The sequence below is a fragment of the Lolium rigidum genome, chromosome 7 (genome assembly GCF_022539505.1).
Source record: "Lolium rigidum isolate FL_2022 chromosome 7, APGP_CSIRO_Lrig_0.1, whole genome shotgun sequence".
Classification (NCBI taxonomy): domain Eukaryota; kingdom Viridiplantae; phylum Streptophyta; class Magnoliopsida; order Poales; family Poaceae; genus Lolium; species Lolium rigidum.
Window position 1 is genome coordinate 69,435,123 of NC_061514.1, and position 71,728 is coordinate 69,506,850.

At 45.4% G+C, this 71,728-nt stretch overlaps 4 protein-coding genes across 5 annotated transcripts; all 4 read right to left on the reverse strand.

Annotated features, from left to right (window-relative positions):
• Window positions 1–16,186: 16,186 nt before the first annotated feature.
• LOC124677429 (14 kDa proline-rich protein DC2.15-like) lies at window positions 16,187–16,588 on the reverse strand. The gene has a single exon (XM_047213414.1). The coding sequence runs from the start codon at window positions 16,586–16,588 to the stop codon at window positions 16,187–16,189; it is 402 nt and encodes a 133-aa protein (XP_047069370.1).
• Window positions 16,589–29,961: 13,373 nt separating this feature from the next.
• On the reverse strand, window positions 29,962–30,363 carry LOC124677453 (14 kDa proline-rich protein DC2.15-like). Its single transcript, XM_047213438.1, has one exon. It carries the CDS (start codon window positions 30,361–30,363, stop codon window positions 29,962–29,964), a length of 402 nt encoding a protein of 133 aa, XP_047069394.1.
• Window positions 30,364–44,001: 13,638 nt separating this feature from the next.
• On the reverse strand, window positions 44,002–54,146 carry LOC124669631 (O-fucosyltransferase 9-like). 2 transcript variants are annotated; one of them, XR_006992272.1, is made up of 7 exons: window positions 54,034–54,146; window positions 52,815–52,869; window positions 52,575–52,714; window positions 52,165–52,332; window positions 51,839–52,029; window positions 45,213–45,421; window positions 44,002–45,082 (listed from the first exon to the last, which is right to left on the reverse strand). XR_006992272.1 is itself a non-coding variant. In XM_047206211.1 (6 exons), exons 3-6 carry the CDS (start codon window positions 52,683–52,685, stop codon window positions 45,043–45,045), a joined length of 510 nt encoding a protein of 169 aa, XP_047062167.1. In that variant the 5' UTR covers window positions 52,686–52,714; window positions 52,815–52,869; window positions 54,034–54,146; the 3' UTR covers window positions 44,002–45,042. The 2 variants fall into 2 exon arrangements, 1 of the variants encoding a protein (XP_047062167.1); XM_047206211.1 differs by lacking the exon at window positions 45,213–45,421.
• A 3,325-nt stretch (window positions 54,147–57,471) lies between these two features.
• Window positions 57,472–57,873, reverse strand: LOC124677528 (14 kDa proline-rich protein DC2.15-like). Its single transcript, XM_047213513.1, has one exon. The coding sequence runs from the start codon at window positions 57,871–57,873 to the stop codon at window positions 57,472–57,474; it is 402 nt and encodes a 133-aa protein (XP_047069469.1).
• Between the last annotated feature and the right edge of the window lie 13,855 nt (window positions 57,874–71,728).

Here is a 71,728-nt window from a genome sequence, read left to right on the forward strand (position 1 = left end):
GAAGCCCATTTCGAGATCATCACGAACAATCGCCGGGCCACATGCTTCATCATCGCTATCAAGCTCCCACCAATAATCAAGCATGTAATCTGGAGGTGGCTTTGTTGGCTCATCTTTGTCAAGGCCTGCATGGAACCGATCAAGCAAAGTAAAGTCTTTTTTTTTTTGACAGAAGCAAAGTGAAGTCTTGTGCCTGCTGAACCTCCTCAACTTCATCATCCACAATGTCTTCCGCCTCAACACCCTCGTCTTCTTCACCGTCTATGACCATGTCATCATCAGTCGGTAAGTTGATAGTGAATTTCCCTGGGAGCCCTTCCTCCTGAAAAAACTCGCCATCATATGTTGAGTGGTCAAGGCGACGGTAGTCGTCCTGGTCTGGCTTAGGCGGCCTGTTGTGCGTCGGCACCGTGATCACAACATCCTAGCCCTGCAGACATTTTTTGGGGTTTTTGCACGGGTACGGTAGATAGAATACTTTAAAGGCCTGGGTAGCCAAAATATATACATCATCTCCCGCATAAATGGAGCTTCGCTCAACTTCGACCCAGCCAATTACAGGTTTCCGTTTCACCCGATGTGGGTCGAACCAGTGGCACTTGAATACAACAGGGTTTAGCCCTTTGCCGAAACAATAATTCAGCTCGTATATACCCTCGACTCTACCATAGTAATGGAGCCCATCCGAGCCTTCACATAATACCCCGCTATTTGTTGTCTTCCGGTTGGCCCGATGTTGTGTGTACTCATGGGTATGGAAGCGATACCCATTGACGTCATAAGCATCGTATGCATTGACGGGTGAGGTAAAGCCCTTGGCGATTTTTTTCAACTCGGGTTTCATCTCGGGGTCAATTTTTGCCTACAAGTTCACTAGGAAAATTTAGTAGGAGAAGTGGTCAAATAATGTACGTAGTACGGGCAAAGTTATATAGAAACGTACCAAAGTCGAGAACCAGTTAATGAAACCGTAACCACCACCGTTTACAAAGAGATCATTTTCTTCCTATTCCGTTGGATCCCTTCTTAGCTTCCAATATTTTTGGGTGAATTGTCTATGGCAATGCAAAGAGGAAGTGTTAGCCACAGACTAATAAGTGAAAGTTTGTGAAAACTAAGTAGTGAGCACTTACTCGACGTACGGCTTCACTTCATCCATGCTTTTCAAGACATATGAGTGGATTAAGCCCCATTCGGGATTCGTTATCTTGCGCCTCTTCATGCCTCTTGATGTGCCACCTAGCCCTACGAAGATGCCAAGCTTGGGTACATCATGAGGGTTGGCGGCATTGTAACGAAGGATTGGATTGTGCTGAGTGGGAATGTTTTCATGATAGTACTTTGTCGTGAAGTTTGACACCTCCTTGTTAAGGGTTGCCTCGGCTATGGATGGCTCGATCTTGCATTTATTGCCACATTGGTCACGAAGCTTCTTATTTTCTCTCTCAGGGCCATACTGCCAACGGGTATGCACAGTGGACCCCAGTAACGCCTCCTGCGGGAGATGCAAGATCATATGTTGCATTGGATTAAACCAGCTTGGCGGAAGGATCTTCTCTAGCTTGCAAAGCAACTCGGGCGCCTGTTTATCTAGCTTGTCAATCACTTCACGGTCTAATTCTTTAGCACAAAGCTGGCGGAAGAAATAGCTCAACTCCGCTAGCACTAGCCAAGTCTCCTCGTCGACATAGCCTCTAATCATGATCGGCATTATCCGCTCAAGCCACACGTGATAGTCATGACTCTTGAGCCCATGCACTCGCAACGTCTCCAGGTTTGCTCCCCTCATCCAGTTAGCTGCATACCCATCAGGGAAGAACAAGCAGTCGACAATCCACTGGAATATTTCCCTCCTTTCGGGCCTTGAAGGGCAGAACGGGGCCTTTCGCTTAGTCCACCTAGGTCCTTTGACTCCAGGAGGCTGCATGTCCAAATGTGGCCTATCGCACCATTCTTGTTGATCGAGTCTAGCCTTAATGTTATCCTTCGTCTTCTCAGTGTCCATAATCGTGCTCCAAAGGGCCTCGCTGATATTCTTTTCGGTATGCATTACATCAATGTTATGCGGAAGCTCGATATCTTAAAAGTAAGCAAGCTTCCATAAGCATGGAATGTGGGTCCACTGGTGTGTCTCCCCGTATCCCACGAAACCTTTCCCATCGGGGTTCGGCACAAGAGCTTCTAACTCAGCCTTGGTATCTTTGTCGGTCGGCAGATGTGGACGTGGAGTATGGACAACAACACCTTTCCTGATGTTCTTTTTATCACTCCTATATTTATGATTCCCTTCAAGGAACTTTCGGGTTTCATCAAAACAGGAATACTTGCCTCCCTTCTTCAGCTAGAAGAAAGTCACAGCTTGCCTACACACCGGGCAAGGCCACTTCCCATGTGTACACCAGCCGCAAAACAACGCACGTGCCGGTAGGTCATGCAGGGATGTGTGGTACCAGACAAACATATCGAAGTGCTCCTTTGTTGAGGCGTCGTATGTTTGCACCCCACGATCATTCCACCCAACAAGCAAGTCATCCACTAGCGGTTCAAGGTACACACTCATGTTCTTCCCTGGATACTTCGGCCCTGGGATTATCATCGACACAAACATGTTCTCGGATCTCATGACGATGCCAGGAGGGAGGTTCAGGGGAATAACAAACACAGGTCAACACATGTATGTTGCAGCTGACATACCATACGGATTGAACCCATCGGTTGATATCGCAACTGCTACACTCCTCGGGTTGCCCGCTTTCAAAGGATATTTCTTGGCAAAGTTCTGCCATGCTTGACCATCCGACGGATGTATCATCTTGTCTTTTTTGTATTGTTCCCCCTCAAGGGGCCATCGCATCTGTTGGGCAGATTCCTCCGTCATGAAAAGCCGTTGGAGCCTCGGCAAGAATGGAAGATAATGGAGGATCTTTTGGAGAATCCCAGTCCGCCTCTTCGTGCCATCACCAGAGTCGACCTCAAAGTACCTAGAGGATTTGCAGTGGATGCAATAGTTTCCTTTAGCATGTTCTTTTCTAAATAGCATTTATCCCTTTGGACAAGCATCTATCTTCTTATATGTCATCTTCAATGAACTGAGGATTTTAGTGGACTCGTAAAAGCTCTTGGTCAAGATGTGCCCTTTCGGCAGAATGCTGCCAATGACGACTAGAAGAGCATCAAACTTATCTCTAGATAAGTTACTCTGGCACTTGAAGTCCATTAGGCGAGCCACGGCATCCAACTGGGTAACCTCTGTATGTGGATGAAGGGGTTTCTGCGCAGCAAACATAGCCTTGTAGAACTTCTTTGTGCTCTGTTCCGGCTCCTCACTTGTCTGCGCCTCCTGTGGTGTCTCCTCTGCATTAGGGTTTTCAGGCGCATTTCCATCAAGGAAGGAATCGAAGCACGCCTCAAACCCAGCATCAAATCCTCCCGCTAGCTGACTCTGCTGCGACTCCTTTCTAACACGTTTTGTTGGTTTTGATGGTTGCTCGCTGATGTCTACGGGTGCTTCTATTCTTGTAGACAGTGTTGGGCCTCCAAGAGCAGAGGTTTGTAGAACAGCAGCAAGTTTTCCCTTAAGTGGATCACCCAAGGTTTATCGAACTCAGGGAGGAAGAGGTCAAAGATATCCCTCTCAAGCAACCCTGCAATCACGATACAAGAAGTCTCTTGTGTCCCCATCACACCTAATACACTTGTCAGATGTATAGGTGCACTAGTTCGGCAAAGAGATAGTGAAATACAAGTAGTATGGATGTATATGAGTGGTAGTGGTAATCTGAATAAAATATGGCAGCGAGTAAACATGCAATAGAATAGTAAATAAGCGGTGTTTGCAGTATTGGAAACAAGGCCTAGGGATCATACTTTCACTGGTGGACACTCTCAACATTGATCACATAATAAATAATAACTTCTCTCATTTGTGCTACATACACTCTTTTGTTGGATGACAAACACCATTCGTTGTGTAGGGCTACAAGAGCACCTCAATGCCGGAGTTAACAAGCTCCACAACATTCGATGTTCATATTTAAATAACCTTAGAGCATAATAGATCATTGCAAAATAAACCAAGAACTAACATAGCGCACACACTGTCCACATTACACTATGAAAGGATGAATAGATCACATCAATACTATCATAATGACAATTAACTCCACAACCTACAAGAGATCATGATCATAGCCTACGACAAGAACCACACAGTGCACACACTAGCACCTTTACACCATGCAGGAGGAATAGACTACTTTAATAACATCACATGAGTAGCACATAAACTAGTAGCGATACAAAGCTCATCATATGGATCTCAATCATGTAAAGCATCTCATGAGATCATTGTATTGGAGTACAGAGAGAGAGATTAACCACATAGCTACGGTAGAGCCCTCAGCCCCGGGGGTGAATTACTCCCTCCTCATCATGGAGACAGCGATGGCGGTGAAGATGGCGGTGGAGATGGCTTCCGGGGGCAATTCCCCGTCCCGGCGGCGTGCCGGAACAGAGACTTCTGTCCCCCGAATTGGAGTTTCGCGATGGCGGTGGCTCTGGATGGTTTTCTCTGGTTTCGTCGAACGGGGTCGAGGTTTTAGGTCAGGGACGACTAAATAGGCGAAGAGGCAGAGTCGGAGGGGGCCTGGAGCCACCAGACAACAGGGGGGCGCGCCCCCCCTGGGCCGCGCCGCCACCATGTGTGGGGCCCCTGGGCCTCCCCTCTGGTGTCTCTCGGGTGTTCTGGAAGCTCCCGATGAAAATAGGGTACTAGGCGTTGATTTCGTCCGATTCCGAGAATATTTCCTTACTAGGATTTCTGAAACCAAAAACAGCAGAAAACAGGAACTGGCACTTCGGCATCTCGTCAATAGGTTAGTTCCGGAAAACGCATAAATATGACATAAAGTATGCATAAAACATGTAGATATCATCAATAAAGTAGCATGGAACATAAGAAATTATAGATACGTTGGAGACGTATCAGCATCCCCAAGCTTAGTTCCTACTCGTCCTCGAGTAGGTAAACGATAACAATGATAATTTCTTAAGTGACATGCCATCATAACCTTGATCATACTATTGTAAGCATATGTAATGAATGCAGCGATCAAAAACAATGGTAATGACATGAGTAAACAAATGAATCATAAAGCAAAGACTTTTCATGAATAGTACTTTCAAGACAAGCATCAATAAGTCTTGCATAAGAGTTAGCTCGTAAAGCAATAATTCAAAGTAGAGGTATTGAAGCAACACAAAGGAAGATTAAGTTTCAGCGGTTGCTTTCAACTTATAACATGTATATCTCATGGATAGTGTCAATGTAAAGTAATATAACAAGTGCAATATGCAAGTATGTAGGAATCAATGCACAGTTCACACAAGTGTTTGCTTCTTGGGGTGGAGAGAAATAGGTGAACTGACTCAACATAAAAGTAAAAGAAAGGTCCTTCAAAGAGGAAAACATCGATTGCTATATTTGTGCTAGAGCTTTTATTTTGAAAACATAAAGAGAGCATAAAAATAAAGTTTTGAGAGATGTTTGTTGTTGTCAACGAATGGTAGCGGGTACTCTAACCCCCTTGCCAGACAAACCTTCAAAGAGCGGCTCCCATTTTATTTTATTTTTGGGTGGCACTCCTTCCAACCTTTCTTTCACAAACCATGGCTAACCGAATCCTCGGGTGCCCGCCAACAATCTCATACCATGAAGGAGTGCCTTTTTATTTTAGTTTTATTATGATGACACTCCTCCCCACCTTTGCTTTCTCAAGCCATGGCTAACCGAATCCTTCGGGTGCCGTCCAACAATCACATACCATGGAGGAGTGTCTATTTTTGTTAATTAATTTGGGACTCGGGAATCCCATTGCCAGCTCTTTTTGCAAAATTGTTGGATAAGCGGATGAAGCCACTAGTCCATTGGTGAAAGTTGCCCAACAAGATTGAAAGATAAACACCACATACTTCCTCATGAGCTATAAAACATTGACACAAATAAGAGGTAATAACTTTTGAATTGTTTAAAGATAGCACTCAAGCAATTTACTTTGGAATGGCGGAGAAATACCATGTAGTAGGTAGGTATGGTGGACACAAATGGCATAGTGGTTGGCTCAAGGATTTTGGATGCATGAGAAGTATTCCCTCTCGATACAAGGTTTAGGCTAGCAAGGTTATTTGAAACAAACACAAGGATGAACCAGTCAGAAAAACTCACATAAAAGACATATTGTAAACACTATAAGACTCTACACCGCCTTCCTTGTTGTTCAAAACTCAATACTAGAAATTATCTAGACTTTAGAGAGACCAATTATGCAAACCAAATTTTAGCAAGCTCTATGTATTTCTTCATTAATGAGTGCAAAGTATATGATGCAAGAGCTTAAACATGAGCACAACAATTGCCAAGTATCACATTATCCAAGACATTTTACCAATTACTACATGTAGCATTTTCCGTTTCCAACCATATAACAATTAACGAAGCGAGTTTCAACCTTCGCCATGAACATTAAAAGCTAAGAACACATGTGTTCATATGAACCAGCGGAGCGTGTCTCTCTCCCACACAAGGATGAACTTATTCAAACAAAACAAAAATAAAAACAAACGAGACGCTCCAAGTAAAGTACATAAGATGTGACGGAATAAAAATATAGTTTCACTAGAAGAAACCTGATAAGTTGTCGATGAAGAAGGGGATGCCTTGGGCATCCCCAAGCTTAGATGCTTGAGTCTTATTAAAATATGCAGGGATGAACCACCGGGGCATCCCCAATCTTAGACCTTTCACTCTTCTTGATCACATTATATCACCCTCTTCTATTGACCCTTGAAAACTTCCTCCACACCAAACTTCAAGCAAACTCATTAGAGGGTTAGTGCATAATCAAAATTCACATGTTCAGAGGTGACACAATCATTATTTACACTTATGGACATTGCACAAAACTTCTGAAAGTTAATGGAACAAAGAAACCCATTCAACAAAGCAAAAGCGGCAATGCGAAATAAAAGGCAGAATCTGTCAAAAACAGAACAGTCCGTAAATATGAATCTGAAAGGGGCACTTAACTTGCTCAAACGGAAAAACTCAAAACTAATGAAAGTTGCGTACATATCTGAGGATCACACACGTAAATTTGCAGATTTGTTTGATTTTTTTACAGAGACTTCTGCTCAAATTCGTGAAAGACAGCAAATCTGTTTCTGCGCAGCAATCCAAATCTAGCATCAACTTTACCATAGAGACTTTACTTGGCACAAAAACATGATAAGGAGAGGTTGCTACAGTAGTAAACAACTTCCAAGACTCAACAAAACAAAAATTGCTGTAGTAAAATAAACACATGGGTTATCTCCCAAGAAGTTCTTTCTTTATAGCCATTAAGATGGGCTCAAGCAGTTTTAATGATGCACTCGCAAGAAATAGTATTTGAAGCAAAAGAGAGCATCAAGAGGCAAATTCAAAACACATTTAAGTCTAACATGCTTCCTATGCATAGGAATCTTGTAAATAAACAAGTTCATGAAGAGTATAGTGGCAAGCATAGGAAGACAAAACAAGTGTAGCTTCAAAAATTTCAGCACACAGAGAGGTGTTTTAGTAACATGAAAATTTCTACAACCATATTTTCCTCTCTCATAATAACTTTCAGTAGCATCATGAACAAACTCAACAATATAACTATCACATAAAACATTCTTGTCATGAGCCATATGCATAAAATTATTACTCTCCACATAAGCATAATCAATTTTATTAGTTGTAGTGGGAGCAAATTCAACAAAGTAGCTATCATTATTATTCTCATCAAGTGTAGGAGGCATAGTATAATCATAATAAAATTTACTCTCCATAGTAGGCGGCAGCAAAAGACCGCTATCATTATAATCATCATAAATAGGAGGCAAAGTATCATCAAAGAAAATTTTCTCCTCAATGCTTGGGGGACTAAAAATTTCATGCTCATCAAAACCAGCTTCCCTAAGCTTAGAATTTTCCATATCATTAGCAACAATGGTGTTCAAAGCGTTCATACTAATATCATTGCCACTAGCATGCCAATAAGATTTCATAGGTTTTTTAATTTTCGCATCAAACAATCCATGTCTTAACTCAGGAAATAGAATAAGAAGCTCATTGTTACTTTCCATTATGCCTAACTAGTGTAAACAAGAAACCAAAAGATGCAATTGCAGGATCTAAAGGAAATAGCTTCGAGTACTTACAACGGCGCCGGAAAATAGCTTAGTAGCCGAGATCCGGAGTGTGAGTACATTTTACCTTTCCTCCCCGGCAACGGCGCCAGAAAATAGCTTGATGTCTACGGGTGCTTCTATTCTTGTAGACAGTGTTGGGCCTCCAAGAGCAGAGGTTTGTAGAACAGCAGCAAGTTTTCCCTTAAGTTGATCACCCAAGGTTTATCGAACTCAGGGAGGAAGAGGTCAAAGATATCCCTCTCAAGCAACCCCGCAATCACGATACAAGAAGTCTCTTGTGTCCCCAACACACCTAATACACTTGTCAGATGTATAGGTGCACTAGTTCGGCAAAGAGATAGTGAAATACAAGTAGTATGGATGTATATGAGTGGTAGTGGTAATCTGAATAAAATATGGCAGCGAGTAAACATGCAATAGAACAGTAAATAAGCGGTGTTTGCAGTATTGGAAACAAGTCCTAGGGATCATACTTTCACTAGTGGACACTCTCAACATTGATCGCATAATAAATAATAACTTCTCTCATTTGTGCTACATACACTCTTTTGCTGGATGACAAACACCATTCGTTGTGTAGGGCTACAAGAGCACCTCAATGCCGGAGTTAACAAGCTCCACAACATTCGATGTTCATATTTAAATAACCTTAGAGCATAATAGATCATTGCAAAATAAACCAAGAACTAACATAGCGCACACACTGTCCACATTACACTATGAAAGGAGGAATAGATCACATCAATACTATCATAATGACAATTAACTCCACAACCTACAAGAGATCATGATCATAGCCTACGACAAGAACCACACAGTGCACACACTAGCACCTTTACACCATGCAGGAGGAATAAAATACTTTAATAACATCACATGAGTAGCACATAAACTAGTAGCGATACAAAGCTCATCATATGGATCTCAATCATGTAAAGCAGCTCATGAGATCATTGTATTGGAGTACAGAGAGAGAGATTAACCACATAGCTACGGTAGATCCCTCAGCCCCGGGGGTGAATTACTCCCTCCTCATCATGGAGACAGCGATGGCGGTGAAGATGGCGGTGGAGATGGCTTTCGGGGGCAATTCCCCGTCCCGGCGGCGTGCCGGAACAGAGACTTCTGTCCCCCCGAATTGGAGTTTCGCGATGGCGGCGGCTCTGGATGGTTTTCTCTGGTTTCGTCGAACGGGGTCGAGGTTTTAGGTCAGGGACGACTAAAGGCGAAGAGGCGGAGTCGGAGGGGGCCTGGAGCCACCAGACAACAGGGGGCGCCCCCCTGGGCCGCGCCGCCACCATGTGTGGGGCCCCTAGGCCTCCCCTCTGGTGTCTCTCGGGTGTTCTGGAAGCTCCCGATGAAAATAGGGTACTGGGTGTTGATTTCGTCCGATTCCGAGAATATTTCCTTACTAGGATTTCTGAAACCAAAAACAGCAGAAAACAGGAACTGGCACTTCGGCATCTCGTCAGTAGGTTAGTTCCGGAAAACGCATAAATATGACATAAAGTATGCATAAAACATTTAGATATCATCAATAAAGTAGCATGGAACATAATAAATTATAGATACGTTGGAGACGTATCACTCGCCATGGCAAATCCAACGATCGTAGTTCGGTGTGAACCCAAATTTGAGCAGGTGTTTACTCATTTCATCCTTCGCCATTCGTTCTATGTTATGGCATTTCACGCAAGGGCACAACACTTTTGCGGGTCTGGTAGGGATGGCAAACACACTGTCCACGAACTGCTCGGTCTTATCTCTCCATTCATCGGTAAAATCCCATCGGCTCGGATTCCGCCTCGTACATCCACAAACGAGACGGATCCATCCTCTATCCGAGTACAAAAGAAAATTACAATGCTTTCAATTTAGTATGTCATTACATCCGAGTATTAGTGCGAATAATTTTAGCAAATACAGGTTTTACGCCATGCATCCACCTATCTCTCTAATAGGTAAAGATAAGTCCTAATCCCACCCGAGGATGTGCAGATTGGGTACATTCTCCATGCTCTACCCCGCCCCAAGACAGAATTTCGGCAGCACCTCCCCGTTGTTCTCCCGATACACGTCTCGGCCAAAAGCCGAGAGGATGTGCATCCGGAGAACAACGGGGAGGTGTCCCCGAAATCCTGTCTTAGAACAGAGCAAAGCATGGAAAACATACCCAATCTATACATCCTCCGGCTGTCCAAAATACGTGGACAATCTGAAAGAGTTATGGCCATAAATATGCAATTTAATGCATATTTATTCGCATAACCCTTCCGAACGGGAGACGCCTAGGTTTTCGCGACTGACTTGGTTATCTAGACTTAAAAAAAAACCTATGTAGGAGAGTTGAAGATTTCTTACCCTCGAAGCGTGACCGGTCGACGAAGGTGAAGAAGATCACGGACAACACTGCAAGAAGCCCTGCGACACCCCACCCTCAATCTTGAAGCATATACTGCAAAAAGAAATAATGCACATTACTAAACTATTGTCATAACAGTTTCCAATTTCAAAGTATTTAGAAAGCAAACTTTGTTTGAGTAGCTAGGCGCACATAAATTTTGCAATATAAGGTACTCCAGTTCCTAGTGAAGAAATTTGCATCATCGGAACATTATTACTAAGCAACACTGCAATCAGCAGTTACGGCTTGGAGGGAGATTCTTCCTACCTTTTGTGGGCAGTGGAGAATCGGAGTGAGGAGGAGCAGGGCGGCGCCCGGCCGGAGGAGAAGCAGACGCGGTCGGAGGATGGGAGGCGGCGGCGATCTGGGCGCCTGAAGGGGCCTCCCTCCTGCAGCCGGCCGGTCCTTGCGCGAGCCAGCTAGCTCGGGCCGCCGCCGGCGACCATGGCCGGAGCAGGGGGGCGGAGCAGGGGGGGCAGACCAGAGAGGGCTCGAGTGGGCGGGAGGCCGGGCGGCGGCGGTCGGGCGAGCGGGCGGCGGCGGAGGTGCAGCGAGTTGGGGCGAGCGGGCGGCGGCGGAGGTGCAGCGAGGTGGGGCGAGCGGGCGGCGGCGATGGGCAGCGAGGTGCGGAGACACGGGCTGTTTTTTCTTTTTTTTTAGATCGAGTGATGTGCACAGTGGGCGGCGCAGCTGGTATGGGGAATCAGATTATTAGGGTTTCATCCGTTTGCTGTGCGCCACACAGTAAAACTCACAGCACATTCCTTCTTTGCCGTGCGCCAAGAAAAAAGTACACGGCAAACTTTCAGATTTTAGGGTTCTTACATATGAATACCACGCTGAGATCTCGTATTTTTTCTCAAGGTTTGAATATTTTTCCCGCAACTCATAAAATGACGCCACGCGGCTCCGCTCGATTTTTTGGCTCCGTTTACTTTGCCAAGTGTGCAAAACGGGGCCGCCGGGACATGCGGTATGGCCGTACCAGGCACGCGCGTGCACCCGTCCGCCAACGCGCGAAACGGAAAACATTTAGCACATAAAATGACACGTCCTAGACCTAAAAACATTTTTCCCTCCATTTATTGACCGAAGGAAAGTGTGGCCCTAGTTCAAATCCGGTCAGTTTCCAGCGGATTCGACGGGACACCGCAGGAAGCGGGAGGGATTCCCAGATGGCTACCGCGCGCATATGGCATGTGATAGGTGGTGCGTAGGAGGTATCTTACCGATGCGCGGAGGTCTCGCGCAATTCTAAAATGCGCACCATGTAGCTGCTTCACAAAAAAATCCCTTCCGGCACCCCAAAAATGGAAAAACCGTCGCCCGTGGGTCGGATTGAAAATCCGCGACCGAGGCCTTGATTCGCATCCTAAGGCCCACGCACGTGCCAAATATGGCCTCGTTCCGACAAACTATGTGGTGAAACGGGCCGTTTCCTACTCATTTCCCCTAAAAGCCATAGAACTCTAGACGTGATAGCCCTATCCGTGAAGGGTTTTTCAAAATAATTGCCGTATCCCAATTCCATCTTTTGCAGTGGTTAATAGGACACATAAAATGACGCCACGTGGCTCCGCTCGATTTTTGGCTCCGTTTACTTTGCCAAGTGTGCAAAACGGGGCCGCCGGGACATGCGGTATGGCCGTACCGGGCGCGCGCGTGCACCCGTCCGCCAACGCGCAAAACGGAAATCATTTAGCACATAAAATGACACGTCCTAGACCTAAAAACATTTTCCCTCCATTTATTGAGCGAAGGAAAGTGTGGCCCCAGTTCAAATCCGGTCAGTTTCCAGCGGATTCGGCGGGACACCGCAGGAAGCGGGAGGGATTCCCAGATGGCTACCGTGCGCATATGGCATGTGATAGGTGGTACGTAGGAGGTATCCTACCGATGCGCGGAGGTCTCGCGCAATTCTAAAACGCGCACCATGTAGCTGCTTCACAAAAAAAAGCCCTTCCGGCACCCCGAAAATGGAAAAACCGTCGCCCGTGGGTCGGATTGGAAATCCAGGACCAAGGCCTTGCTTCCCATCCTAAGGCCCACGCACGTGCCAAATATGGCCTCGTTTCGACAAACTATGTGGTGAAACGGGCCGTTTCCTACTCATTTCCCCTGAAAGCCATAGAACTCCGGACGTGATAGCCCTATCCGTGAAGGGTTTTTTAGAATAATTGCCGTATCCCAATTCCGTCTTTTGCAGTGGTTAATAGGACACATAAAATGACGCCACGCGGCTCCGCTCGATTTTTTGGCTCCGTTTACTTTGCGAAGTATGGAAAACGGGGCCGCCGAGACATGCGGTATGGCCGTACCGGGCGCGCGTGTGCACCCGTCCGCCAACGCGCGAAACGGAAAACATTTAGCACATAAAATGACACGTCCTAGACCTAAAAACATTTTTCCCTCCATTTATTGAGCGAAGGAAAGTGTGGCCCCAGTTCAAATCCGGTCAGTTTCCACCGGATTCGGCGGGACACCGCAGGAAGCGGGAGGGATTCCCAGATGGCTACCGCGCGCATATGTCATGTGATAGGTGGTGCGTAGGAGGTATCCTACCGATGCGCGGAGGTCTCGCGCAATTCTAAAATGCGCACCATATAGCTGCTTCACAAAAAAAGCCCTTCCGGCACCCCGAAAATGGAAAAACCGTCGCCCGTGGGTCGGATTGGAAATCCGCGACCGAGGCCTTGCTTCCCATCCTAAGGCCCACGCACGTGCAAAATATGGCCTCGTTCCGACAAACTATGTGGTGAAACGGGCCGTTTCCTTCTCATTTCCCCTAAAAGCCATAGAACTCTGAACGTGATAGCCCTATCCGTGAAGGGTTTTTCAAAATAATTGCAGTATCCCAATTCCGTCTTTTGCAGTGGTTAATAGGACACATAAAATGACTACACACGGCTCCGCTCGATTTTTTGGCTCCGTTTACTTTGCCAAGTGTGCAAAACGGGGCCGCCGGGACATGCGGTATGGCCGTACCGGGTGCGCGCGTGCACCCGTTCGCCAACGCGCGAAACGGAAAACATTTAGCACATAAAATGACACGTCCTAGACCTAAAAACATTTTTCCCTCCATTTATTGAGCGAAGGAAAGTGTGGCCCCAGTTCAAATCCGGTCAGTTTCCAGCGGATTCGGTGGGACACCGCAGGAAGCGGGAGGGATTCCCAGATGGCTACCGCGCGCATATGGCATGTGATAGGTGGTGCGTAGGAGGTATTCTACCGATGCACGAAGGTCTCGCGCAATTCTAAAATGCGCACCATGTAGCTGCTTCACAAAAAAGCCCTTCCGGCACCCCGAAAATGGAAAAACCATCGCCCGTGGGTCGGATTGGAAATCCGCGACCGAGGCCTTTATTCCCATCCTAAGGCCCACGCACGTGCCAAATATGGCCTTGTTCCGACAAACTATGTGGTGAAACGGGCCGTTTCCTACTCATTTCCCCTAAAAGTCATAGAACTCCGGACGTGATAGCCCTATCCGTGAAGGGTTTTTCAAAATAATTGCCGTATCCCAATTCCGTCTTTTGCAGTGGTTAATAGGACACATAAAATGACGCCACGCGGCTCCGCTCGATTTTTTTGGCTCCGTTTACTTTGCCAAGTGTGCAAAACGGAGCCGCCGGGACATGCGGTATGGCCGTACCCGGCGCGCGCGTGCACCTGTCCGCCAACGCGCGAAACGGAAAACATTTAGCGCATCCAAAGGGACACGCGTGTGTCAAATATATCCTCGTTCCAACAAATTATGCCATGATCACGGCTGAACCTAGCTCATTTGACCTAAAAGTACGTCATGCAACCTCGAACTTCGTAGGTCATTTCTATGAATGGGCTTTCCGGAAACTGCTTTCTCAAGGTTTGATTTTTTTCCGCAACTAGGTCACATAAAATGACGTCACGCGAAGGTCTCGTATTTTTCCAAATTTTTCTGAATTAGTTACGCCCGATTTGGACCCGCATGAAATGACGGCGCGCAAAAACTCCCGCTCGCGCCTTGGCGATGTGCGGAGTCCCACTTTAACGGTCGAAGGACATGTGTTTAAGCGTGGTAGAAGTTGAAATATTGCAATACATGGCTTCCCAGTGCAATATATATGGAAACGAATAGGAGGGACGTGTGTGAAATTGGGGGGAAATGAAAAAACAAAACGTTTGCCGTGTGCAGAGAAAAGGACACACGGCAAATGCTGCATGTATGCCGTGGGCTATTGTTATGCCTCACGGCAAAGACTGCATCTATGCCCGCCAACAGAAACACGCGCCCAAATAAAACTTCCGCGGGAAAACATAGCGCGGAATGAAAAAATGAAAATGCAAAATGTTTGCTGTGTGTGACGGCACACACACGGCAAACAATTTCAGTTACGGCGTTGGGCGTGGATGTGGGCCGAGCGTGCCAGTATGCCGTGCGGCCTGTTTTGCCGTGCGTCTTTCCCATTGTTTGTCGTGCGCTTTGTTTTGCCGTGCGTTTTACGCAGGTTTTACCGTGTGCTCGTTCGTTGCCGTGCGCTTCGGACTAATGTGCCGTGCACTTTTTATATGCCGTGCGCTGGCTCTGTACGCTCTCGGCATTACATTCTTTGCCGTGTGTTGCCGCACTGCAAAAATTGGGCGCACGGCATAGACAGGTTTTCCGGTAGTGAAAAGGCTTAGACGAAAGCTCTGTTTTCCATTAGTGTAAATATAAGACTGGTCATCTACCTGCTGAGGCTTACTAAGGTTAACTCTAGTAAAAAAAAATATTATTGCAAGCAGCCATAAAAATACATGGGTCACTTTTTCATGGAAATTTATGAGAAACAAATACTTGTGAGCACTACAAGTAGTAAACATGCACATACAGAAGCAGTGACGATCGGGTTTTCGTCGAATTGTTATGTCAAAAGAAGATTTCTTGTATTGTTAGCATGGCTATTCTTTAGTTATGGAATGATCGACGGGCAAGTGCACATGGCATATAAATTTTATAAATCGAACCATTAATGAGTGTTCTTATCGTTTTGTATGGTCAAAATCATGTGTGTGGTGATGGAATGGATGGATGAAAGGTGGCAAGAGGGATCTGAGTTTGCCAAAATTTGACTCGGCCTTTGGTCTGCAACCAGTGCAAGTTTGTTGAAAATCATTATTGCATGTAATATGTTGCTAATTACGCATGCCTCTTAGCCTTTAACCTGTTCAGAATGCAGTAACACTATCAAACTAGTACCAAATCATGCACAACACAAAGGGAATTAATAAGAGCAAATTTTATTGATCATGCGGATCGTACAAAATACACACAAAACCATCATCGAGAAATTAAGAATTAAGATAGTTAAAAGGAAAGAGGATCAAACCAGCTAAATACGTATGCATGCATATGCACAACACTTGTAACTAGCACATAAAGTAGCAAACAAACAAATAAACAAACATACAAAGCTGATCAAGCAGAATAATGTCCCCGCAGCGGCAGCACGGGGTAACGTCGCAAGGGAATGCTAGGCACGAACATCTTGCTCGACGGTGCCCATGTCGATCGACCGAGAGGCTGATGGCTTAGCACTTGAATCCGGTGGGCACGCTTCTGCCGCAGTGGTTGAGGACAAGGCTGAGATCGATAGGGAGGTTAAGCTTGATGCCAAGGATGTTGGCCTTGAGCACCGTGCAAAGGCACACGGCGGCCTCGAGGTCGACGAGCCCTTCCAGCAGCGGGCAGCACGGCAACGTGGGGGGCACGCCCACCTTGGCCTTGATCAGTCCCAGCACATTGGCGCACACGCCCAGCTTCAGCGCGTCGCGCGGGCACCTACCGAACGAGGCTGGGGTTGGGGTCGGCGTCGAAGGCGTCGACGGGGTTGGTGTGGCAGGAGTCGGGCAGTTCCCCCCGCACGCGCTGGCCATGGAGAACACGACCAGGTTCACAGCGAGGAACAGCGCGATCGATGCCTTGCCTGCCATTGCTGCGAGTGATCAGTACACCACGCAGAAGCTCAAAGCAAAATGACCGATTGGCTCTGGAGCTGTAGACTGCTAGGTGCTTGTGATGCGCTGAGATGGTGCTTTGGTTTGGTATTTATAGGTGAAAGAGTGGTGCAATGCTGATGAATTATTAGCGTGTTATCTTGCCCGTGAACTTTGCATGTGAGGGCGATTAGGAGTTCCAATCTGGATCGGTACAAGCAGAATGTACGTATATTGGTTATATAATTTGTAATGGCGACCAAGATTCCCTGCATTGCATCATTAGTGGATGCATGTTGAGTAGTTTGTTCCTGCTTGCTGATTGATGTTATTCTAGATTATTACGACCTGGATGTATTGGGTTGATGTTAAATTGATAAAATGGGTTCAAGTTTAAATATTGCATCTACAAGTTCACGGACGGGCCGAACTTCAGGATTACAGCTAGCTAGCTCGAGCCAGACGAATCATAAAATACATGGAACAACTTGTATGAATCGTTCCAAGGAATCCAACCATATTCGAACATGAATAGAACCAAGCTGTTTCTTCAGATGGTTAGTCATTCATGGTAGCTCAAGCGAGCCAATGCATTCTAAAAAACAAGAGTACAACTTCAGTGTGGTGCTGACCAGGGATTTGGTTACCGCCCGGGAAATCTGGTTCCCGGCCGGGAACCGGATATCCCGACCACCCCCGGGAATTGGTCTAACCGGGTAAAAAATCCCAATATTTTTGTTTTTTTGCGAAAAATTTAAATTTTAGCGAATATTCTATATAATTTTACCGAATATTCTCTTTGAATTTAAATTTTCAATTTTGAATTCGTCCGGTAACCGGGCGGGGTAACCGGGAATCCCGAGCACCCCCGGGATTTTTTTCCTGCCGGGAGCCAAATCCTTGGTGCTGACGTTTGTCAGTTTAGCAGCTATTTCTATAAGAAAATCTAAAGAAGAAACTTATACTATTCTAAAATTGCAAATATCTGTGTCCAAAAGTTGCTCAAACTTCCCAAGCTTCCTTACTAACTTCCGTTTCCCCTCGTCGCTCACGTGGGCGGCGGGAGGGCACCCTAGCCGCCACCTGCCCAGGCCCCCTCCCCCTGCTCCTCCCTCTCCTCGACGCCGCCGGAGGGCGTCGCTGGGAAAAGCCCGGGTGCCGGCGGCGGTGGGGACTCCTCTCTCCCTCGCGCGGAGGACTTGGCGCAGGCCGATAAGGGCGGCACGCTTAACGAGGGGCGCGGCGGCGTGGCTGCCTCGGCAGCAGCATGGCGACTTCGTGGTGTGGCGGCGTCCCCGTGTTGGAGGCGGCGGCTACTCTCGGGCGGCCACCAAGTCCGATGCTGGAGGCGCGGCGGCGGGCGGGGCTGGTGGTCTGCGGAGGTGGCAACGAGGCGACGGGGCGCTGGACGCCGGCGGCGCAGTGAGCTGGCGGCGGAGCGGGCTTGATCTGGGCCTATACGGCCTGGTCGTTTTCTTCTTCGCCTTCTATGGTCTGCTGTGAGGACGGCCTTGGCCGATTTGTTCGGGTGACCATGGGCAGCGCCACCGGGTTCCTAGCCGGTGGACACAACCGACTGCCGAGTCTTCTTCTCTGCAGCCCCCATGGGCTTGGCGGCGACGACTTAGCGAGGCGACGATCTGATTTCTGAACCTCCTTCGTCGGCGTCGGGCGGCGGATGGCGGCGTGGGGGCATGTTCGTCCGCGTCGAAGAATAAAGGTGGCGGTTCTAGGATTCTTGTCGCACCAAGTTTGAAGATCTATCGGATGCTTGTTCGCACCATTCTAGGTGGATTGTCGTGTTTTGGAAGGCCCTGTCGGTGAAATTCATTGTGCGAATAATGCCCGAAGATTGTTGGATTGGGTGGTTTCGGTCGTGTGCACCCATATCTTTTATCTGGCCGTTTGGTTTCAGAGGGACAGCTTCAAAGCTATGTTGGCTATTAATATCATGGAGTTCATTTTCTTTTCATGGTGCTAGCGGAGAACTTCATCAAGCCGAGTGATACGTCCATTTTGCATCACTATTTTATATCATAATTTGCTGTTATTCATTGATATATTTCATATTTAGAGATGATACTTATGTTATTTCATCTATTTTGCATGTTTCATGATCGTTGGAGAATTATTCACCAGAGTCAGGATTCTGCTGGAAAAAGCACCGTCAGGGTACCATATTTCTGAAGATCAACAATTGACAGCAATTATACGAAAATTCCTATTTTTTCAGAAGACGAAGGGAGCCAAAAGGAGGGGCCGAGAGGGGCTGCCATGGGCCCCCCATAGGCCGGCGCGGGCCCTGACCTGGTCGCGCCGCCTTGTGGGGAGGGGGCCCACAGCCCCCTCTGGCCTCCTCTCCTTCGCGTACTTCTTCGTCCCGAAAACCTAAGCCCAGTGAGTTACGGAGAATTGACAGAGCCGCCTCTGCGGGGCGGAGAAACACCAGAGAGAAAAGAGCTCTCCGGCGGGCAGGAATCCGCTGGGAAATTCCCTCCCGGAGGGGGAAATCGACGCCATCGCCATCGTCATCGAGCTGGACATCATCTCCATCATCATCATCATCATCTCCATCATCTACACTGCCATCTCCACCGCTGCATCTCGTCACCGGCTGTAACGATTTGGGTTGGATCTTGATTGTTTGATAGGGGAAACTCTCCCGGTGTTGATTACTACTTGTTATTGATGCTATTGAGTGAAACCATTGAACCAAGGTTTATGTTCAGATTGTTATTCATCATCATATCACCTCTGATCATGTTACATATGATGTCTCGTGAGTAGTTCGTTTAGTTTTTGAGGACATGGGTGAAGTCTAAATGTTAGTAGTGAATTATTTTTGAGTAGTATTCAATGTTATGATATTTAAGTAGTGGTGTTACTCTTTTAGTGGTGTCATGTGAACGTCGACTACATGATACTTCACCTTTATGGGCCTAGGGGAGTGCATCTTGTATTCGTTTGCTAATTGTGGGGTTGCCGGAGTGACAGCAACCTAAAAACCCCCGTTAGTATATCGGTGCGGGAGGGATAGCGGGATCTCGAGTTTAAGGTCTGTGGTTAGATTTATCTTAATTACTTTCTTGTATTTGCGGATGCTTGCAAGGGGTATAATCACAAGTATGTATTAGTCCTAGGAAGGGTGGTGCATTAGCATAGGTTCACCCACACAACACTTATCAAAACAATGAAGATTAATCAGCCGTATGAAGCGAAAGCACTAGACTAAAATCCCCGTGTGTCCTGAAGATCGTTTGGTCATTATAAGTAAACAAACCGGCTTGTCCTTTGTGCTAAAAAGGATTGGGCCACTCGCTGCAATTATTTCTCTCGCATTTTATTTACTTGTACTTTATTTATCTGCAATATCAAAACCCCTGAATACTTGTCTGTGAGCATTTACGGTGAATCCTTCATCGAAACTGCTTGTCAACACCTTCTGCTCCTCGTTGGGTTCGACACTCTTATTTATCGAAAGTACTACGATACACCCCCTATACTTGTGGGTCATCAAGACTATTTTCTGGCGCCGTTGCCGGGGAGTGAAGCGCTATTGGTAAGTGGAATTGGTAAGGAAACTTTTCTTGTACGTGCTGATTTTGTTTACGCTTGCTGCTATAAGTCATTATGGAGAGATCCTCCCTTGAATTTCTATTTGGGAAATCTACTACTACTGCAACGGTAGTGGATGAGGCGCCGGGTGAGGAAGTAATACCATATAAAATACCTATGAAAATTATTGAACGTGTTGTGGATAACCGCTATGAAGGGGATGGAACTGTTCATCCTGGAGATCATTTCCTGTTTTTACATGAATTATGCGGGTTATTCAAATGTGCGGGTATTTCAATGGATGAAGTTAGGAAGAAATTATTTGTTATGTCGCTATCGGTAAAGCGGCGCATTGGTATAAGCTGCTTGAAGGATGGGCGTTCTCTTGATTGGAAGGATATTGTGCCTCTATTTTACTCTAAATTTTATCCTCCAAGTGAAATTCACAAAGACCGCAACCGTATATATAATTTCTGGCCTCATGATGGAGAGAGTATTGCCCAAGCGTGGGGGAGATTGAAGTCTTTAATGCTCAAATGCCCCATTCATGAGCTTCCTGGTAATATTATTATTGATAATTTCTATGCAAGACTGTATTTTCAAGATAAAACCTTGCTGGATACTTCTTGTTCTGGATCATTCACGCGCAATAAAGAAGACTTTAAATGGGACATTCTTGATCGAATCCAAGAAAATACTGAAGGATGGGAGAACGACAAAGGTAGAGTGTCAGGTATAAATTATAATTATGAATGCATTGAAACTTTTATGGATCTTGATGAATATCGTAATATGAGTGCTACATATGGTCTTGACTCTCAAGTTGTTGCAAATATTTATAAAGCCTTTGCCTCTCATTTTGAATTGCCTAGGAAGAATTTTGATAAGTATCATGAACCATATAAAGATAAAGTTGATTCACCTAAAGGTAAATGTATTGAAATTAAAACTGTTGATCTTGTTCTTCCTGAAGCTTATATTGAAAAACTCCTTTCCCTGCTAAAATGAAGGAGTATTCTGTTATAACTAGTGTAGTTAATAAAAGTGCAAAGAAACCCATAGAACCTGAAGAACAAATAAAAGTTGAACCTGCTGTTGCAATAGTTAAAGATCTTGTTACTGAAAATGTGGAAGATGGTCATATTATTTTTTGTGAAGATGCTTCTAATATTATTTCACATCCTAATAAGTCTATGAAAGCCAGTGTTCTTGTGCTCTCTGTTCGAATTGGTGATCATTGCTATTTTGGTTTATGTGACATTGGTGCGAGTATTAGTGCCATTCCTTATGAGCTCTACACGGAAATTATGCATGAAATTGGTTCTTGTGAACTTGAAGATATTGATGTGGTTATTCGGCTAGCTAATAGAGAAACTATCTCTCCCATTGGTATTGTTCGAGATGTTGAAGTTCTATGTGGTAACATTAAATATCCTGCTGACTTTTTGGTACTTGGTTCTGCTGCTAGTAAGTTTTGTCCTATTATTTTTGGTAGACCTTTTCTAAATACATGTGGAGCCATTATAGATTGCAAGAAAGAGAAAATTGTTACTAAATTTGCTGGTGAATCTTATGAGTTTAACTTCTCTAAATTTGCCAAAACTCCTTATAAAGCTGATTTACCTAATGATGATTTTAGAGTTCAACAGTGTGCATCTATTGCTCTTGCTCCTAGTAATCCCTTGCAGCAACATTTGGAGAATAGTGAGAGTGAAGTTTTTAGGGAAGAAAGGGATGAGCTCGATGAAATTTTCCTTCGTCAACCTATTCTTAAACATGACTTACCGGTTGAAGATTTAGGTGTAACACCACCACCAAAGGAAGATCCTGTGTTTGATTTGAAACCATTACCTGATAATCTAAAGTATGCTTATATTGATGATAAGAAAACATATCCTGTTATTATTAGTGCTAAGCTTTCAGATATTGAGGAAGAAAGGTTATTGGAAATACTGAAGAAGCACCGAGGAGCTATTGGCTATACTCTTGATGATTTGAAGGGGATTTCTCCCGCTATTTGCCAACATGCCATTAATATAGAAGATGGTGCAAAACCTGTTGTTGAACATCAGCGTCGTCCAATTCCCAAGATGAAGGATGTGGTAAGAAATGAGGTATTAAAACTTCTTCAAGCAGGTATTATATATCCTATTGCTGATAGTAGATGGGTTAGTCATGTGCATTGTGTTCCTAAGAAAGGAGGTATAAGCTCGTTGTGCCTAATGATAATGATGAGCTTATTCCTCAAAGAGTAGTTGTAGGGTATAGAATGTGCATTGATTTTCGAAAAGTTAATAAAGTTACTAAGAAAGATCATTACCCTTTACCTTTTATTGATCAAATGTTAGAAAAGTTGTCTAAAAATACTCATTTCGTTTTCTTGATGGATATTCTGGGTTTTCACAAATTGCTGTTAGAGCTAAAGATCAAGAGAAAACCACTTTCACTTGTCCCTATGGAACTTATGCTTATAGGCGTATGCCTTTTGGTTTATGTAATGCTCCTGGTACTTTTCAAAGATGTATGTCTGCTATTTTTCATGGTTTTTGTGAAAAGATTGTTGAGGTATTCATGGATGATTTTTCTGTCTATGGGAATTCTTTTGATAATTGCTTGCGAAACCTTGATAAAGTTTTGCAGAGATCTGAAGAAACTAACCTTGTTCTTAATTGGGAGAAATGTCACTTTATGGTTAATGAAGGAATTGTATTGGGACATAAAATTTCCGAAAGGGTATTGAAGTTGATAGAGCTAAAGTTGAAGCAATTGAGAAGATGCCCTATCCTAGGGATGTTAAAGGTATTCGTAGTATTCTTGGTCATGCTTGGTTTTTATAGGAGGTTTATTAAAGATTTCTCTAAAATTTCAAAGCCTCTTACTAATCTTCTTCAAAAAGATGTACCTTTCGTTTTTTATGATGATTGTAAGGAAGCCTTTGAAACTCTAAAGAAAGCCTTAACAAATGCTCCTATAGTTGAACCTCCTGATTGGAATTTGCCTTTTGAAATTATGTGTGATGCTAGTGATTTTGTTGTAGGTGCTGTCCTTGGACAGCGAGTAGATAAAAAATTGAATGTTATTCATTATGCTAGTAAAACTCTAGACGCTACTCAAAGAAATTATGCTACAACTGAGAAAGAGTTATTAGCCGTAGTTTTTGCATGTGACAAGTTTAGACCCTATATTGTTGATTCAAAAGTCACAATTCATACTGATCATGCTGCGATTAGGTACCTTATGGAAAATAAAGATGCTAAGCCAAGGCTTATTAGATTGGTGCTTCTTTTGCAAGAATTTGATTTACATATTGTAGATAGGAAAGGTGTTGATAATCCTGTTGCTGATAATTTGTCTAGATTGGAAAATATTACTTATGATCCTGTTCCTGTTAATGATAGTTTTCCAAATGAACAATTGGCTGTAATAAAGGTGAGCTCGCGAGATAGCCCTTGGTATGCTGATTATGCTAACTTTATTGTTTCGAAGTACTTGCCTCCAACCTTTTCAGCTCAGCAAAGGAGGAAATTCTTTTATGATTTGAGGCATTATTTTTGGGATGACCCACACTTATATAAAAAAGGAGTGGATGGTATTATGCGAAGATGTGTCCCGAATATGAACAACAAGAGATATTGAGTAAATGCCATGGTAGTGTTTATGGAGGACATCACGCCGGAGATAGAACCGCACAAAAGGTTCTACAATCAGGTTTTTATTGGCCAACACTTTTCAAGGATGCAAGGAAGTTTATCTTATCTTGTGATGAATGTCAAAGAGTTGGTAATATCTCTAGACGCAATGAAATGCCTATGAATTATACTCTTGTTATTGAACCATTTGATTGTTGGGGATTCGACTTCATGCGTCCTTTCCCTTCTTCAGAAGGTAACACACATATACTTGTCGCTGTTGATTATGTTACTAAATGGGTAGAAGCTATACCTACAAAAAGTGCTGATGGTGAGACCTCTATAAAAATGCTTGTAGATATTATATTTCCTAGATTTGGAGTACCTAGATATATTATGACTGATGGAGGCTCTCATTTTATTCATGGTGGTTTTAGAAAAACTCTTGCCAAATATGGTATTAATCATAGAATTGCTTCAGCTTATCATCCTCAAACTAGTGGGCAGGTAGAATTGTCGAATAGAGAAATTAAAGATATTTTAGGAAATACTGTTAATAAATCTAGAAAGAATTGGGCTAGTAAGTTAAAGGAAGCATTGTGGGCCTATAGAACTGCTTATAAAAATCCTATGGGAATGTCTCCTTATAAAATGGTTTATGGAAAAGCTTGTCATTTACCTTTAGAACTAGAGCACAAAGCTTATTGGGCTGTAAGAGAACTTAATAAAGATTTTAAACTTGCCGGTAAGAAGAGGTTGCTACAATTGAGTTCTTTAGATGAATGGAGAAGTGAAGCTTATGAAAATGCTAAACTTTTTAAGGAGAAAGTTAAGAAGTGGCCTAATAGAAGAATTATTAAAAGAGAATTTAATGTTGGAGACAAAGTCCTATTGTATCGGTCTCGTCACAGATTTTTTGCAGGGAAATTACTCTCAAAATGGGAAGGACCATATGTTATTGATGAGGTATATCGTTCAGGAGCAATAAAAATTAGTTCTTTGGAAGGTAACGCCACACAAGTAGTGAATGGACAAAGAATCAAGCATTATATTTCTGGAGATTCTGATAATGAAGATATTGATATTATTCAAGTGATAACTCCGGAAGCTTTCATCAAAGATCAAATTGACAGTTCTGCAGAGTCCGACTTTGAATAGGTAACAGTTTTAGTAATAAAAAGTCCGCGTTTAGCTTTCCGAACAATATTTCTGCTGTTTTTGAAAAATATAAAAAATTACGAGATCGAAACGGAGTGGAGGAGATGCGCGATGGCCCGTCACCATAGGCCGGTGCGGGCCCCACCCTGGCCGCGCCGCCCTATGGTGACAGCCCCTCGGCGTCCCGTTTCCACTCGTTTTCGGCCTGGAACCTTCCTTTGTTGTAAAAATATTTGCTATATAATCCCCCGGATCTCCAGAGGTCCGTATATCGTTTTCTCGTCGTGTTTTGTTTCGAGCTGTTTTCTGCCAGGGATTGTTTTCAGATCTAGAGCCACCATGTCTTCGTCGGAACCTCCGAAGGACAACTTCTTTTAGAACGTCGTCAACCCGTACATAAGCGAATTGAAGATGCATCCCAAGGAATTGCTGCTCGTGGATGGAGAGTTGCAGATAGAAGATGTTCGTGGACCTAAGGGAAAAGGAAGCCTAGAAGACAGGATGGAGAAACTAGAATAAGAGGTCTTCACCTACAAAAAGATGGCTGAGCGTGAAGTGGACATCTTCCACCGAATTGTGTCCGAGCTCATTGGTGAACACGAGAAGGAGACTGCAAAGCTGTGGAGCGACATCCTCTCACTTCACAACACCACCAACCAACTTCAGGCGCAACTTTATGATGCTTGGAATCAAAACTGTGAGTATGAAAACAGGTTTAAACGCATTAGCGATGCTGCTAGTTTCAGGATTCCCAAGACCAAGACATCGTTTGTTGATGGGGAGCCTCTTCCCTGGAAGTCTGACGAGGAGAAGAATCCACCATCATCGTCGACGAAGGAGTAATTCATCATCGGTATTGGCATCCCCTTGGTTTGTTCCAAGCTTGGGGGAGTGCCGCGGTATCACATCATCACTATCTTTATATTTTACTATCAAGTAGTGTCATATCATGAGTAGGGAAGTTATCATATAGAATAGTTTGCAGTGTGGAAGTATCTCTCTCTTAGTTGGTTATCTATGTATCCGTTGGTGTGAGTTATCGTTATGGAATATTAATGAGAAGTCTTATCATTTACTTTTTGCACACCTTATTTTAGTTTGCAATCTCTATTATATGATCCCTCTTGACATTAGTATTGATATCACTTTGGGAGCATCAAGTAAATCTATTTGGTTTTGGCAAACTTAGCATTGGTCAATAGCAACAACACCTTGATGTTTAAATAGAAAAGGGAAATACATGTAGATATATTACTCTATTATCTTTATGCTAATGAGTTAGTATTATGAAGTTAGAATTGCTTGTGCTTATGAGAAAGATGCATGATTGTTTCTATCACATGTATATTTGCTTGTTTCCTTCAACCTTTATGCTTTCTATCAAACCTTGCTAGCCAAAAACCTGTATTGAGAGGGAATGCTTCTCATACATCCATAACCTTAGACCAAACCCATGCCATTTGTGTCCACCATAACTACCTACTATGTGGTATTTTGCGCCACTCCAAGTAAATACTTCATGTGCTACCTTTAAATAATTCAAACTATATTACTCCTTATTTGTGTCAATGTTTTATAGCTCATGAGGAAGTATGTGGTGTTTTATCTTTCAATCTTGTTGGGCGGACTTTCACCAATGGACTAGTGGCACATCCGCTTATCCAATAACTTTGCAATAAGAGCTGGCAACAGGGTTCCCAGCCCCAATTAATAACCTTCATTAATAATTCTCTTCACATGTTTTGCCCTGATTTATCAGTAAGCAACTTAATCTTGCAATAGACACTCCTCCATGGTATGTGAATGTTGGAAGGCACCCGAGGATTCGGTTAGCCATGGCTTGTGAAAGCGAAGGTTGGGGGGAGTGTCATCCATAATAAAACTAAAATACATGTGTAAACAAAAGAGAAGGGGGATGATCTACCTTGCTGGTAGAGATGCCGTTATCCATGGGAGCCGCTCTTGGAAGGTCTGTTTGGCAAGGGGGTTAGAGTGCCCGCTACCATTCATTGACAACAACAAACACCACTCAAAATCTTACTTTTATGTTCTTCATATGATTTCAAAACTTGAAAAGCTCTAGCACATGATTTAATCCCTGCTTCCCTCTGCGAAGGGCCTATCTTTTACTTTTATGTTGAGTCAGTAAACCTATTTCCCTCTATCTTAAGCAAGCAATTGAGTTGTTGTGAACCAACCATTTATGCTATGATTCAGTTAATCATGTCTTTTATGCTTTCTTGTTTAGTACAAATTTTATCTGATTGAATATGACTTTGAAGGTTATCAATGATTATGAGGAGATTGTTATGATTGAGGATGAAAGCCCTGTCATATAAATGATTATTAGAAGATAAGTACAATATGTTAATAGTTCTCTGACCAAGAACAAAGTTTTCCATAACCAATCATGATTTCCTATGCACCTCTATTTGTGATTTCTCTTTACTTATTTCGAGTTGAGTTATATGAGGAAGATGTTTACTAGAATATCTTGTGTGAATCAATATGATGCTTCTTGTCCGTATTTTATTTATCGACTCTTCACTCCATAAACATGTGGTCTTGTTTATCGAGCTCAGTTTCGCTTGGGGACAAGCGAGGTCTAAGCTTAGGGGAGTTGATACGTCCATTTTGCATCACTATTTTATATCATAATTTGTTGTTATTCATTGATACATTTCATATTTAGAGATGATACTTATGTTATTTCATCTATTTTGCATGTTTCATGATCGTTGGAGAATTATTCACCAGAGTCAGGATTCTGCTGGAAAAAGCACCGTCAGGGTACCATATTTCTGAAGATCAACAATTGACGGCAATTATACGAAAATTCCTATTTTTCCAGAAGACGAAGGGAGCCAAAAGGAGGGGCCGAGAGGGGCCGCCATGGGCCCCCCATAGGCCGGCGCGGGCCCTGGCCTGGCCGCGCCGCCTTGTGGGGAGGGGCCCACAGCCCCCTCTGGCCGCCTCTCCTTCGTGTACTTCTTCGTCCCGAAAACCTAAGCCCCGGGGAGTTACGGAGAATTGACGGAGCCGCCTCTGCGGGGCGGAGAAACACCAGAGAGAAAAGAGCTCTCCGGCAGGCAGGAATCCGCCGGGGAAATTCCCTCCCGGAGGGGGAAATCGACGCCATCGCCATCGTCATCGAGCTGGACATCATCTCCATCATCATAATCATCATCTCCATCATCTACACCGCCATCTCCACCGCCGCATCTCGTCACCGCTGTAACGATTTGGGTTGGATCTTGATTGTTTGATAGGGGAAACTCTCCCGGTGTTGATTACTACTTGTTATTGATGCTATTGAGTGAAACCATTGAACCAAGGTTTATGTTCAGATTGTTATTCATCATCATATCACCTCTGATCATGTTCCATATGATGTCTCGTGAGTAGTTCGTTTAGTTCTTGAGGACATGGGTGAAGTCTAAATGTTAGTAGTGAATTATTGTTGAGTAGTATTCAATGTTATGATATTTAAGTTGTGGTGTTACTCTTCCAGTGGTGTCATGTGAACGTCGACTACATGATACTTCACCTTTATGGGCCTAGGGGAGTGCATCTTGTATTCGTTTGCTAATTGTGGGGTTGCCGGAGTGACATCAACCTAAACCCCTGTTAGTATATCGGTGCAGGAGGGATAGCAGGATCTCAGAGTTTAAGGCTGTGGTTAGATTTATCTTAATTAATTTCTTGTATTTGCGGATGCTTGCAAGGGGTATAATCACAAGTATGTATTAGTCCTAGGAAGGGCGGTGCATTAGCATAGGTTCACCCACACAACACTTATCAAAACAATGAAGATTAATCAGCCGTATGAAGCGAAAGCACTAGACTATAATCCACATGTGTTCTCAAGAACGTTTGGTCATTATAAGTAAACAAACCGGCTTGTCCTTTGTGCTAAAAAGGATTGGGCCACTCGCTGCAATTATTTCTCTCGCATTTTATTTACTTGTATTTATTTATCTGCAATATCAAAACCCCCTGAATACTTGTCTGTGAGCATTTACAGTGAATCCTTCATCGAAACTGCTTGTCAACACCTTTTGCTCCTCGTTGGGTTCGACACTCTTATTTATCGAAAGTACTACGATACACCCCCTATACTTGTGGGTCATCACCGAGATCGGTGGAATAGCTATGATGGTCGGATCTTGGCGGTGAGTGGAATTGGCTTTGTGCTTCGTAACTTGAAAAAAAGCTGATATGTGGGGGCGACTGCACAGGAGAAGTTCAGAGTCTTATCTTTTAGGGTGAAAATCCAAGGTCTGGCTTTAATTGGTTGTGCATGGCAATGTTCGTTGAAAGCATTGTTTTGAGAGAAATGACTTTCTTCAGGGTGAAAACCTAAGATCTATGATCGGGCGACGATAGCGTTTGGGCACTGTTTCCTTTCTGGAGGCGTCGCTTATGGAGAAGCTAATATTCTGGTGTTGTCTTGGTGGTGCCAGTGTTGTTATTTCAAGTTATGAATCTCTGTAGCGGGGTCTTTCTTTTTTGTAATTCTTTTTTTTTTGCTGTATGCATCCTTCGTACCATTAGGGTATGATGTTGTTGCAGAGGCTGGGTGTAGTTGATATCTCCACGATATTAATATATTCTCTTTATCAAAAAAAAGTAGTAACAAAAAACTTGTAAACAAGTAAATTATTCTATTTTCAGGCATATTTGACAAATCACCGAACCATGCACCCACACGAAGTAGTAAGAACAATTTTTTTCGTCGAACATACAGATCATACGTACAAATAAACACAATCCATCATCAAGAAAATAAGAATTAAGAATAATTAACATGAAATAGGATCGAACGGACCGGCTGCATACGATACTCTGTGTATGCTTGCATATGCAGATCACATGTAACTAGCACCTCAAGTAGCAAACAAACAAGCAAACAAGCAAATGTGCAAACAGTTAAGCGAGTAGAATAATTTCCTCTCCGAGAAGCAACGTCTCAAGACATGCATATCTTGCTCGGCGGCACCTGAGTCGATGGACCGAGAGACTGGTCGCTTAGCACTTAAATCCGGTGGGGACGCTCCTGCCGCAGTGGTTGAGGACGAGGCTGAGATCGATAGGGAGGTTAAGCTTGATGCCAAGGATGTTGGCCTTGAGCACCGTGCAAAGGCACACGGCGGCCTCGAGGTCGACGAGCCCTTCCAGCAGCGGGCAGCACGGCAACGTGGGGGGCACGCCCACCTTGGCCTTGATCAGTCCCAACACATTGGCGCACACGCCCAGCTTCAGCGCGTCTCGCGGGCACCTGCCGAACGAGGCTGGGGTTGGGGTGGGCGTCGAAGGCGTCGACGGGGTTGGTGTGGCAGGAGTCGGGCAGTTCCCCCCGCACGCGCTGGCCATGGAGAACACGACCAGGTTCACAGCGAGGAACAGCGCGATCGATGCCTTGCCTGCCATTGCTGCGAGTGATCAGTACACCACGCAGAAGCTCAGAGCAAAATGACCGATTGGCTCTGGAGCTGTAGACTGCTAGGTGCTTGTGATGCGCTGAGATGGTGCTTTGGTTTGGTATTTATAGGTGAAAGAGTGGTGCAATGCTGATGAATTATTAGCGTGTTATCTTGCCCGTGAACTTTGCATGTGAGGGCGATTAGGAGTTCCAATCTGGATCGGTACAAGCAGAATGTACGTATATTGGTTATATAATTTGTAATGGCGCTAGTGACCAAGATTCCCTGCATTGCATCATTAGTTGATGCATGTTGAGTAGTTTGTTCCTGCTTGCCGATTGATGTTATTCTAGATTATTACGACCTGGATGTATTGGGTTGATGTTAAATTGACAAAATGGGTTCAAGTTTAAATATTGCATCTACAAGTTCACGGACGGGCCGAACTTCAGGATTACAGCTAGCTAGCTCGAGCCAGACGAATCATAAAATACATGGAACAACTTGTATGAATCGTTCCAAGGAATCCAACCATATTCGAACATGAATAGAACCAAGCTGTTTCTTCAGATGGTTAGTCATTCATGGTAGCTCAAGCGAGCCAATGCATTCTAAAAAACAAGAGTACAACTTCAGTGTGGTGCTGACGTTTGTCAGTTTAGCAGCTATTTCTATAAGAAAATCTAAAGAAGAAACTTATACTATTCTAAAATTGCTAATATGTGTGTCCAAAAGTTGCTCAAACTTCCCAGCTTCCTTCCATTTAAATTTTGCACCACGCCAAAATACACGACCACAATCATTCACTTGTAGAAAAAAGGCCATCGGTTGCGGTTCGCAACTGTCATTGGTCGCGGTTGCGCAACCGTGACCAACTAAGCGCGACTAAAGGCCCCCCTCTTTAGTCGCGGTTCGTTACGAACCGCGACTAAAAGCGCCTCCACGTGGCCGCCAGCAGTCCTTCGGGGCGGAGGACCTTTAGTCGCAGTTCTCCTGGCCAACCGCGACTAAAGGCCGCTGCAGGTTTACGGTTTTAGCCCCCCCCCCCCCACCTAAACCTGGTTTCTTTTTAATTTGTATTGTTTTATTTTCTTTTGTGTTTTATTTTAATTTTGAAGGAGTTTCACATATTCTACGGTACTACATACATGCATATGAACGTACAATTTCAAACAAATTTGAAATTAGAACCAAAAAGAATTCAAGAGGAATATATACAATATATATTCAATATCGGATGACCATATACAATTTTGAACAAGTTTCCATACATAATTTACTGCATATGAAGTTCTACATCCTCTACATAGTGTTCTCCTCAATCCCGCAGCTGCCGCAGCTGCTATGATATCGGGGGCATCCGGACCGGCGGCTTTCACTATGAGCGGGGCGATGGATTGTTTACTTTGTTCCCCGAGCTGGGCAACTTGTTTCCTCCCTTTTTTACTTTCTAATTCTTTCTCGGCCTCCTCGAAGGCTTTCTTCTCCTGCTTCTCCGCCAACTCTTTCTTCTCCTTCAACATGAGTGCTTGCCTACGAAGTTCACGTGAATAGTCGTCAGGCAGATTCTTCGCGGCTTGGGACGGTTCGGTCAAAAATGACTTAGCCCACTTCTTTTGCTTGTCAGAATATACTGGCCTGGGCTCGGGCTCTCTTTTCTTCTTGCAATCCGCCTTCCATTTCTCATGCTGAGCAGCCACGACCTTTGCATTTTCCTCGACACTAAGTTCCCAAGGTCTCGGGATGAGAGGCTTCAGTGATGGCTCCGGTACCTTTGTGGTCTTAGGTACATAAGGCTCCGGGTTAATAGTCCAGGACTGCTTCTGCTTCTTTGCCGGAGGTGGATTGGGGGGCGGCTGCTTACCCGCCGGAGGCTGACTGGGGGGCGGCGTCTGCTCACCCGCCGGACGAGGACTGGGGGGCGGCGGCTGATCACCCGCCGGACGTTGTGGACTGGGGGGCGGCGTCAGCTGACGTGAAGGAGGTGTAGGTGAACCACCACCACCGCCGCCGCCGCCACCGCCACCACCACCGGAGGGGGGTGGACTTGTTTGCCTTGGCGCCTCGTCTGGAAACTTGATAAACTTCTTTTCCATAGAATGAACTGGCGCTTGACACCTCCAAGTCTTCTCTCCCCTTCGGGTGTAGCAATGTCAATCTCCAGTTCCTCAAACCCGGGGACTATTTCCTCCACCGTGACACGAGCATAGCCATCTGGAATGGGGTTGTTGTGGTGGAGTGCTCCAGGCTCACATGGTAAAGCACTGCCGATGGCTACCTTCGTGGACATGTTCCCAGTAGGATAATGCAGATGACATTCTTTCATCTCCTTTACATCGTCCACGGGGTAGCGAGGAGGCTCCGGTGCAGTATTGTGGATCTCCGGTGCTTCAGTAGCCGGCTGGGCCTCCGTGGAAGCCACGCTGCTTCTCCGCTGCTGGCTTCCGAGATCCGCTGGATGATCTTCATGCGTCCCAGCTGCCGATCTCTCATGTACTAGTATAGTCAGGGTTTTCTTCATCTCATCGACTTCCGATGCCAACCGCGCCACAACATCTGCATCCCGATCCGACTTTCTCTTACGGCTTCTGTAACCGTACGGGTCATCGTCCTGGGAGAACCCTACTTTCCACGGAATGTTCCCCATGCCTCGTACACGTCCTCCGTGTTCAGGATTCCCGAGGGCTCTTGTCAGCGCGTCGTTCTCTCTGTTGAACTTGATCTTCCCCTCTTGAGCATCCCTCATTGCGTCAATAAGGGCTTGGGTGGGTTTAAACGTTCTATTCCGGTGAACACACGCCCCTATCTCCGGGTATAGCGTTCCCCCGTGCCCGTACCACCAGCTTTTGGCCCTTCGGTCCCATCCCTCCGTACCTGGACGGATTCCTCGCGTCCTCAGCTCGTTCTCCATCTTCTCCCACTTAGGCTCCCAAAAGCGATACCCTCCTGGCCCCATAATATGATTGTACTCCTTCTTAGCCGCATTTTCCTTATTTTTTTCGATATTTCAATGAAATGCTCCGATTTCTTCTGCTTCACAAATTCTGGCCAATCATGTTGAAGTCTCTCATATTGTCCTTTGAAATCCGGAGTCTTGTTCTGGTTGACATAGTCACGGGCTAGATTTTTCTTGAATTTTCGGAATGTTTCGGCCATCTTACCAAGAGCGAAGTGTTTGACTAGCCTCCTCCTCTCCTTCTTTTCCTGAATCTTGTTATCCTCCTTATCGAATTTGTGGTATTCCGGAGGTAGGACGAAATGTTCCATAAGCTTTTTAAAGCAATCCTTTTTAGTTCTCTTGTCGACAAAAGTGAAACCAAGACGTGCCTTCTTTGGCTCATGCCACTCCTGGAGGGTGATCGAGACGTTGTCTCTAACAACGGCTCCGCATTGGTTGATAAACTTGGTGGCGTGCTTCTGGGGCTCCAGCGGCCTGCCGGTTGCACAGTCGACAACCTCGATGGTATATGTTTCTCCTTGTTTGAGCGTCTTGGTTGCGCCACGCTTTGACGACGTACTCGATTTTTTCGACGATCCGGCCGAGGGCTAAAATAAGAAAGAGAGTCGCGCGTGTTAGTACACACATATTTATTCAAATCAGTAAGTTTGTATCACCAGAGGCAAAATGTATATATATACCTCGGCGCCGGAGCTGGTTGCTACTTGCAATTGAAGATCGTCGTTTATCGACGTTTCTTCCCCATCATCTTGCTGACGGCCTTCATCTTGACCGTCAAGATTCAGATAAGAAGAAATATCCTCTTCATCTTGTTCGGTCGGCACATAAACAATATCGCCTTTTATGATGCCAAATAAATGTTCTTCAGCTTCTTGATCATAGTTTTCCATAATCGGGTCAGCTCTATCGTCCGCCATATGTCAGTCCTGAAAACATGTAGTAAAAACTAATTAATTGTGTATATGCCAGCATTATCACATCTCTTCTACATATAAAGAGAGAGGGCGACGAGGGAGGCGAGAGGGGGGACGCGCGCGTATTATATGTGTATATGCGGACGATCGACCTCGCCTCGCAGTGACCGCGTGACCGAGAGACCAGTGGCGGTGGCGAAAGGGCGGTGGCGGTGACGGTGGCGGTGGCGGTGCCGATCCTCTCTCTCGTAAAAAAACAAAAAAAAACCCGCGCGTATACGGAGGGGGCGGCGAGGGCCTCGCCGCCCCCTCCGTATACACGCGGGGTCGAATATTCCAAATTCCAAACTCTGTAATTATTTTTGTACTTAACACGCCAATTAAGTTATTTTTTAAGTTATTTTTTTCTTAACATTCCAATATAATTATATTTACTTAACATTCCAAATTATTATGTTAATTTTGGTTAAGTAGTTAGTTACAAAAAAACACAAAAGTTTTCCAAATTCCAAACATGCCAATTAAGTTATTTTTTAAGTTATTTTTTTCTTAACATTCCAATATAATTATATTTACTTAACATTCCAAATTATTATGTTAATTTTGGTTAAGTAGTTAGTTACAAAAAAACACAAAAGTTTTCCAAATTCCAAACATGCCAATTAAGTTATTTTTTAAGTTATTTTTTTCTTAACATTCCAATATAATTATATTTACTTAACATTCCAAATTATTATGTTAATTTTGGTTAAGTAGTTAGTTACAAAAAAACACAAATTTTTTCCAAATTCCAAACATGCCAATTAAGTTATTTTTTAAGTTATTTTTTTCTTAACATTCAAATATTATTATTTTTACTTAACATTCCAAATTATTATGTTAATTTTGGTTAAGTAGTTAGTTACAAAAAAACACAAAAGTTTATTAGTTACAAATTAAAAAAAAAACAAAAAAAATCGGCCAGAGGCGACGCGCCCTGGCTTCTCTCCTCTCTCTGCTTCGCTGCCGGCCGGGCGCACCGCGGCGCGCGCGGCACGCCTACTACGGCGCGGCGCAAGGTCTAGCGGCGGCGACGACTGTCGGAGAGGCGGCGGCGCGCGCGGCGCAACTCTGGCGGCGGCGTCGTCTGGCGGCGGCGTGCAGGGCCGGGGTTCGGCGGCGGCGTCGTCTGGCGGCGGCGTGCAGGGGCCGGGGTTCGGCGGCGGGGGGCGCCGGCAGATCGAGGCGTGAGACGACGACATACACGGGGCGGGCGCGGGGAGAAGAAGGAGGCGGCGGCCGACGGCGGCGACGAGGGCGGCGGTCGGCGAGGATGAGGGACGCGCGGCGGAGGCAGACGGTCGGCGAGTCGACGAAGAGGCAGCCTGACGGTTCGAGCGGAGGAAGAAGAAGTGAGGCCTGCGCGGGCGCCCGCGCGTATTTATAGGGGAGGGGCTTTAGTCGCGGTTGGTGTGGCAAACCGCGACTAAAGGGTACCCTTTAGTCGCGGTTGGCCACACCAACCGCGACTAAAGCCCATTTTTCGCCCGTTTTTGCGGTTCCCGCGGAAATGAGCTTTAGTCGCGGTTGGCCTGGCCAACCGCGACTAAAGGCCTTTTTCGAAATTCTTTCTATTTGTAAATATTATAAATACAAAATAATATATCAACAAATTCAGAAAAATAAACTAATTCATTTCTAAATGTGAAAAATACAAATAATATATCAAAAAATTCAGAAAAATAAAACTAATTCATTTCAAAATCTTAAAAATACAAATAATATATCAAAAAATTCAGAAAAATAAAAATAATTCATTTCAAAATGTGAAAAATACAAATATTATATCAAAAAATTAAGAAAAATAAAACTAATTCATTTCAAAATCTTAAAAATGCAATTAATATATCAAAAAATTCAGAAAAATAAAACTAATTCATTTAAAAATATTAAAAATGCAATTAATATATCAAAAAAATCAGAAAAATGAAACTAATTCATTTCAATATCTTTCCGCCTCCCTCTTCCCACCAGTTCTTCCCGGCCGCCTCTATCTTTCCGCCTCCCTCTTCCCACCAGTTCTTTCCGGCCACCTTTGTCTTCCCGCCCCCCTCTTCCCGCTTCTGTCTTTTCGCCCCCTCTTCCCGCATCTGTCTTTCCGCCCCCTTCTTCCCGCATCTGTCTTCCCGCCTCTTCTTCCCGCCATTTCTTCCCTGTCTTCCTGCCTCTTTCTTCCCGCCACTTTCTTCCCGCTTCTTTCTTCCCGCCTCTTTCTTCCCGCCTCCTGTCTTCCCGCCTCTTTCTTCCCGCCTCCTGTCTTCCCGCTCCAATTTTTCCCGCCATTTCTCACTACATATATGTAGCCCGGCTTGGCCAGCATTATCACATCTCTACAATCTCTCATCACTCTCTCATGGCTTCCACCGCACCCACTCTAACCTACCAGCAGGTGGAGGAGCTTTGCGCCTCGAACTACCCTTGCCCACTGGGCTACCGTGTCCCCGCCGACTGGAGACTAAGCGCCGGCGGCGTGCCGGTCCCTCCCCTCTCTCAGGGTACTGCGTGCCGGGCAGCCATCACGAACCACTACTACCTCGACCTCATGCCGGAGCAGCGGATGAATCCCCGCTGGCATCCCGATAACCAGCATACTTGGGACGCCTTCTTCATCAATCGGCGTGAGAGGGCGCTCGCCAGGTATGAGGAGGACGGTCTGCCTCCTGGGAACTTCCACGAGGCCGGCCGTCGGCTATGGTGGTACGGCCGGACTTTGCAGAGCGTCATGGACTACATCACGGCCGGCGATATCCCCCGCCTGCGCTACCCTCAGTTCGAGCCACGAGCGCCGCCCGACGACAGCCGACGACGAGCAGCGACGACGACGGCGGCAACTTAGAAGGCGACGACTACCGAGTACAACGGCGGCGGCTATGAAGACTACGAGTATGCATATTATACGCCTAGGCAGGAGTATGACTAAATCACTCCAAATTTCATGTATCATCAGTGCTATCTCGAATCAATCGAATCATTCGAAAATGAACACGAAAACACATCACGGATAATATAATTCACGTGATCCATTCAACAAAGTTTGGTACAATAAATTATTACACATCATTTCTTCCCTTGTGTCCCTGCTTGCTTACGATTGGGCCGTATCCATGGAGCATCCTCATCATTTAACTTAATGCTTGGGTCGGTGTTCACTTTGAAAGGCGGAATTTCACCAAACATATTATAATCTTCTGACATGTCTGTCTTGTCCTCCACTCCCACGATGTTTATTTTCCCTGAAAGAACAATGTGGCGCTTTGGATCATCGCATGATGTACTGATCGTTTTCTTATCTTTCCGTTTCCTCGGTTTGCTACTCATGTCCTTGACATAGAAAACCTGAGCGACATCTTTCGCTAGGACGAATGGTTCGTCAAGGTAACCAAGATTGTTGAAATCCACCATTGTCATTCCATATTGCTGGTCCACCTTTACCCCACCTCCTGTTAGCTTGAACCATTTGCACCGGAACAAAGGGACCTTAAAGGAGGGTCCATAGTCAAGTTCCCATATCTCCTCTATGTAACCATAATATGTGACCTTTTGCCCATTCTCGGTTGTCTGCATCAAAGCGGACACCACTGTTTTGGTTGGTGCTCTTTTTATCTTGGGCGATCGTGTAAAATGTATTCCCATTTATCTCGTACCCTTGGAAAGTCGTTATAGTCGAAGATGGTGTCTTGGCCAACATGTACAGCTGATCTACAACAACATTGTCACTCATTAAATGTTTTCTCAACCAACTGCCGAAAGTCTCCATGTGGGCATTCCTAATCCAGGATTCAGGCTTCCCCGGGTTGTCCGAGCGTAAAATATTCTTGTGTTTCTCAAAGTACGGAGCCACCAAGCTGGAATTGGTCAGAACTGTGTGGTGAGTTTCAGTCAGAGAATGGCCGTCCATACATATCGTTGATTTCCTTCCGATCGTGCCTTTTCCACTTAGTCTCCCCTCGTGCCGCGATCGAGGAAGACCAATTGGCTTAAGGTCAGGAACAAAGTCAACACAAAACTCAATTACCTCCTCATTTCCATAGCCCTTGGCGATGCTTCCTTCTGGCCTAGCACGGTTACGAACATATTTCTTTAATACTCCCATGAACCTCTTGAAGGGGAACATATTGTGTAGAAATACATGACCGAGAATGGAAATCTCTTCGATAGGTGAACCAGGAGGTGCGTCATAATATTGAAGAAGGATGGCGGGAACACCAACTCGAAACTGACAAGACATTGGACCACATCGTTCTGTAACCGTGGTAGAACTTCTGGATTGATTACCTTCTGAGAGATTGCATTGAGGAATGCACATAGCTTCACAATGGCTACTCGAACATTTTCCGGCAGGAGCCCCCTCAAAGCAATCGGAAGCAATTGCGTCATAATCATGTGGCAGTCGTGAGACTTCAGGTTTTGGAACTTTTTCTCCGCCATGTTTATTATTCCCTTTATATTGGACGAGAATCCAGACGGGACCTTCATACTTGCTCGGGCATTCAAAAAAGATGACCTTCTCTTCTTTGGTCGTAGCGTAGCCGGCACGACCTTGAAACCATTCCGGATGCCTGGTCATCGGGGTCTTTCAAGCGTTGCTCGGTCCTGCCGTGCTTCCTTTGTATCATTTGTCTTCCCATACACGCCCAAGAAGCTTAGCGAGGTTCATGCAAATATTCTTCGTAACATGCATCACGTCGATTGCGGAGCGGACATCTAGGACTTTCCAATATTCTAGCTCCCAAAATATAGATTTCTTCTTCCACATGGGTGCGTGCCCGTCGGCTCCCTTCGGAATTGATTGTCTGCCAGGACCCTTTCCAAAGATGACTTTCAAATCCTTGACCATATCAAATACCTCAGCACCAGTGTGTTCCGCAGGCTTCGGCCGGTGATCTGCCTTGTCGTTGTAATGCTTGCCTTTCTTTCTTACTGGATGAATTTTTGGAAGAAATCGACGATGCCCCAGGTACACGTTCTTCTTACAATTTGGCAAATGTACACTTTCAGTCTCATGTAAGCAGTGCGTGCATGCATTGTATCCCTTATTTGATTGTCTCGAAAGGTTACTAAGAGCAGGCCAATCGTTGATGGTTACGAAAAGCAACGCTCGTAGGTCAAATTCCTCTTCTTTGTGCTCATCCCACACACGGACACCAGGTCTGCCCCACAACTGTAAAATTTCATCAACTAATGGCCTTAGGTACACATCGATGTCGTTGCCGGGTTGCTTCGGACCTTGGATGAGCACTGGCATCATAATGAACTTCCGCTTCATGCACAACCAAGGAATAAGGTGCTATGGCTGGAGCTCTGCTCGCCAAAAGGATTCATGCCATCTGTACTTAGACCAAATCTTATGTTCCTTGCGTCTGCTGCAAAATCTTTAAACTCTCTGTCGATTTTTCTCCATTGCGTTCCATCTGCGGGGTGTCTCAACTCCCCGTCCGACTTACGGTCCTCTTTGTGCCATCGCAACAACTTGGCATGCTCTTTATTCCTGAACAGACGTTTCAACCGTGGTATTATAGGAGCATACCACATCACCTTGGCGGGAACCCTCTTCTCGGGTTTCTCGCCCTCGACATCGTCACCGGGGTCATCGCCTCGATCTTATAACGCAATGCGGTGCATACCGGGCATTCATTCAAATTCTCGTATTCACCGCGGTAGAGGATGCAGTCGTTGATGCATGCATGTATCTTCAGAACCTCTAAACCTAGAGGGCAGACAACCTTCTTTGCTTCGTACGTACTGGAGGGCAACTCGTTATTCTTTGGAAACATATTCTTCAACATTTTCAGCAAGTTTTCAAATCCCAAGTCAGCTACACCTTCCTGTGCCTTCCATCTCAGCAAATCCGAGTGTGCAGCCCGAGCTTTTCAGACCATTATCGCATCCTGGTTACAGCGACTTTTTGTGATCCTCTAACATGCGATCCAAATTCTCCCTCTCCTTTTCAGTTTTGCAGCGACTCCGTGTGCATCAGCAATGGTCCGACCAAGATCATCAGCGGGCTCATCACGTGCCTCTTCTTGATCACCTTCCCCTTCACCTTCCCCTTCACCTTCCCCACCTTCAGCATCCTCCATGAAAGTATCACCGAAATGATCAAGATAGCTGTCATCGATGTTATCCCCTTCTTCATCTTCTTCCATTATAACCCCTCTTTCTCCATGCTTGGTCCAACAATTATAGCTTGGCATGAAACCATGCCGAATCGAGTGCGAGTGAACTTCCCTTGAGGAAGAGTAACCCTTCCGATTCTTACGACCAACACATGGACAGATAACAAAACCCCCCCTGCTTGTTCGCATTAGCCACTACGAGGAAATCTTTCAAACCCGTAGTGAATTCGCCGGAGAGTCGGTTAGCGTACATCCATTGCCGATTCATCTGCATTATTATAATACAAAATATATAATTAACCATCATGCATTTGTTAAACTAAATAGAAATTAAACAATGAACTACACACATATGCATATTTTATCAATGACACATATGAAAGGTTCAAGTTGCTAACCGCGATCGAGGAGGAAAAAATAAATGAGGAAGCTCGATCAAGTGTGGCTCCGACACTTCATATCATGTTTGTTTCATGCTCTTGGGGCATTTCATCAAACACCTTGTGTGCATAAGAGGAGCCAAAAGCAAACCTACACCCCCTTGTGAAGTTTGTGAAGAGAAGTGGCACCAAATGGCTAAGTGCAGTGAGCTGAGGCACTTTTATATAGGGATGGGCCTTTAGTCGCGGTTGGCCTGGCCAACCGCGACTAAAGGCCTTTGGGCCAGGCCTGAGGACATTTAGTCGCGGTTGTCCTGGCCAACCGCGACTAAAGCCCCTCCCGTCCACCAGCTGGCCACCGAACGCGCTGGGCCCAGGCCTTTGGTCGCGGTTCGCCACCCGAGCCGCGACTAAAGCCTCCATTGGTCGCGGTTCTTACATTTTCGCGACTAATGGGGCTGGACGGAAGCCCTTTTTTCTACCAGTGATTGCATATATTGACTTACTAACTTTGCAGAAAAGAAATTTTTTTATCAGATATTTCTCATATTGACCATTCCCCAACGTCACAATATTAGAAAATAAGAAGAAAAAAATTCTTGACCAAATCGAGCTACATATGTGACCCCGTCTCACTCGTATGCTCACTCCCGGATTAGTTGGTAATTTCTTAAAATTATCCACACTTGGCAAATTTGTGTCAAACTTTGATTAAAAAAACTCAAACTTCGTTTATGTTAAAATTACTACCATAATAGTAAGAGCGACATTCATGATTGATTGTAGTTATTCAGATGTTTTTACACGGTATGAAATTTTTGCCAACATTTGATCAAAAAACTTGATAACTAATTGCCTTACACTTCTGCTAGTGTTTAGCTCCATTTTAAAGAATTATAAGGAAACTATTTATGATTTGAGATGATTTTATTAGATTCTTTAATAGTTCCAAATTGTATCAAACTTTGAAATGTTGCGCAATTTTCACGTTGAAGTTTTTGTTGACATTGTGCTGAAATTAATCTTAAATCTGGCGTAATTTTGTGCTATCATTTTACGGCTATAACACAACACCACAAAGCTATTGCTAAACCCACCTCATATACACCCTGTGATAATCTATGTTTACTGACGGTCCACAGCAGAAATTTTTGCCCGTGATGGGTTGAAAAAGAACACGTCACTGGCAATTCACTTCACAGTGAACCATCCCGAATGGCCTCAAGACATTTTTAGTGAGATATCAGGATCCGTGAGTCAGCTACTCCTAGCACTATCTTGCTTTGTCCTTTCGGGAGGTTCCACGACTTGGAAACAAACATATGTATTGTTTTTTTTTAGAGCAACCACATATTTCATTAATCGAACACCAAGTTACATGAAGCAACACATGTGGAAACTAAAAGACAAACCGGGATAAAATGATTATCCTGAATTTGCAGATAAAAACCTAAAAGATCGAGAAATACAAAACGATCTCTAGGGTTTCCTGCAACCACCGTAGCCAGCGGCCGCCGTCCAATTCCAACGCCGCCGAGACGAACGCAAGAAGAGACGCCGAACCTCCACCGTTGCAAGATCCAAAAAAGCACCATCGCCAACGAGGCTTTGTGAGTCGATGAACAGGCCTGCTGCAAGCAGCGAGGCACATGTCGCTGTGGCACGTCGACCGGGGACGTCCCCGTGCTGTCTTGGACCAAGATACGCCGCCTCCCATCGACGAAGTCGGAGAAGAACGACATAACCACCACCTCCGGACCATCATCTTCGCTCCGGAAGAACCACCTCGCCCGGCCCCCGGCGCCGTCGTGGACAACGACAAACGCCAGTGACACGTCGAGAAACAGATCTCGCCAGATCTGAAGAACGGCGAGAAGACCAAGCCGCCGACCTGAAAGATCGACAAACACACGTTGCTAACAACTCCGAGACGCCGCTGTGAAGGTCGCCGCTGGTGTGGGAGTGGAGTTGTGGCAGATTTATTTGCCCGGACGCCGCTCCCACCACCCCAACGACGCACCATAGGAGACAAAAACTAGCCCTAACTACTAGGCCAGAACGGAGGAACGAGGTTCCCCCTCCCTCATGCCGCCGCCAGAGCGGCAAGCGGAGGGAGAGGAAACCAGGCCCAACGTCCTGGCCGGAGGTTGGAGAGATTGGACCGCCTCCGCCGCCTCCTCTCACGAGCAGAGAGGAAAAAACGGTTCGTATCGAGATACTGTTAACGTTAACATATGTATTGTTAGGATTGTATTTGTTCACTTCAACTGTGGATTGGATTTCTAAATCTTCATACTATTTTTCGATGGGGCTAGTGTTATGGGCCAGCTAGCAAAGGCCCTTCAGTGGTGGGGGTTTAGCGGCCGTCAGTAATTATACACTATATAAAGCTTAGCTGATTTTAAGCGTTCTCCTTAGTTTGGAAACTGTTCATGCCCTATTTTCCTTCCTTTCCGTCCATTCAAAGGGTGCCACGTTTTCTGATTTTTTTCCACTCCTTTAGTCGGTTGGTCATCCGTTTAATCTTTCCTTTTTTTTAGGCCTCTGGGTGACCGGCAACCGGCAAGTTGTAGTTTCATTCGTTTTCCCGGCTTCTCTGTCCTCCTGGATTTCCACGTTTTTCTTCTGCCACATTACTGTTGGTTTGTTGCTACGTGCTGCTTCCACGTCTGCTTGCAGTGTTACCGTGTTGCAACCTCCTTTTTTCCTTTTAGATCGCCCCTTAATTTTCTCCTTTCCAATTAATTCTGTTCCTTTTCTTCTGGGGTTACTCACGGAAACTCCGACGCATGCATCTTCCTCCGATCGTGGTTCGCGTTAGTTCTTCGTCCGTCCATGATCGATCTCTGCTGGCCGTCACGGTGATCTTGCTCTTGCCTTGCCGGACTCTTCTTTTTTCTTCACTTTTTTTGATCTCCCTCCTCCTCCTTGGTTCGTAATGGTGGCCGGCTTTTTCTTCTGCAGGTAGTCTATGCCTACGCGCTTCTGCTGGCCGGCGGCGCGGTCGGCCTCCGTCTTCTTCTCATTCTCCCTCCCCAGCTCCGCGCCGCCGTCGTGGCCTTCATGCTTTGCCTCTGCGTCCGCCTCGCGGTGGTCTTGCTTCCGACGGTGGTCCTATGCGCCGTGGGAGGCCTCCGGGTCGTGCTCGTGGCCGTTCTCGCGGGCGCGCGCACTCCATCTTGCCTGCAGATTTTGATCTGGTGCCCGTGCCTGCGGCGCACCTGCGTCCACTCTGCTGTTTCTCTTGCAGCCCAGACTGAGACTGCCGTTGGATCTTCTTCATCGTTCATGCCTGACAGCAATGTTTTGCCTTTGCCTGGTTTATTAGAGGAAGAAACTCTGAGAAGACGTGAAATTTGGCTGGGCAAACGGCCGGTTATCGATTCAGGCTCTGGTACTGATGCCTTTTGTTCGCTGTTGTTTCTTTGCAGAATTCTTTACACCTTTGTTATCAGGTTTCTTCTGCTGCTTACCTAGGGGATTTCGCTGGCCGTTCTGGAGAGCATGGCAGGGATGGGTTTACTGCTGTTGGCGGCGCTTCTATCCAGCCTCTTTTTCCTGGGGCGTTTGATGCTGTCGTCGACTCTGCTATCGCCCCTTCGTTAACCGATGAAGATTTTACTGCCTCTCTACCTGGTTTGTCTTCATTTTTTGCTTCCTTTTCTTATCTCAATCTTCTTGATTTCTATCTTACTTATTTCCTGCTTCTGTTCAGATTTATTCCCTGTGGACAACGGCTCACATTTGCCATCCTTGCGAGACCAGAGTTCATGGACACCTTTGCCCGTGGCTTCTTTGCGAGCTGTTGACGCACCTGGTCCGTCTTCGGCTGATGTTTACCCTTCTGATTCATCCCTTGCTGACGCCCTTGTTGCTGATGATGTGCGAAGTCCTGCGATTCCTTTTGCTCATATCACTCGGCGGCCAGATGTGCCAGCTGCGGGAATTGATCGATGGTGGCGTGGTTCGTCCACCTTGCTTTCTTTCCACACTTCTCGTGCTTTTTTTCTCCTGTTTTTTGCTTCACTATGTTTTCATCTGTGTTTCAGTTTCCGCTACTCCTTCCACTTCTTCCGAAAGAGCAGCTGGCAATCGTCGTCATCGTCTGGCTATGCGAGAGCATACGGCTCTTCTACGGACCCATCGACTTTCGAGCCGTTCTCATGGAGGCATCCTGCGGAGGTCAGCTTCGAATAGTCGTCGCCAGGGTCGTCGTCCGCATTCTGACATATGCCGGCAAACTGCTCTTCTTCAGGCAGGTTAGGCCGCCAACCGTTCTCATAATAATGGCTTCTGGGCTTCAGCATGGTCCGGAAACCTGAAATAAACAGCGTAATGGGAATGTTACATCTCAAACTTGCTATGTGCTTATCATTTAGATAGTGTTTCTTTTTCCTGTTGTTTTAGAAACGATATGTGGTTCTAGACTCAATGTGTGGTAGCTTCACCTTTTGAACCTAAACAGCTACCGTGCATAGCAGCATGGCCAGCTAAGATAGTCAGGTTCTAGGTTTTACACATTATTTAGCTTCGTCTGCCTCTGATTCCTCTGTTTATGCTGGTGTGGTTGCTTTGCGGATGCTCCCAGCGGTATTATCGGCAAAATGTACTGCCATGCTTGACCATGCTTTTCCAACGTCATCAGCAAAATGTACACCTGCAGATCCACGCCAACCTCTTGCTGTCAGAAACAGTTATCAAACTTTTGCTTATAATGCTTTCGAAATAGGTTGACAACAGGCCGAATAAAATGTTTGCTGATTGCATGGATTGGTACATGGTTCTACGCTTTGGTTCTCAAAATGTCCTAGGTTTCCAATTGTTTGGTTCTTCTTCCAACTTTTTTGCCTCTCTGTACTACCTTCTACTTGCATTTTGTTTCCTGTTGTTAACTTCATTCTCTTTTTCTGCTAATTTTTTACCAGGTGTTGCTGCTGATATTCAGTTGCCTCTTCCTACAAGCTTGGTGAGGTTTCTCAAAGGTAAGTAATTGAACGCTCCTTTCGTGTTGTTGGTTTGTTTTTGTGGTGTCTGCTTTCTTCTTCTATATGTCTCGACTATGCGTTTTCCATCTTTGTTTGCAGCTGCTTGGCCTGGCAGGTCCTACTACGGTGGCCCTCATCTTATTTGCAAGTACTGTGGTGCTTCATACTGGTATCAGGAGCGTAATAAGCGTCTCAGTACGAAATACCACCGTGTGTATACTGGTTGTTGTCGTGGTGGCCGGGTGTCTCTTCCGATTTATCCGGAATGGCCTTCCCCGTTGTCTGAGCTTATGCGTTTTGATGGCGGTTCTGAGTCAGATCGGTTTATGCGTTTGATTCGGGAATACAATGCTATGTTTGCTTTCACATCTCTCGGTGTTCATGTTGACAGAACAATTAATGTTGGGAATGGCCCATATGTGTTTAAGATTTGTGGAGTGGTGTGTCATGAGATTGGCTCTTTGTTGCCTCCAGAGGGTGATTCTGTTCCTAAATTTGCCCAGCTATACATTTATGATACTCAGAATGAATTAGATCATAGGATGGGTATATTTAGTCAGGATGGTGAACTTGATGATGATACTGCTGCTGGTGTCCATTCTGCATCAGCTGCTCAGTCTTCATCTGTTGTTGGTCAGCGCCGTCAAAGAGAGGAGGTACTAGGAGTTGGCTCGGATCGTTTTTCTACTCGGCCAGCCCGGCGTCAGCGGCGGCGTAGGGAGGAACCTGATCCCGCTATTGTGCAATCTCTAACTACAATGCTCAATGGGTGTAACTCTCTTGTGCAGACATTTCGTATGGCAAAGGATAGAATGTTTTCTCCTGATGCTCCTGAGGTGGCTGTTCGTTTATATGGTCATGAGGGTGCAGACCATGGGAATCGGTATTCTTTGCCTACCGCCCCTGAGCTGGCTGCTCTTATAGTTGACGACCTCACTGTAGAAGCATGTAGTCGATATTATCGTCCAGAAGGAGGCTGGTTATCTTCAGCGCATCTCGCCACTCAACCCCTCTCTCATGGCTCTCCAGTACCCGCTCCTGTTTCCTCATGCTACCATCGGGTTCCATCTTGGTATCAGGTACCGACAGGTTGATGGTATGCCATCGACCGGACGCAACCAGGTGTCCATGCTTGAGTACTATTGTTATCGTTTCCATTATAGGAAGGGCGAGCCAAATCCTTTTACTTGCTGCGGTCGATCGTCGCAGCAGCTTCTTGTGGACTGTTATTCCTGTGTTGAATCGTGTAGATTGAGTTATCACTTCTGGAACCAGACCACTCTTCGGTCTGAGACATATCAGGGTATTTCTGATGCTCTTGGTGAGGGGAACTCCAGTGGCAAAAATGTCGGGGTGCAGTATCTTCTGCACTCGAGTTTTACTGGAGGGCCTCGGTACATGATTCAGAATTACCAGGATGGCATGGCTATTTGTCGTGTTTTTGGAGCGCCTGATCTTTTCATTACATTTACTTGCAACCCTAAGTGGGATGAAATAACTGAAGCTCTTCTTATGGAGCCTGGTCAAAGGCATGCTGATAGACCGGATATAGTTACACGTGTTTTCAAGATGAAGATTAATGAATTTAGCGGAGACGTCAGGCGGGGCGAGGCGTTTGGTCAAGTCCATGCATGTATGCCTGTTCTCTGTTTTGCTTTCCATTGTTCCTTCACAAGTTACTGCACTTTTTGTTTCATAAGTTACAGTTCTGCCTATTCCGTGTGTGCTGTGTTTGCTTACTTATTCCCTTTTTTCCCTTCCATGAAACAGATTTATATGTTGTCGAGTTCCAGAAAAGAGGCTTACCTCACATACATACCCTTGTGTGGCTGGATGCCGACATGGACGACCCCACGCCTTCTACCATAGATTCTTTTATTTCGGCAGAGATACCAGATTATGCTACCGATCATTGGGGTATGCGCTTGTGGAGGAGTTTATGGTGCATGGTCCATGTGGTGAACACAACCCTGATTCTCCATGTATGAAGGACGGTGTTTGCTCTAAGCGATATCCCAAAGAATTTAATGAAGAAACTACAATTGATGGTCTCGGTTTTCCGGTGTACCGGCGAAGTGAGAACGACAGGTATATTCTGAAGAATGGTGTTCGTGTCGACAATCGGTGGATTGTTCCTTACAATATGTCCTTGCTAAAAAAAATTCCAAGCTCACATTAATGTGGAGTGGTGTAATAAGACCAATCTTCTTAAATATTTGTTCAAGTACCTTGCTAAGGGCCATGATATGGCAAGGGCCCGGTTTCATTCTATGTACCAGTCTACAGAATCTACTGGAAGAAATGAGATAGATGAGTATGTAAAATGCAGGTGCATTCAGATTGCTTACCCTTTTAGTTTTTGGTAATCCAGTGTTTTTCCAATGTTCTACCTTCTTATGTCGTCTTCGTTACTGTGGATTAGGTATTTGTCTGCGTGTGAGGCATGTTGGCGTATGTTCGCATTCGACATTCATGTTCGAACACCTTCTGTTGAAAGATTAGTGGTGCACCTTGAAAATATGAACCGGGTTATATATAGCCAGGATGATAACCTTGCCGACGTTGTTCGCAATCCTTCGAAATATAAAACTATGCTCACTGAGTGGTTTGTCGCTAACCAGCGGTACATGGATGCTCGCGAGCTTACGTATCTGCAGTTTCCATCAAAGTGGAGGTGGGACGCATCAACTAAGAGATGGCGAAGGAGGAGGCGCCAACTCAAATTCGGCCCTCCTATTGGCCGTGTCTACAACGTGCATCCTAGCTGCGGAGAACTCTTCTATCACGGTTGTGGCTGGTGCTACAAGTTTCAATGACCTCAAGGTTTACCATGGAAGGTTGCACACCTCCTTTAAGGCAGCTTGCCAGGCGCGTGGTTTGGTTGGTGATGACAACGAGTGGTTCCTTCTATTTGATGAAGCCGTTCAATGGGCTTCTTCTTATCAGTTGCGACATCTATTCATGACTGTTTTGCTATTTTGTGGTGTCACTGATGGCCAACGACTTCTAGATAAATATTGGCGGTTTATGGCAGATGATATAGCTTTCCAGATTGCACGCTCTCTAAATGATACTGTTCAGGCAATCCCTTCTGAATATTTACACATTCAGCTGTTGCACGAGCTATCTGTTATGTTTGGTGAAAATGGTTACTCCTTATCATCTTTCGGTATATCTACTGACTCCATTCGCAATGCAAGGTTGCTTGGCAATAGGTTGATTTTAGAAGAGCTACAGTATGACAGGAATGAGCTTAGAGAAATGGCTTCTTCTTTCCATGGAAGATTAAATGAAGATCAGCTCTGTATCTACAACCAGATCATGTGTGCAGCCCTCAATTCTGTTGGTGGCGTTTTCTTTGTTTCTGGTCATGGTGGTACAGGCAAAACGTTTCTGTGGACCTCTATTATTGCGAGGTTACGAGCCGATGATCATGTCGTTCTTGTTGTAGCTTCTTCAGGTGTAGCTTCGCTTCTGTTACCAGGTGGAAGGACGGCTCATTCACGTTTTAGGATACCTGTTGAAGTCAACGAGCGAAGCATTGCACCATTTCCCGGGGCAGTAATCTAGCTGAATTAATAGAGAAAGCAACACTCATACTTTGGGATGAAGCGCCAATGACTCACAGACGTTGCTTTGAAGCGGTTGATAGAAGCATGAGGGACATTTTGTCTGCGAATGAACCTTCACGGAAATTGCTCCCTTTCGGTGGGAAGACTGTAGTTTTGGGAGGGGATTTCAGGCAAGTGTTACCTGTTGTGGAAGGGGGCAGTAGAGCGGAAATTGTGAACTCTTCCCTTATAAAGTCACCCCTTTGGCAGCATGTAACTTGTTGTGAAGTGTATAAGTAGATTGCCTAGCCCTTTCCATCAGTTCGGACTTTTGGTTCAAGTGGCTAGTGCATGAATCTTAACATGGTATCAGAGCCCCAGGTCGCGAGTTCAAATCCTGGCTTTCACATGGTTTTCGCAATTAAGCCTAAAAATTGCTGTTGCCCCCTCTTTAGCCACCGCTGTTTCGGTGTGCTCTTCTTCTTTCACGTGTTGACTTTCTCTTCTCCCGTCACACGCGAGTGGGGGTGTTGTGAAGTGTATAAGTAGATTGCCTAGCCCTTTCCATCAGTTCGGACTTTTGGTTCAAGTGGCTAGTGCATGAATCTTAACATAACTGTCCTCAAGCTACGCAGAAATATGAGATTGTCTATTCCACAGTTGTCCGATGAGGAACGAGCTGCTTTGGAGGAATTTGCGCAGTGGGTCCTCGATGTCGGTGATGGAGCTGTGCACATGGATACACGAGAAGGAGAGGCTACCCCTTCATGGATCTCCTTGCCACCAGATACAGCACTGCTGCCAGACTCTGATCCTATTTCTGCTATTGTTGATGCAGTGTATGATTCATTTACTCAAATGTATTCTGATGCAGCTTATCTGGCAGACCACGCCATTGTGTGTCCTACTAATAAAGTTGCTGACTCTATCAACGAGACTGTTTTCTCTAAGGTGCCTGGGGAGGAGATGTTGTTCGAGAGCTGTGATTCTATATGTAAAACTCTCGACCATGCGGCTGATGCGGAACTGTTATATCCTCCTGAATTTCTCCATAAGATCGATCCTCCAAACTTTCCGCGGCATAGGATTTCATTGAAGGTAGGGGTTCCAATAATGTTGTTAAGGAATATTAACCAAGCTATTGGACTTTGCAATGGCACCCGTTTAATGGTTACACGTCTAGGAGAATGGGTCCTTGAAGCTAAAATTATGACAGGGACCAATATTGGTGAACGTGTGTGCATACCAAGAATTGTTCTACACGCACCAGCCACCAAATGGCCATTTACATTGCAGCGCCGTCAGTATCCAGTAAGGCTATGCTATGCAATGACTATCAACAAGAGCCAGGGTCAAACTCTTAAGAAGGTTGGGGTCTACTTGCCCAAACCGGTGTTCTCGCATGGGCAATTCTATGTTGCAATATCAAGGGTAACATCAAGGGAAGGGCTGAAAGTATTGGCGCTCGATGAATCTGGCAACCCGACTACCCAGACTAGAAATATAGTGTATCAGGAAGCTCTTGCTCATCTATGAATGTCACTTCTTACATGGTATATTTTGTTTGCATGCACATGTTTTATTTTTGCCTGCATTTTGTATGTTGTACACTCTTTTTGAATTGTTCTTCTTCGCAGGTACCATTTGTTGGCAGAATCGGTGGATTCCTTTTTTTTCTAGCGCTCTGCTATGTGATCTAGGTTCAGGGATACTCTCCCGTTGTTTAAACCGTGTATGTCAGGTTATCTCTGTTTCCTTCTGTAATACTCTGTTTTTCCTCACTGTGATGTCACTTATAAGACCATCTCTCTTGCTCTGTTCTTTTCCACCGCACTTTTTTCGTACCATTAGTTTTCAGTTTGTATTATGTTTGGCTATTCTTTTTACAGTCTATGGTTCCAGTTCTGATTGTATGCTACAAATTACAGGCTTATGGGCATGTGTGCTGTTTTACCACATATCCATCAAACCTAATGGAAGGAGTTTCTAAATTTGTGTGCTGGCTGCAGCGGCCTGCAATCTGAAACCGTGTGCGCCCTCAAGGTGAATGACCAAGGCATATAAAGAGAGTTCAGTTTGTCAGTCAGCTGTACTCATTTACTGTCTGTTTTCTGCTACATGGTTTGCTACGTGTCTGCTACAAGATAATGTATAATAAATAAACTTCCTTCCTTTCTTCCTTTTTTTATGGTTGCTTACTCCCTCCGATCCACAATAAGTGCACAACATTCGTACTAAGTTCCCAACACTTATTGTGGATCGGAGGGAGTATTCGAATTTACTTAGCATCAGATTAAGTATGTGAAGACCAACTAAGAAATGTTTGCAATTTATGAAGATAATGTATTTAGAAAAATGGGCAGCAGCTATAGAGGTCACTCATGGTTGGCAGAAAGATGAGAAGGCCAGCCTTGGGTGAGAAACAACTGCTTCAGCAATTAGGCTTGGTGAAGGCATTTCAGAAAATAGTCAAAAACTGAAACTGGTTCACTGTGACCTATCATACTCTGCCGACATAGAATGGCAGCTCAAACTAACCTGATATTCGGATCATCAAAAGATAAGACCAGCTTCTGTTTGTCAGGTTTTATTGTCTTTGCATTCCCTCCTAGCAGGTAACGCCTGTGCCCCATCAGAAAGTGAGGGAAGTTCTCCCCTTGAGTCGTCACAAACACCTGGCTCTGAACAGAGACAGTGTAATCTAATGCTGCTAACCGAGATGAGTACCCCTGCAGAAAATGGGTTAGTGAGTAGGACAATATCCAAACAGTATGAACAAAATCAATGTGAAATCGATGAACATTTAATGCATGCATAGTCGTCCAACATTCAGAACAATATCAGGCTTGGCTGGGGAGCCATACCTTAAACTCAGCAAGTTCTTCAGGCAAAGCAACAGTGTCCTTGGTCTCTAAAAGAGGGAACATCTGGCGAAGGGGAGCCATGTATTTTGCAGCATTCTCTATTTTGCCAGAAGCTACATAGAGGAAGGTTGTATTGTCAAATCCCATGCCTCGCAGCATCATACCAACCTGCTCAAATTCAGTCAGTTAACACATTATCTCCAGTAAATTTAGTTGGCACTCAACTTAAAAGTTGCTATAATTGACCTGAAACTTCACATGCTAAAGTAGCGGACAGAAATTCTATACAAAAAAGGAAAGCACAAAACATAAACCCTCAAGTAACTGAGTGCACATATGCCCAAAGGACTTAAATCACAGTTTTACTATACAAACATACAGAGTGGAAAAGGGTAAAACGATATACCAACCTCTAGAGGAGTAAGTGGGCATTTTTCATCTCTTCTATTTGCCTCAGGATTGATAACTCGACCAGGTCGGTGAAATTTCCCTCTCCAGCTCCTTTCACGGGCATTTTCCATTTCAATCTATTCCTTACGCAGATAGTGATCTGGAGATGAGTAGGCTTTAGTTCTCATATTTAGTATGCTGCTGATATTATGATTGAAGCGCAGCAAAACATCTTTAGGGAGTTCCTTCACCACTCTTACATGTTGTCTGACTGTCTCGATAAAACGATCTTCGTGAAAAATATCACTAAATTTGCTGAAAAACATAACAGGAGGTAAACACATTATTATCCTGAAACTCTATACAATAGTGTTCATACGTGGCACAGCACAAGGGAAAGGAATAAATTTGGATGAGAACACCTAACGCTACTGCTATTGTATATGAACTTTACATGCTACAGAGAACTGTAAATTTAGTTTGATGAAACATGTAAACACCATCTGCTTTAATCTTGCACTGCAACATTAATAGAAGTTAGGAGAAAAAAATGCCGTTCAGAACCAATATATATTAGAATACAAAGTACAATGTCAAAATTAAACTTTTGTGGGTTTATCATTAGTTAAAAAATGAACTGCTGTTAAGTAACTGTCCCGTACAAGAGTAAATGTTGGAAATACAACTTAACAGATTTGGGTGGCTTTTGGTTTATTTCGGTTGGAAGATTTTCCCAAGGATTGGAGCAAAATTTACATGTATTTACCCTTGAAAACGATTCACAGAGTTATTATAAATTCTCAAAAGATAGGGAAAGAAGTCGGTAAGATAGTATGGGTTGTCATGGTTAGATTTCTTATAGTTGACTACAATTTCCACCTAAAATAAAAAAAAAAACGTAACTTCTAATAACTAGGACTATTATTTTTATCGTGACATTCACGCGCTGACATGGCTAGAGGCTCATAGTACCCCTCTGAATCAGACAACAAATGCTACTTCATTACATGGTGAAGACCTTTCATATTATTTATAAGCATCATGCCCAGGGCAGGGACTCTTTTGAATATCATAGTAATGCATATGTCCATGATTGGATACAATTTGAGAGTTGGAAAGTGCAAGATCAGAGAGAAGCTCCATTAGAGTACAGCTACGTACTTCTGTCCAAATAATATGAGCACACGCAGTGAATATACTTCCTGTGTAGAGGCTCGCATATGTAGCTTGGAAATGAATTATTCAACATCTTGGTAATTGTATATAGTTGTATTGCACCACACATTTACAGAATTTATTAGTCTTGACACGCACATTTGCTTGCAAGTTCCCAACCGGTGTCAGCTACTAATGCTCTTACCCTTTTCGTTTTAGTTTTTTGCGCACAGATGCATCTTTGTTTGTACTCCAGATTGAATTACCGCTGTTCCTATAGCTGGAATTTCTTCAGTTCAGCCGGTACAGAGAGAGGCAACATACCGTCAGTTTAGCTGTTGATGTCTGAATCCATGGGTTGTCGGCCTCCTGCGCTGCCGCGCTCCTTCGTCCTCCCTGCGCTCAGCTTGGCGGTGCGGCGTGTGGCGACAAGAAGCTCGGCCGGCCCCATCCGACGAGCCTTCAGCACGCCGTCTTCCCATCCGACCACGCAGGCCGTCCGTGCTCCTGCCGAATGGCTTCGGCGCTTGCAGCCTGGACGGGAAGGAAGCCGCGCAGGTTTTGCTCCACCTTCACCGCCTCCTCCCGCCCCGTCTCCAGCTACCGCAGCAGCAGCTCGCACCGCTCAGCTGCTCACTCTTCTCCGATCCATTTGCCTTTTCCCCAAAATGTTCCTATCCTCAGCTGGCCTCATGAACGATAGATTTTTTTCTCGAGGACGCTCTACGATAGATGCTGCCAGCCGAATCGTCTAACTTCGCTAAGTCCGAACTTGCTGCTGCGGCCCATGTAAAGGACCTAGCCGTAGCCCGCCAGGCCAATGGACATTGCCTGGCCCGGTCAAATTCTCTACAGCATGTACATGCACCCTCTGGCCTAAACCAGTGGAAATATAAATCAGCACTGTAAAAAGATAACCCCGCCAACGATGCATCAACTGATGTACGCAAATACATTACATTTCAAATTCTATTAGTGCTGCCTCTTACATTGTGCATACAAATTCACATTTGCTAAAAACACTACCGATAACACCAATAAACCTTCTAATCACCAGCTACTTCTAATTCTCGCTGACATGTTCAGAGTTAACATATAGAGTGGTATGTGCACATACTAGAGTGGTATGTTCAGAGTTAACATATAGAGTGGTATGTGCACATACTAGCCGGTTCTTAATCATATACGAAATTTGACGGAGAAGTGTTTTTCGTTCTTAGGTGCATATACTCCTTTTGGTTAAGTTGCTCCTTAAATTTTTTTGGAAATGCCAAAAAGATCCAAAAACCAATATGGATCCCGCATGTGCACAAAGCTGTTTAATAACACATTTTATGTGGCATGTGTAGAAAACAAAAATTTTGGTTCTAAAATAAGATTTTTACGATATTTTTTTAAAAAAAATTACACATGCCACAAATTTTGTCTGTTCGTGAAACTTTACGTGTGCACTTAGAATGTAGAGATGTACAAGCAAAAATTTCTAACAATATCCGGTAAATTGAATTTCTGGTAACCTCAATCTTACCATTAGATGGATTCTCCAACAATACCTTTTGTAGGCTACTCGTTTCTACTCCTTTTTTAGAGGAAGGGTCTACCCCTTTTTTAGATGCATGTTTTGTTTCATGTTCAAAACCAGCGCCAGGAACAGTGAAGAAGGGAAAAGAAAATGTGAGCTTGGCGGCTTCCTGATAGATCGGTAGGTACGTATAAAAGGGAGCGCGGAAATTGTATAATGTGGCTGAAATTTTGCATCAAGAGACAATGTTTTGAAGTTGTTGTAACTCAAAACGGCAAATATGTTTTTATCCCGTATCTCGACTCTAGGGGTAAGTAGTAACAAAAAAAAAGGGAACACCACTTTTCATAGAGCACGGGATTGATAGCTGCCCGTTTCCCCTCGTCGCTCACGTGGGCGGCGGGAGGGCACCCTAGCCGCCACCTGCCCAGGCCCCCTCCCCCTGCTCCTCCCTCTCCTCGACGCCGCCGGAGGGCGTCGTTGGGAAAAGCCCAGGCGCTGGCGGCGGTGGGGACTCCTCTCCCCCTCGCGCGGAGGACTTGGCGCGGGCCGACGGGGCCGATAAGGGCGGCACGCTTAACGAGGGGCGCGCCGGCGCGGCTGCCTCGGCAGCGGCATGGCGGCTTCGTGGTGTGGCGGCGTCCCGTGCTGGAGGCGGCGGCTACTCTCGGGCGGCCACCAAGTCCGATGCTGGAGGCGCGGCGGCGGGCGGGGCTGGTGGTCTGCGGAGGTGGCAACGAGGCGACGGGGCGCTGGACGCCGGCGGCGCGGTGAGCTGGCGGCGGAGCGGGCTCGATCTGGGCCTATACGGCCTGGTCATTTTCTTCTTCGCCTTCTATGGTCTGCCGTGAGGACGGCCTTGGCCGATTTGTTCGGGTGACCATGGGCAGCGCCCGGGTTCCTAGCCGGGGGACGCAACCGACTGCCGAGTCTTCTTCTCTTCAGCCCCCATGGGCTTGGCGCGACGACTTAGCGAGGCGACGATCTGATTTCTGAACCTCCTTCGTCGGTGTCGGGCGGCGGATGGCGGCGTGGGGGCATGTTCGTCCGCGTCGAAGAATAAAGGTGGCGGTTCTAGGATTCTTGTCGCACCAAGTTTGAAGATCTATCGGATGCTTGTTCGCACCATTCTAGGTGGATTGTCGTGTTTTGGAAGGCCCTGTCGGCGAAATTCATTGTGCGAATAATGCCCGAAGATTGTTGGATTGGGTGGTTTCGGTCGTGTGCACCCATATCTTTTATATGGCCGTTTGGTTTCAGAGGGACAACTTCAAAGCTATGTTGGCTATTAATATCATGGAGTTCATTTTCTTTTCATGGTGCTAGCGGAGAAGTTCATCAAGCCGAGATCGGTGGAATAGCTATGATGGTCGGATCTTGGCGGTGAGTGGAATTGGCTTGGTGCTTCGTAACTTGAAAAAAAGACTGTTATGTGGGGGCGACTGCACAGGAGAAGTTCAGAGTCTTATCTTTTAGGATGAAAATCCAAGGTCTGGCCTTAATTGGTTGTGCATGGCAATGTTCTTGTTGAAAGCATTGTTTTGAGAGAAATGACTTTTTTCAGGGTGAAAACCTAAGATCTATGATCGGGCGAAGATAGCGTTTGGGCACTGTTTCCTTTCTGGAGGCGTCGCTTATGGAGAAGCTAATATTCTGGTGTTGTCTTGGTGGTGCCAGTGTTGTTATTTCAAGTTATGAATCTCTATAGCGGGGTCTTTCTTTTTTGTAATTCTTTTTTTTGGCTGTATGCATCCTTCGTACCATTAGGGTATGATGTTGTTGCAGAGGCTGGGTGTAATTGATATCTCCACGATATTAATATATTCTCTTTATCGAAAAAAGTAGTAACAAAAAACTTGTAAACGAGTAAATTATTCTATTTTCAGGCATATTTGACAAATCACCGAACCATGCACCCACACGAAGTAGTAAGAACAATTATTTTCGTCGAACATACAGATCATACGTACAAATAAACACAATCCATCATCAAGAAAATAAGAATTAAGAATAATTAACATGAAAGAGGATCGAACGGACCGGCTGCATACGATACTCTGCGTATGCTTGCATATGCAGATCACATGTAGCTAGCACCTCAAGTAGCAAACAAATAAGCAAACAAGCAAATGTGCAAACAGTTAAGCGAGTAGAATAATTTCCTCTCCGAGAAGCAACGTCTCAAGACATGCATATCTTGCTCGGCGGCACCTGAGTCGATGGACCGAGAGACTGGTCGCTTAGCACTTAAATCCGGTGGGGACGCTCCTGCCGCAGTGGTTGAGGACGAGGCTGAGATCGATAGGGAGGTTAAGCTTGATGCCAAGGATGTTGGCCTTGAGCACCGTGCAAAGGCACACGGCGGCCTCGAGGTCGACGAGCCCTTCCAGCAGCGGGCAGCACGGCAACGTGGGGGGCACGCCCACCTTGGCCTTGATCAGTCCCAGCACATTGGCGCACACGCCCAGCTTCAGCACGTCGCGCGGGCACCTGCCGAACGAGGCTGGGGTTGGGGTGGGCGTCGAAGGCGTCGACGGGGTTGGTGTGGCAGGAGTCGGGCAGTTCCCCCCGCACGCGCTGGCCATGGAGAACACGACCAGGTTCACAGCGAGGAACAGCGCGATCGATGCCATGCCTGCCATTGCTGCGAGTGATCAGTACACCACGCAGAAGCTCAGAGCAAAATGACCGATTGGCTCTGGAGCTGTAGACTGCTAGGTGCTTGTGATGCGCTGAGATGGTGCTTTGGTTTGGTATTTATAGGTGAAAGAGTGGTGCAATGCTGATGAATTATTAGCGTGTTATCTTGCCCGTGAACTTTGCATGTGAGGGCGATTAGGAGTTCCAATCTGGATCGGTACAAGTAGAATGTACGTATATTGGTTATATAATTTGTAATGGCGCTAGTGACCAAGATTCCCTGCATTGCATCATTAGTGGATGCATGTTGAGTAGTTTGTTCCTGCTTGCTGATTGATGTTATTCTAGATTATTACGACCTGGATGTATTGGGTTGATGTTAAATTGACAAAATGGGTTCAAGTTTAAATATTGCATCTACAAGTTCACGGACGGGCCGAACTTCAGGATTACAGCTAGCTAGCTCGAGCCAGACGAATCATAAAATACATGGAACAACTTGTATGAATCGTTCCAAGGAATCCAACCATATTCGAACATGAATAGAACCAAGTTGTTTCTTCAGATGGTTAGTCATTCATGGTAGCTCAAGCGAGCCAATGCATTCTAAAAAACAAGAGTACAACTTCAGTGTGGTGCTGACGTTTGTCAGTTTAGCAGCTATTTCTATAAGAAAATCTAAAGAAGAAACTTATACTATTCTAAAATTGCTAATATGTGTGTCCAAAAGTTGCTCAAACTTCCCAGCTTCCTTCCATTTAAATTTTGCACCACGCCAAAATACACGACCACAATCATTGCATATATTGACTTACTAACTTTGCAGAAAAGAATTTTTTTTTGTCAGATATTTCTCATATTGACCATTCCCCAACGTCACAATATTAGAAAATAAGAAGAAAAAAATTCTTGACCAAATCGAGCTACATATGTGACCCCGTCTCACTCGTATGCTCACTCCCGGATTAGTTGGTAATTTCTTAAAATTATCCACAGTTGGCAAATTTGTGTCAAACTTTGATTAAAAAAACTCAAACTTCGTTTATGTTAAAATTACTACCATAATAGTAAGAGCGACATTCATGATTGATTGTAGTTATTCAGATGTTTTTACACGGTATGAAATTTTTGCCAACATTTGATCAAAAAACTTGATAACTAATTGCCTTACACTTCTGCTAGTGTTTAGCTCTATTTTAAAGAATTATAAGGAAACTATTTATGATTTGAGATGATTTTATTAGATTCTTTAATAGTTCCAAATTGTATCAAACTTTGAAATGTTGCGCAATTTTCATGTTGAAGTTTTTGTTGACATTGTGCTGAAATTAATCTTAAATCTGGCGTAATTTTGTGCTATCATTTTACAGCTATAACACAACACCACAAAGCTATTGCTAAACCCACCTCATATACACCCTGTGATAATCTATGTTTACTGACGGTCCACAGCAGAAATTTTTGCCCGTGATGGGTTGAAAAAGAACACGTCACTGGCAATTCACTTCACAGTGAACCATCCCGAATGGCCTCAAGACATTTTTAGTGAGATATCAGGATCCGTGAGTCAGCTACTCCTAGCACTATCTTGCTTTGTCCTTTCGGGAGGTTCCACGACTTGGAAACAAACATATGTATTGTTAGGATTGTATTTGTTCACTTCAACTGTGGATTGGATTTCTAAATCTTCATACTATTTTTCGATGGGGCTAGTGTTATGGGCCAGCTAGCAAAGGCCCTTCAGTGGTGGGGGTTTAGCGGCCATCAGTAATAAGTAATAACCTCAGTTGAGGTAGTGTTAGGGCATAATTGTTTTTCAGCAAAACCTAGGCGGTAGTTATAAATACTTGGTAAAAGTATTTTGTATCATGTTCAGAGTTAACATATAGAGTGGTATGTGCACATACTAGCCGGTTCGTAATCATATACGAAATTTGACGGAGAAGTGTTTTTCGTTCTTAGGTCCATATACTCCTTTTGGTTAAGTTGCTCCTTAAACAAGTTTGGAAATGCCAAAAAGATCCAAAAACCAACATGGATCCCGCATGTGCACAAAGCTGTTTAATAACACATTTTATGTGGCATGTGTAGAAAACACAAATTTTGGTTCTAAAATAAGATTTTTACGATATTTTCTTTAAAAAAATTACACATGCCACAAATTTTGTCTGTTCGTGAAACTTTACGTGTGCACTTAGAATGTAGAGATGTACAAGCAAAAATTTCTAACAATATCCGGTAAATTGTTCTGGTAACCTCAATCTTACCATTAGATGGATTCTCCAACAATACCTTTTGTAGGCTACTCGTTTCTACTCCTTTTTTAGAGGAAGGGTCTACCCCTTTTTTAGATGCATGTTTTGTTTCATGTTCAAAACCAGCGCCAGGAACAGTGAAGAAGGGAAAAGAAAATGTGAGCTTGGCGGCTTCCTGATAGATCGGTAGGTACGTATAAAAGGGAGCGCGGAAATTGTATAATGTGGCTGAAATTTTGCATCAAGAGACAATGTTTTGAAGTTGTTGTAACTCAAATCTGCAAATATGTTTTTATCCCGTATCTCGACTCTAGGGGTAAGTAGTAACAAAAAAAAGGGAACACCACTTTTCATAGAGCACGGGATTGATAGCTGCCCGTTTCCCCTCGTCGCTCACGTGGGCGGCGGGAGGGCACCCTAGCCGCCACCTGCCCAGGCCCCCTCCCCCTGCTCCTCCCTCTCCTCGACGCCGCCGGAGGGCGTCGCTGGGAAAAGCCCGGGTGCTGGCGACGGTGGGGACTCCTCTCCCCCTCGCGCGGAGGACTTGGCGCGGGCCGACGGGGCCGATAAGGGAGGCACGCTTAACGAGGGGCGCGCCGGCGCGGCTGCCTCGGCAGCGGCATGGCGGCTTCGTGGTGTGGCGGCGTCCCCGTGCTGGAGGCGGCGGCTACTCTCGGGCGGCCACCAAGTCCGATGCTGGAGGCGCGGCGGCGGGCGGGGCTGGTGGTCTGCGGAGGTGGCAACGAGGCGACGGGGCGCTGGACGTCGGCGGCGCGGTGAGCTGGCGGCGGAGCGGGCTCGATCTGGGCCTATACGGCCTGGTCGTTTTCTTCTTCGTCTTCTATGGTCTGCCGTGAGGACGGCCTTGGCCGAATTGTTCGGGTGACCATGGGCAGCGCCATCGGGTTCCTAGCCGGGGGACACAACCGACTGCCGAGTCTTCTTCTCTGCAGCCCCCATGGGCTTGGCGGCGACGACTTAGCGAGGCGACGATCTGATTTCTGAACCTCCTTCGTCGGCGTCGGGCGGCGGATGGCGGCGTGGGGGCATGTTCGTCCGCGTCGAAGAATAAAGGTGGCGGTTCTAGGATTCTTGTCGCACCAAGTTTGAAGATCTATCGGATGCTTGTTCGCACCCTTCTAGTTGGATTGTTGTGTTTTGTAAGGTCCTGTCGGCGAAATTCATTGTGCGAATAATGCCCGAAGATTGTTGGATTGGGTGGTTTCGGTCGTGTGCACCCATATCTTTTATCTGGCCGTTTGGTTTCAGAGGGACAGCTTCAAAGCTATGTTGGCTATTAATATCATGGAGTTCATTTTCTTTTCATGGTGCTAGCGGAGAAGTTCATCAAGCCGAGTGACATAGGCATCCCCAATGGGCTTGCCAAAGATGGTACCCGGGGTTTACTAAAGGCCCAGGACTCGAAGAATAAGAAGACTTGGAAGCCCATTTAGTGTTAAGGAAAGATAGTTTGTATTAGGTAAGATAGAGATTTGTAATCTTACGGGTTGGGTACGAAACCCTCCCGAACTCTGTAACTTGTGTATTACGAAACCCTCGGCTCCACCCTCTATAACGGGTGAGTCGAGGGACGAAGAAAGGATCGAATCTATTGTCAACAGAACCCTAGTTTTCGTAATCGGCGAGTACTTTTCGGCTGAAACCTTCGAGATCTACTTGCCCTCTACTTCTAGCAAAACCCTAGTTTACAATCTGTAGGCATTGACAAATTAATCCTTTGTCAATTGGCGCCGTCTGTGGGGATTAGAGGTTGCAAGGAGCTGATCTCGATGGCACGTCCAGAATCGTCGACTTCGTCGGTGGCTAGCAATGCGATGGATCGAGGTAAATAGGAAAAAAATCATCTAGTCGACTTTATTCCTCACCCGCCCTCCCGTATGGATGCATGTGCTTATCTGGAGGATCCCATCGTCATGACGTTCGGAGAATTCCGATTTGGCGTCAACAAGGAAGGATCCTACCGTCTCGAAGTTCCGATCTCGTCGGAATTTTCAGCGGTCGATTCTAACTTTTCGTCGAGTGACGAGGAGTTTTCGTCGTCACGCTTCATCGACACCAAGGCAAACGGAAAGCTCGCCAAGATCTTCAGCAACACATCTTTCGAGTCGTCTGCGGACTCCTTTATAAGCAGCGATTCCGACAGCGTCGACAGCTTCAACTTCATCGACAAATATGCTGCCATCGGAAAGGTCTTCACCAATCTGTATGATGGTGTCACCAATCCTGACAAAAATCAATACACAAAATACCATCAAATCTGTGCAATCGAAGAGGCAGGCCGATCAGAACCAGAGACGTCAGAGGCTTTCGACGATTTGGGAAACCCATACGTCGATCCCGCTGATCTTAGAAAAGGCTTAGGCACTAAATATACTGGGTCTTCAACACGCGCAAGAGTTCAACTCCCGCAGGAAGCATGGGATAGGGCCGCAAAAGCCATGGATGGTTCAGAACCAATGACCACCACTGCTACTGTACAAGAACTAAAAGCATACCAATATAGACTTGCTCGGGTAAGTAGAGAGCTGAAAAAACAGACAACATCCTTGAATAGGAGAAAAGAGGCAGCCTCCGCGTCCACAGGCGGCCGAGCAGAGCTCGCCGACAATCGAAACTTCGGCAGATAGCCATAGAGAGGCTCGAAGGAGAGCGAGATCTCGGCTGCAAAATATACCTGAAGAAGAGAGAGGAAACATAATTCAAAATCTCGACATGTCCTCCATGTCGATTGATACAAGGGGAAATATCATCCCGAAAACGCCAGAAGCAGGTTACATGGCAACGAAAGCTTACATCCTCGCGTCCAGACCACCTCCTGGGGACCCGAGAGAACCATTGTTCAATATGGCAATGGCTGGAGTAGGAGTTATGGGAACGAGCGTTCGCAGCCACGCCTCCCGAAGGAAATCCTAGGCAAAATAGTCCACGACCCACCGCAGCGGTCCAAGATCCACCAAGAACAAGTGGAGCAAGAGACACAGACAGCTCAAGTGAGGGTGGATAGAGCGCGACAAGAAAGAAGAGAACGTCGCATTCACCGGAGGTTGCCGACGAAGATATGTGTGGACTCCCGTGCTTTACGAGAAGAGTTCGAAAGACTCGAGTCCCAAAAGGGTTCAAGTTACCCGAGAATTTCAAGAAATTCGACGGCTCGCAGGATCCCGAGGATTGGCTCGTTGATTATCTCGAGATGGTGAAGCTAGTAGGAGGAACCGTAGCAACAGCTATGCAAAGTATCCAAGTTCACTTGAGTGGTGCCGCAAGATCTTGGATAAAGAAACTTCCCCCAGGCTCCATCGACAGCTGGGATAATTTCGAGGACATCTTCGTGAGAAATTTCCGATCCACCTGCAAGAAACCTGCATCATTGGAAGAGTTGAGGGTATGTCGACAGAAACACGACGAGTCGATGAGGAAATATATACAGAGGTGGAATATCATTAAAAACTCGGCAGAGGATATATCTGACGAGAGAGCAATAGAAGCGTTCGTGGCGGGAATTCGGCGGGGAGATTTCGTCGAGGACTTAGGGAGAACTAACCCTAAGACAATATCAAGACTCGATGGAGATAGCCAATAAATGGGCGGATGGAGAAGACGCAATATATAACAAGCGACACAGGTCGCCAGAAGAGGATCGCGGTCGAAATTTTTAAAATAGAAAGCGATTTTCTCGCCAGTTTTACAATAACGATGCTCCTGGCCATATATCGGCTGGTTTCCAGGGAAATCCTGGAGGGAATAGTCGAGATGACTATCAAAGGAGTAATGAGCAACAAGGCGACAATAGAGGTGATTCTCGCGGCAACAGGCAAAATAGTGGACCAAGGTTTCAAAGACCTTATGTGTCCCCCGAGGAGATGATTAACGGTCCGTGTCAAATGCACTTTTATCTCGACAACAACGGAAAGAGGCAGTCAGGACATCTCCAAAAAGACTGTCGAAATTTTCAGGCAATGTTGCGAGCCGCAGGAATTGCAAATGCTCAGGCCATGAACAGAAACCCCCAGGGGCCAAGAAGTGAAATCCACCTCCAACCTCCTCCCGCAATCACGGACGAAAATCGGCACCAGCTCAGAATAGCGGCAGCACCACATCCACCACCGTATGTTGATCCTAACTCCAACGGTGCGGTCTCAATGATTCAGAAAGCTAGGCCATCCAACAGGGCGCAAAAGGTAATCTCACGACAAGTGTTCATGGCAGAGAAGATGCCTCCACCAACACTTGAGTACCTAAATTGGTCAGGGCAAGACATTGGCTTCACAATTGCGGATCATCCACAACAAGTTCCTCGACCAGGACAATCGGCACTCATCCTACCCGCAGTAATTGCTGGTTTTGACGTGTCGAGAGTTTTCATAGATGGCGGCAGCAGCTTAAACCTTATGTATGCAGATACATTGAGAAAGATGAGCATATCCCTGGCTAATCTGAAACCAACTGATACACGTTTTCATGGGATCACACCAGAGAAGCCAAGTTATCCATTGGGCAAGATTAACCTCGACGTTCAGTTTGGAACCCGAGAAAACTAGAATTTGGAGTTCGAAGTTGTGGATTTCCCGTCGCAGTATCACGCTTTGTTGGGACGACCAGCATACGCCAGGTTTATGGCGGTACCACATTATACGTACCTATGGTGGAGGTTGCCTGGACCCAAGGGACCTATCACAATTAAGGGAAGTTTTGCGCTATCCGATAAATGCGACAAGGATTTTCATCGATCTGTCAGAAACTTTTGGGATGCAAGCAGAATATATGGCGCCAAGGCTCACTGATTACGATGTGCTGCCAGATGCAGGGAGGTTTCCTAGGGAGCCAACTTTCAACACAGCCGAGGATTCAAAAGAGGTACAAATCCACCCAACGGACCCAAAGAAAACGACATCCATTGCAACAAACATGGATATCGCATAGGAAAGTGCGCTCGTCGAGTTCCTCCGTGAGCACTGGAAAATCTTCGCATGGTGTCCAGCTGACATGCCAGGAGTACCCAGGGAACTTGCCGAGCACCATCTCAACTTGGATCCTCTCGCGAGACCAATCAAGCAACCTTTGCAGCGTTTTTCGGAACCAAACCGCAAAGCTATGCTATCGAGAAATAGATCGACTCAAAGATGCTTGGTTTTATCAAAGAAATATCTCACGAAGCCACGTGGGTAGCTAACCCGGTGATGGTGCCGAAGAAACACACGAAAGTCCTTCGCATGTGTGTCGACTTTACGTGTCTCAATAAACATTGTCCTAAGGATCACTTTCCCCTCCCAAGGATCGATCAAATCATCGACTCCACGGCGGGATGCGAACGTCTTTCCTTCTTGGACGCATACTCCGGTTATAACCGGATCAGATTAAAAGAAGAAGATGAAGCCAAGACAGCGTTCATAACACCTTACGGCGTGTTTTGTTACAAAACAATGCCTTTTGGTTTGAAAACGCGGGAGCAACATATCGACGGATGATGCTGAAGTGCCTTGCAACACGGATTGGGAAAAATGTACAAGTCTACATTGACGATGTCGTGATAACATCAAAGAAGGGGTCAACACTAATCGAAGATTTGAAGGAAACCTTCGACAACCTCGACAAGTTACGCCTTAAGTTGAACCCGACAAAGTGCTCCTTTGGCGTTCCTGCGGGAGAACTTCTCGGGTTCTTAGTATCAGCAAGAGGGATTGAAGCTAATCCCGAAAAAATACAGGCCATCGTAACTATGAGGAAGCCAACAAAGTTGAAAGAAATACAACACAGCTAACGGGGCGAGTCGCAGCTTTAAGCAGATTCGTCGCCAGGCTAGGAGAAAAGGCGCTGCCATTCTACGCATTGATCAAACAGGGGGAGAAATTTCAATGGAACGAGGAAGCAGATAGAGCCTTTGAGAACCTCAAGCGCACAATTTCGACACCACCAATCTTGGTGGCGCCTAAAGAGAAAGAACCTCTCCTCTTATACATTGCAGCCACACCTCAAGTGGTTAGCACGGTTCTGGTAGTCGAGAGAGAAGAAGAAGGAAAGCTTCATGGAGTTCAGAGGCCAGTATATTTCATCAGCGAAGTACTGTCGCCTTCAAAACAGCGGTACCCTCAATACCAGAAACTGGCGTATGGAGTATTTACAACAGCAAGAAAATTGCGACACTATTTTTCGGCGCACCCGATAATAGTGGTCAATGAAGCTCCTTTGTCAAACATATTGAACAACCCAGAAGCTACGGGTCGTGTCTCCCTTTGGGGAATAGAACTTTCCCCTCGGGACATCACGTATGAAAAAAGAAAGGCAATAAAATCGCAGGTTTTACCAGATTTCATCGCAGAGTGGATGGAGCTACAAAACACGGGGCCTCCAGATTTATCGAGAACCTGGACTATGAACTTCGACGGGTCCAAAAGGTTGGAAGGCGGCTCGGAGCAGGCGTGATATTGGTATCACCTGAAGGCGACAAGTTGAAGTATGTCTTACGGATGACGTTCCCAAACGCGTCTAACAATGAAGCAGAATACGAAGCTCTTATACACGGGATGAAGATGGCGAAGGCTTGCGGTGCAACCCGACTGAAAATTTTCGGTGACTCACAGTTGGTGGCACAGCAAGTTATGAATCAATGCGATGCGGTTAATGAGAGCATGATAGCATACAAGGAGATGTATAATGAGCTGGAAAAACTGTTTGATGGATGCGAGGTAAACCACATCAGCAGATTGAGCAATGATGAAGCCGATGTCCTTGCAAACATCGGGTCACAATGTCTGGCGATCCCTCCAGGCGTATTTTGGGAAGAAATAAGCGAGCGATCAACAAAGCCAATAAAAACAAAGAAAAAGGAGAAGGAGGAGAAATCTTCGGGTACCACCAAAGAATCATTGGAAGAAGAAGAAGAGGAACAAGAGCTAGTCATGATGGTGCAAATTCCATGGATGCAGGCTTACATATCATACATCCTAAGGAAAACAATACCCGACGATCCAGTTGAAGCAAGGCGAATAATTAGACGATCTAAAGCTTTCACTGTGGTAAAAGGGGAGTTGTACAAACGAAGTATCTCGGGTGTGCTACAGAGATGTGTCACACCCGAAGAAGGAAGAATCATCCTGAAAGATGTACACGAAGGAATATGCGGGCATCATGCAAGCAGTCGATCTATCGCGGCCAAAGTCTTCAGAGCGGGATTTTATTGGTTAACAACAATTGAGGATGCGAAGGAAATAGTGCGAACTTGCGACGCGTGCCAAAGATTTCCCGCCAAGCCTCACTCTCCGGCAGCAGAACTGATGTCAATCCCGCTGTCGTGGCCTTTTGCTCAATGGGGTCTCGACATGGTGGGAAAACTACACAAAGCTTCGCCAGGAGGATATGAGTATATGCTCGTTGCTATCGACAAATTTACTAAGTGGATAGAAGCAAAGCCGATAAATTCACCGGATGGCGCATCGGCGATCAAGTTCGTGAAAAGCATCGTCTTTCGATTTGGAGTCCCTCACAGCATTGTCACAGACAACGGCAGTAATTTTACGTCCAAGGAGTTCAAGTCATATTGCGCAGAAGTGGGCATCAAATTGAGTTTTGCGTCTGTCGCACATCCACAGACCAACGGTCAAGTCGAAAAAGCCAATGGCATCATCTGCAATGGTATCAAGAAGCGCCTGTTAGGGCCATTAGAAAAAGCTCGGCATACTTGGCCAGAGGAGCTGCCAAGCGTGTTGTGGAGTATTCGAACAACACCAAATACGGCGACACAGGAGACGCCGTTCTTTCTGGTCCATGGAGCCGAGGCAGTCCTGCCGATAGAAATAGAGCATGATTCTCCAAGAGTTATAGAATATGATGAAGAAACTTCGAGAAAAGCCTTGGAGGATGATGTCGACGCACTTGATGAAGCTCGAGACGAAGTCCTGTCACGAGTCGCCAAATATCAACAGGACCTGAAAAACTACCACAGTCGACGATTGCGACCAAGATCCTTCCAAGTTGGTGACTTGGTTTTGCGACTTAATCAAAGAAGTCATGAAAAACTCGAGTCACCATGGCTTGGACCCTACATTGTCACAGAAGTAATCGAAGGAGGAGCATACAGAATCAAGGACAAGAAGACGGGGATTGCTGAGCCAAATCCTTGGAACGTGGCGCAACTCAGGCGTTTTTACGCCTAGATGCCGAAATATAGTCTCCTCTCGTAAACATACAATGTCTTGAAACGCCTGCGAGTTTTCAGACGCACTCTTTTCCTTTTTCGGGGCACCGAGTGGGGCCGGGAAAGGTTTTTAATGAGGCGGGCTCGCGGTGCTGCAATATAATAAAGATAGTGGAATTATATATCTTTCTCGACAGGCTCGAGGGCTTCCTCCTAGACGATACAATATATATATATACACAGTGTCGACAAATACAACTCGCAAAAATATCTCGCCTTGGTATAAAGTACCTCGCCAAAATAAAAATATCGACAAATAGCGGTCAACATAAAGCTCGGGGGCTCATACCCACAAAAATAGTACATTATTTATTTTGCCTTGGGATAACCTCGCATTATAAAACAAAAATACAGCCAACAAAACGCCCGGGGGCTTGGCGTTGAAAATAAAAAACATAGTGACTTTACAGCACGAAAATACATACACAAAATACAATTCTTGGAACAGCTTATCTTCAGGAATTTCCCAGTATGTTGTCTATTGTCAAGCGCTCATTATTTATAGCACGAGTGCTATGCTCAGCATAGCTGCCCTTCACGAAGAATTCAGAATCCATCCGAAGAAGTTCATCCATCATATCTTCGGCAACGGGGGTCACAACGTCGTCATATTTGTCTGAAGTTCTTCCTCCTCTTCGCCATCTTAGCCAAGCACTTTGGAACAATCTGCCCCATGTCTAACTTCGGGTAGCAGATTTTTGTCATGATCATAGCAAATCTTGCGCCAGCAGCCAATTGGGCCCGCACAAAGCCGTGGATTCGAGGAGCATCACGAAATTTATCCATTAAAGCAGGAAGAGTCTCTGGCATCTTGTTGCGAGGAAACATAGTGCCATAGACCAGAGACAGAGTCCTTGTACAGAAGTCGAGATAATCGCGAACCTGGAGTGCGCGATCCTGAAACCTGACAATTTGGCGAGTTTGTTCAGGTGTACCCCAAAAATTTGAACCATGATCATGGGCAAGCCGAAGAAGTACATTGGATCGAGCTTCGACACGCTCATCTTCAGTAGCAGCATCCAAAAAAGAACCTATTTTGCCAAAACAGGAACCAGTGAGCAATGAGGAGACAAGCAAAAAGGAAAAGAAAAAGCACGACAATGATAATAAGGCACACCTGCCATATCCAAGCTAGCATCTGTCAGCAGTTGAAGCATAAAATTTTCGCGGGATGTAGCTGCAACAGCTTCAGCAACGGCGGCGTCCTTTTCAGTTATGGCATCTTGAGCTTGTTGAAGCGCAACTTTTTCCCTCTCAGAAGATTTTCGAGATTGTTCCATGAGCATAAGTGATTGCTTCTTCGTGGATTGGAGCTGTTGTCGAAGTTCTTCCAAATCTTCTGCCGAATTCTTACTCGAAGAATTTTCAACAAATTCAACAGAGACAGGGGTTTTCTTCGAACGAGACGAAGGAAAAACCTCGGAAGGACCAGGAGTTGCCGTATAGTTGTCAAAAATTAACTGAAAACAGAAATTTCGACATCAATCATCGAGCAAAGACAGATTTCCATTCATTTTCATAATATATACATGTCTATTACAAAAGAAGGTCCTCTAGAGAACTACAGAAGCAGTCATCGCCAAGAACACTACGGCGACAGCGCCAAAAGGGGAGATAAAACTAAAAAGAAAAAAGCAAAGTGGTCTACTTGACCTCCGGTTTTGAAGAACTCGGAGCGGTTGTTGGCTTATATCCAAGAGTGGCGATGATCTTCTTCGAATTGGGCTTTGCCGCTTTGATTAGCGACTACCACTTCTTAGTTTCAATCTTCCCCGCGTCGCCAACTTTCGACCAGTCGACTTGTTGTTGACTCTCTGCAACCAAGGCCATAGTACCTTCGACACCAACCTTTAGTCCCTCTTGACGAAGTTGGAGTCCAAGGTCTTCATTGCCATTGAAGCACTTGGCGAGGTCAATGAAAACTGCGGGTCGCTCCTTTTTATGGAAGAAATAGGGGAAGAGCCGCGACAGGCCAGCTTCAGCTTCATCTAATCCGTTACGAGCTTCCGTCCCATGAATTTCGAGAAGAGAAAGCGCATCAAGAAGCTCGTCATCCTCAGGATTTTCCAGCTCGTATTCTTGATGTGTTCTCCCTGCTTAAAGCATAAAAAAAGAAGGTTATCGAAAAGAAAAAAGGGGGGAGACCAAAACACGACGTGAGAAAACAGTAAGGGTGTAAGGACTTACTAACAAAACGTCGACTCTGAGTTTCCAGTCGACTGAGGATCTCTTCTTCTCGAGCAGAATGCTGAGCTACATTTTCTTCTAAGGCCCTTTTTGCGTCGTCGAGTCTTTTTTGAAGATCCTCGACGGTTTTCGTGTGCGCACTCTCGCTTTGTTCTAACTCAATAGCGAGGGCGTCAGCACGTTTGTTGGCTTCTACCAGTTTCTCTGCCAACATAAAGACAGATAATCATCGATAGTGACAGGAAAAACTCGACAAAGAAAGCTGGACAGAACAAGTAGGTACCTTCAAGTTCGCCGGCATAATCGCGGTACCCGATAAATTGGGTACCGAAGCGGATGAGCTCTTTCATAAAAGGCTGGAGAGATTACAATGAAAAAAGGATCAATATAGGAAGAAGAAAAAGTTGACATCAAGGAGAAAAAGAGGAAAACTTCAAACGAAAAGTCAAAACAGAACAATTTACCTCTTCCATCAAAGAAGTTGAGGAACAACCAGCTAATATGGTTGGTTCCTTGGTTGTTTCCACCCTAACTCTCTTCGGGGAAGGAGCTTGGGGGCTTTCGGCTGGTTTTGGATGTTCAAGGTTTTGCGGAGGAGGAGAAGTTTCGTCGCCATCAGGACGAGCTTCTGAAACAACTAAAGTGAGCAGTCTCGTCGATAGGATCATCTTCTTCTTCATCGTCACTGCCATAAATATAGCGACAAGATAAAATAGCAATTTCAAAAACATCGACAAAGGGAAAATACAGCATAGCAATTGCAAAGAACTTACGAGCTGACGAGAGCAGCACCGTAAAGATCCAAAGTTTCTTCCTCGGCAGTGAGTGTAGCTTTGGAGGCACCAGAGTCGATGGCTTCATCCCTTTTCCTTTTGCCCTTTGGAGAAGCAGCAGGGAGAGATGAGCGTGTCGACGAAGAAACTTCTGCTTCAGTCTCTTTTTCAAGAGAAACCGCGGATTTATGGGAATCCCCGACTCCACTTTCAGGGCGAGAAGCACCTTGGTTGTCGTCGGTGACAACAGCCCATTCTTCGACTTCCCCACCTTCGGGAAGGGGAGGAAGAGAAGATAGAACAAGGTGACCCTGTGGAGAATAAAAAATATCGACAAAACAATTATATTTCACTACAAGTAAAAATAGTCGACACAAAAATAATTCGGGAAGAAGGTATAATACCGGCGAAGAACAAATACCTTGGGAAG

What these genes read in the sequence shown, in the direction of transcription:
- LOC124677528 (XM_047213513.1), bottom strand. Translation starts at nt 57,873, where the DNA reads ATGGCAGGCATGGCATCGATCGCGCTGTTCCTCGCTGTGAACCTGGTC.
- LOC124677429 (XM_047213414.1), bottom strand. Translation starts at nt 16,588, where the DNA reads ATGGCAGGCAAGGCATCGATCGCGCTGTTCCTCGCTGTGAACCTGGTC.
- LOC124669631 (XM_047206211.1), bottom strand. Translation starts at nt 52,685, where the DNA reads ATGGAAAATGCCCGTGAAAGGAGCTGGAGAGGGAAATTTCACCGACCT. An exon ending in GCCCACTTACTCCTCTAGAG is followed by an intron (nt 52,333 to 52,574) that starts GTTGGTATATCG and finishes GAATTTGAGCAG; the next exon opens with GTTGGTATGATGCTGCGAGG. An exon ending in TTTGATGATCCGAATATCAG is followed by an intron (nt 45,083 to 51,838) that starts GTTAGTTTGAGC and finishes TGTTTATTTCAG; the next exon opens with GTTTCCGGACCATGCTGAAG.
- LOC124677453 (XM_047213438.1), bottom strand. Translation starts at nt 30,363, where the DNA reads ATGGCAGGCAAGGCATCGATCGCGCTGTTCCTCGCTGTGAACCTGGTC.